Genomic DNA, 69627 nt, shown 5'->3' with positions numbered 1-69627 from the left:
ATCTGTCCATAAAGCCTACGAATCTCTATCTTGTACTGTACTGCAGGTTCTTGGGTTTGATACAGGGGGGAACAGGGTGAAACTTCCTGGCCTATGTTATACAGGAGGTCAGACTAGAGTCAGTGGTCAGAATGGTCCCTTCTGGCCCTAAAATCCATGGATCTAGGCTGTCCTCACTTACAGGCAAGGGAGCTGACAAATTAGCTCTGCAGGCCTGCCGTGATCCAGAAAGCCTGCAAGCAGGCCCAGCCTTGCCAGCGGATTTTTCCGCACGAGTCAATAGAGGGCATCCAGGCTTCTGCAGGGATGAGGATGAGTGGATGGTTGACCTCCTCTTTGTAGCTCGGGTAAATACATTTGGCGTTCCCCGCTGGGTCTTTTACTCCTAGAAGTTGAATCCTGGCTACTTCTGCTTAAATATAGTTAAAGGGAAGGCAGTGCGTTTAAGTCGTGGTTACAGCAAGAGAGGCGTGGGAGTCAGGACGCCTGGGTTTTCTTCCCAGGCCTGGGAGGGAAGGTAATGAGCAATTTTTAGCAGGGGGCAGGGAGTCTGGATTTCTGTTCCCAGATTTGAGGGGGAAGGGGGATGGTTCTGGGACTGGGAATCGGGTCTCTTCATTTTATTCCTGTTTGTGGGTAGGAAGAATATCGAATGGCTGGAGAACTATTCTTGAAGTCTTCCTTTGGCTCTGCCACTGACTTATTGGATGACCTTGAGCAAGTCACTTCCCCTCTCTGTCTGTCTGAGTTTCCCCAGCTGTAAAAGGGTCACGAGTCAGCGTTATTATCTATACCAGGCCAATTGGGAGGCTTACTGGGTGTTTTTTAAGCTCTTTGCAGTCCTTGGAGAAAAGGGTGCCAGAGATGAGCGACGTGCTGGGATTAAAACGATCATTTAAATGATATTGATGATAGTACCAGCAAGGAGAAAATGAGACCCAGTGAGAGGGACCGAACAGGGATATTAGCATCCTCCGCTAATGCTGCTCCATGCTGCGAGGGCCACTCATCTTTGGTTATCTCTGATCATTCGAAGCAACCCATATATTGCTTAGACCCTGGTGTGCAAAGAAATCTGTCGGGTTTGGCTCTGCTATGGAGCTCTCCTGGCTTGGGAACATCGTTCCGCTGGGCTCTGACACAGCCACCAGCCAGTGTATCTGCAACAGACCCGGCCGAATTTGGAGAGCCAGGACGGTGAGATGGGGAAGGAGCAGGAGTCACTTCATGCCACGCCACTGAGTTCAGTCGAGTGACAAAGAGGCAGAGCTGTCAGGGTGATTTGGAGGCTGATCCAAAACCCATTGACATCAATAGGAGCTCTGCCACTTGCAGGTCCCTTAGCAGACCCTGGAAGGGTAGTTTTCTGAGCCACCATTGAGGTAACAGCAGTGACCATCAGTGCCAAGGTCTTGGATAGGATTTTTCTGCCTTCCTTAGTGTTAGGATTCCTCCTGATGCTGTGGGATGAGTAGGGGGGCAAGCAGGGGACTCCCTTTTTTATTTTCACAGTTTTGGGGGTCATCCCATGACCCACAGGGAGGCTGGAGACCCAGATACCAATGTGATATGCTTAGTCATGCCTAATGAATAGAAATGAAAGCATGTTATCGGACTGCCTGCTGTCATGTGGCCCATTTGCACCCGACACCCCTCTTTTTTTGGGCCTTGTCTTTGGTCTGATTTTGGTAGGGTCTGCGTATGAGTCTTACTCATACAATAAAGAGTCATTATTAGCTAGGTTCATTTCCCCTGAGTGGAATACAGAGTTGGTGCTGGACCGGGCCAGGGTGCTCAGCACCTGGCAGGATTGAACTCATCAGTTACAACCCTTGAAGACCTGTGAATACACACAGATGGTTTCATATGGCCCTGCACGTGGGGGGCCAGATTCTGATCTCCATTACACCACAGTAAATTCTGAGCAGCTCCAGTTCCACTGACTTCAATGGGGTTGCTACGGATTGACGTCTGCGTAGCCGAGAGTAGATTTGTAGAAGCACACGCCCCGTGGGCTTGATGCTGCAGCCATTAAACCAGCTAGCAATCCCGTCGACTCCAGTGCGTCTGCATTGTGAGTACTGGAAGACTGGGTCTCTAGCCAGAGCCAGGAATGAGATGGGAATAATTTCTCTGTGAAATTCTCCTTCCTGTGAATCTCCGTCTTTTTATAGCAAGCGGGGGGAGTCACCATGCATGCACAGAAATCTCCAAACCAGCGGATTCCTCCTGTGAACTGGCCATCAGCATATTCACATTCTAGCTGCAATAAAACCTCAGGAGATTTTTCTTTTTCATCAGTCATACGCTAAACCCCTCCAAAATATTTGGCCTGGCTGCCTTCCAAACAATCACATGATGCTTTCATTAATATCTCTAACCAGGCTGGTTTCCATTCTATTCTGATTTATCAGTTGTTACTGATGCTCTCTATTTTATCCCATCAGATCTACATTATATGCGGCCCAGATCTCATGATGATGACCACTTTCGAAATACCTAGCAGAGCTAGATAATTATTTTGATTTTAGTTCAGATGAAGGGACCTGCAGCGTAAACAATTTTGGGCAGTGACACGTGCCTAGCAAAAACGGGCCCTGTTTTGATTAGCAGCTTGAAGCTAATGCGACCTAGATGTTGAATAATAATATGGGTGGTATTCAATTATTCGTAAAGATCCTTGTTCTGCAAAGCTCGACCTGTCTGAGCAGTGCTAACCTGCCGCAAATTACTCAGCTGAGGCCTGATTCAAAACCTATTTAAAGGCAATTGAAAGGCTCTGATTGACTTTGGTGCGTTTTGGATCAGGCCCTTCCCTTAAGGGTTTTCAGAACTGGGGCCTTTGATTGCTTGCTCTTTGAGGCTGGGACTGTGAGCTCATGTGTTTGGGAAACGCTTAGCACATTTTGGGTTTGGTAATTTAAATATAATAATGTCGATATGCATATGATATTAATGACAATCCCCCCCAGCAATTTGACTTTTATAACTACCTAAGATAGGGCCCAATCCTGCAAACATTGCTCTACAGAAGTGTCTGCAGGGCTGCGCTCACAGATGGGTAGTTTTGTTAAATGGCCATATGTATTTGCTGCAGGGATGCTTTGGTCTGCTGCTCTGTACTGACTTTTACTGGAGAGAGCAGTCCCACTGGATTGTGTGGTGGTTGTGAAATTCAGTTACGCTGGGGAACTCCAGAGCTCGGGATGGGCATCTTTTGTGAATAATAATTAATAATACACCCCTGTTTTGCCATCGAAGGCTTGGAGGGTGCTGCAGAGACAAATCAAATGCCAGAATAATTGAAACATAAACTCCTAACATAGAAAACCCAAATAAGGGCAATTCTGGTGCCTCCCCGCTACCACAATATCAATATTTAATTTATTTAGTAATAATATAGCAAGGAAGGTCTCCCCCCCCCCCGTTTTTTTTTTTTTTGAGTGACTGCTAAATCTACAGTCCCCTTTCATTTCTTTTGTGCTAATAGCCCAAAAGAAGCTCACTTCTCTCCCAAACCCTGACATGGTGGCAGTTTTGAAAACCAGCATTTTCCCCAGAGATCTGACCCAGGCAATAAACCCGTGTCAGTACAAACAAGTCTCCATGGAAGAGAATGTTGCTTTGCTTCATTTTTCATAAGGGACGTTGAGTTTGGAGGTGTAAGAAATGAGCTTGCTCTAGGCAGACTGGGGGTTGTGCTGTGCATGAATAAAAGGGGTTCTTCTATCTAATAACCCTGGGAAGGCGATGGAGGGATCTCTTCTGTTGGGAGTGTCTCTGCTTTCTGGGGGATGTCCTTTTGCACTGGTGAGCTCTGTCGATGCTTCAGCATGACAGGAGAAAACGAGGCGAGATTTTCAGAGCAGGCAAACGGAAATAAGCGAGCTGTGGCCCTTCTAAACAAAGGCTTCATGCAGGCCCAGTCTCTGTCACGGCTGCCTTGCTCGTTTCCCATCAATCTGCCTTCCCCGAGAGTTCGCAGCATTGCGGCGGGGCTACGGGTTATCGAGTATGGCACAAAACAAGCGTGAAGCTGAGCTGGCTTGGCAGGAGGGATGGGCTCCTTCTTCCGGTGCCTCATGCAAGAGATGGCATTAGATGGAAGCTGCCCTTCTGCAGGGCTAGAGCAGAAGGTGCTTCAATACCTAATAATGACCCCATCTGCATTGCACCATTTCCGAGAGCTCAACCTCCAGGCAGACGGAGACAGGGCTACCGGCCTGATCCTGCCAGGTGATGAGCATCCTCCAGTCCTGTGGGATTTGTAGGTGCTCAGCCCCTGTGAGGATCCAGGCCCTAATATTTTCTGATGGAAAGGAAAATCCCCCCTCTCTGACTGAGATGTTGATCAATGATGAGTCTGAAATCTAATGAGTGCTGGCACTGAGTTTACACCCTTGCCTTTCGCCACAGGGGACCCAGAGTCCAAATCCCAGCTAATGGAACCGGCCAAATTAGTGCCTGGTGCAACTCCACTGACTTCAAGGGAGGATCCAGTGGTTTCATCCTAAGCTGTAGCAAAGGGTTACCCGTTACGTGACACCACTACACCAGAGGGGCTGGAATCTGTTCTTAGTTGTGCTGGTGTGAAGCTGGAGTAACTCCACTGAAGTTGGAAATGACACTGATGTAACTGAGCTCAGAATCTGGCCCTTTGCCTCTGGTGGGGTGTGGGACTGGAACAAGAGGGGAATGGTATGGTAGGACTGGGCTGCCTTGGCTAAGCTGTGTGGGGAGCCCAGAACTGGAGGAGCACAGGGGTGACTGAGGTGCTGGAGCTGTGTGGGGCACAGGACCGGTCTGTTGGCAGAGCTATGTAGGGGCCCAGAGCAGGACTATGAGTGGATGCTGAAGGTCAGGAGCGAGGGGCATTGGCAGAGCTGGAATAGCCGGGGGGCTGCAGGTCATCAGTGTGGGGTGTTGGCAGAGGAAGAGGGGGCTGCAAGTCAGGGGAGAGGGGCCGTATTGTAATAACTGGCACGCTGGAGGCCAGGTTTGAGGTGCTTTGGCAGAGAATGTCGCCCGCCTTTCGTGAGCACTAAACACATCCACAATATTTCTTTTTAACGCCCTCAAAAGCAGGGTCAGGCTGGCTCTGTTTGTCCACCAGCTGCACTCAACACTCTGAACTGCAATTGTGAAAACCTTAGTGGGCCTTGCCTTAAAAATAATAACCCTGTTAACGGAAGGACTTGATTACAGTTTCAGTGATGTGCATTCACTCGGTGGCCCTCCAGTTCAGTGATTCATCTCAAAAGCTGGGGAAAGGGGCTGGAATTTATATTTTATCCCCATGATTCAGTCTATTTTTTAAATTATTCCTTTTAAAGAAAAGGGAAGGTAAAAGGGGCTGGTTTAGGGATCTGAGCAGCATGGAACCTATTTGCTTTGGGGAATGAAACATGTTTTTTCTTAAGTGGAGAAAATGTCCCTTTTGGCTTAATAAACGCTATCTCCAGTAAAACCACTTAGGAGCCTTCTAAGCACAAGCCGTAGCGATTCTGCTCCTCTGAAGCAGGATGTTCTAAAGGATGTGGGGGTGCTGGCCTGGGGCTCAGGAGGTCTGGATTCTATTCCTGGCTTTGCTACCGGCCTGCCGGCTGACCTTGGGTGAGTCGCTGCCCCGCTCTCTGCCTCAGTTTCCCTTCTCACCATTGGCCTGTGTTGTGTATTTAGTGTGTTAGCTCTTTGGGGCGGGGGAGGCATACAACAGAGGGCCAGCGCATCACAGAACCTGCTTCAGCCCCAGGATTTCTGTCTCTCTTCTTCAGGGACTGAGTTTTATTTCTCCAAAATAAGACAGTTCAAGGTAGGGCCAGGCTGTAGACGGTGCCTTTCCCCTGCCTTTCTCCTGCAGGAGCCTATCCATGCGCTGCTGGTCTCACGCTTCAGGCCCTCTGCCTGGGAACCCAGGGCATCCTCACTGCTCCCTTCTCCTTCCTAGCCCGCTCCTTGTAGGATCACACTCCATCTAGCCATGACTCACATACAAACTGGGTTCTTACTCTGGCACCTCTACTCACCCTCCTCCCTGCAGGTCTCTCCCTGAAGGGAGCTGCTTGTTGGCTTTAATCACCCCAATCTAGGAGGCAGCTGATTAGACCTGGCTCCCTTAAAGGGACCCCCCCCCCCGGGACAGATTCTTCCTCTGGGAAAGTACAGCACCTAGCACTGTGGGGTCCTGATCTCAACTGGGGCCTCTGGATGCTGCAGTGATGCAGATTCTTCATCGTCATCCTCCTCCTACATTGGCTGACTGTACATGGCTGTGACGCCAGGGACGTGGGCAGTGCTATTCCTGATTTACACCAGTGTAAGTGAGAGAAGAGGCAGGCCTGGGAGCTGTAAATTGCCTTTTCTGACTCAACGAGAAAACTGATGATAAAGGGGTGTGGGAAGGAACCGGTGCTGAGCTGGTATAAACAAGCATGCCCAGAGGAGACTGTAGGACAGCTTGAGTGGAGGATTTCAAAGTTATTGTGACTAATCTCATGACGGCTCAATTGTTGTTGTTGTCTGTGGGCCCAATCCTCTCTCTGACATCGATAGGAAGAGGTGCTGGGGCTCAAGCCATTATTTTACTTCCATAACTGACTTGGCCAGGCCTAGCGGGGCCGGGGCTACAAACTGCCAGGCCTAGCGGGGCCGGGGCTCAGCCTCAACATGGATTAAGCCCTGTTGGGCCTTGTGTTCCAAAGAATCATATAAATTAGAGGTGGAAAAAGACTTGATGGGTCACCCGTCCCTTCCCCGGGGTCTAGGTGAAGGATTGTTCCTTAGTCTGCTCTCCAGGGCTTTGCTAATGAGCCAGATACACTAGAGTAAGAGGAGAAAAGCCTTGATCCAAAGCTCACTGAAGTCAATGGGAGTCCATCCATGGCCTTTAGGCTGGGTGGGCCCTGACTCAGGAGTAACTGCAATGAAGCCCAGGGAGTTACTCCGGTGGGAGGGGAGAACCAGGCCCCTTTTATCTGATGGTCCCCCACGTCTTCCCTTGGAGAAAATCTTGTGATCAGCAGGGTGAAGGCTTGGGTAACAGGTCACCGTATCAATGGTCAGGATCATGCAATGGATCGGGATGATTCAAAATGCTAAAACCCAAAACACAAGGCACCATGACCAGGCTGCTGTCACATTCACGTGGATCTAATGTAGATCAAAGGCTGAGGACCCAGTGATTAATGTAAATTCTGTGGGCAGGTAACCAGGGACCCAAGACTTTTCTGCTGAGCCGGCCGCAATTAAATTCTGCTGTCTGTGTGGTAGGTGCAGCTTGCTCTCTGCACCAGGCTGAGAGAGGTGGGCATGGCCCTCTGGTTGCGAGGAAACAGGGAAGAGACAGGGAGGGCCTGCACGGAGCAGCTGGCTAGATCTCATACAGTGTGTGTAGACTAGATCTGGGGCAGGGTGGGGATGCAGGGAACAAATCATCCTCTCTCGGGTGCTCCAGCAAAACCCAGGAGTCAATGGGAGTCTTACTTTGCTCTCAAAGCCCCTTACAAAGGCAGATGAGTCTTGTTCTCCCCAAGGCAGAGCTGGGGGAATTGAGGCACAGAGTATTGGCTTCTCGAGATCACCCAGGGAATCGGTGGCAAAGCCAGAAACAGAAACTAGGTCCCTCAACTCCTGTTCTCTCCACGGAGCCCTGCTCCCTCCCCAGAGTTCAGGATTAAAGCGAACATAACTGAACGGGCCAGCTGAGACATTTATGGTGACATGAATGAATTTGGGGCAGGGAGTGCTGTCCCCTGGGCTGCAGCAGCCAGGCAGCCCCGGTTATTTGTCTGCATGAGGGAGGATGGGTTTTGCAGAGACAGCGATGGGAAAAGGAGACATTCTGCACAGGGCAAATAAATAAATAATATGCCCTTTTATTTTTTTTTAAAGGACGCTGTCTCCTTAAGCCCACCCCTGCTGCTCCCAGATTTAGGTCAGGTTCACAGATCTGATGGTGAGAGCAAATCCTACATAAACCCTGTTCAATTAAAAACCCAGCTGAGCGGGGATAATTGTTTGCTGCCCCATCCCCTTGCATAGACCCCATCCATGTCGCTCTCTTTCCCCTGTCACCCCTCATCTGGGTCCAAGAGATGCTTCCCTGAGTACAAAGGAAGGGGATAAAGTAACTGAAGGGCTCTTGAAAACCCTTCTCAGAAAACCCTTGTCATACATCAGCCTTTGGGATGATGTCTATCTCATCTTCTCTGTCCACCCAGCTCCCATCCAGCTCTGCTGGCAAGCTATTGATTTCAGTGGAGTTTACATTAGGAGATTAACTTGGCCCAGCCCCCACTAAAATTTTTGGGCTAAATATGCTTGGGTGACTTTTATTCTGAAACAGCTTTTGGGACTCTGGGATGGAATGGAGCTTCCTGATTGGCTACTGGTGATGTCATAGCCCTGCCCATGCTCTCTAGGATGGGATGGCTTTTATTTTTTGTGTGTGCCCTTCATTTCCACATCTGTCTAATTCTCTCCTCAGGACAGTTCCTGGCATCGAAGCACTGGGCGATCTCTCCCCCTCTTGCGGGGCTGTCACGGCCACGGTGCCTTCGGCCGCGTTCCTTCTTCCTGCAATGACCCGTCTGCAACGCACCCTAGTCCTTGCCCAGCAGGGGGTGCTGTCAGCTGTCCCCTCCCGCTGCTCTGCCAAGGCGCTCGCTGGTCATGCTTCCTCGCCCGTGTTGCTGTGAAGATCCTCTGCTGGTGGTGGAGCTCTGTTGACTTCGGTGGAGCTATGCCCATTGCACCAGCGGAGAGTCTGGCCCAACGAATTTGCCCCAGGTGGCACAAGCAGTGCCCAGACTGGCCGTCAGGTGCAGAGAGGGGTGATGCTCTCCTTTTCCTTTCTTAGTACAAAACCTGGGGGGATGGCGTGCCAGCCCACACCGGCTGATACCCACACAGTCATATAGGGTGGGGGGCAGTTGGGCTAGTTTTCTATTCAACTCCTAGCTAAGCGCATAGCTCTCCTCTTCCACCTCCATCAGGGGATCTTGCAGGAATTAATAGTCTCACAATCCCCACCCCCAACAAACACCCTGACCTTTATTTTACAGAGGGGGAAACTGAGGCACAGAGTGGAGAAATGGACCCTCCCAAGGTCCTACCATGACAGCTGGGACAATCCTTGCTTATGTACAAGCAAAATCTCCAGCGTGAGCTAAACGTGATCCTGCCTTTCTATGCATGCAGGCTCTGCTGCTCTGAGGGCCGGCCTGCCTGTCTGATCTGTCTGCACTTCTAACGCCTGTCCCTGTGAGCTCTAGGGGACTGATGGTTCCCTCAGCAGAGTGCTTGGGAGGCAGGGCAGTTTGGTGGTTGAGAGATCAGACTAAGGCTTATGCAGTCTGGGTTATTATTTATTTGTATGGACCAGGATCCCACTGTGTCAGGAGCTGTCCAAACCCAGAACAAAAAGGCAGTCCCACAGTCTAAGGGTTCAGATCCTGGTTCTCCCACTGCCCCCCGGCATGATCTCAGCAGGCCACTCGATCTCTGTGGCTCGGTTCCCAGTCCATGAAAGGGGATCATGAGAGCTGCTTTCTGTCCCACTGGGGCTGCCTTGTCTCTTTGTGGGAGGGGCTGTCTCTTGCTCTGTCTGTGCCGTGCCTGGTGCAATGGGGCTTGGGTGGGGTCTCTAGGCTCTACTGGAAAATAACAATAATAAAGGGTCAGGCCCAAAGCAGGGGACACAGGCAAAGAGCAGCTGGTCTCTGCTGGTTTTTCTCAACCAGGGATGGCTAAGCCAATTTGGATCAAGAAAGGAGAATCCCCTGACGCCCAACCTCCTCCATTGCGCCAAACTCAGTCCCACCCTGGACCACACCTTCCCCCAGGGCTGAGAAGGTTTCCTATTAGTGTCCATTTCTGGAGCTGGTCCTGGCTGGGGGCAGGCTGGGCCAGGCAGTTCTAGCAGGGCGCAGGGCTGAGCAGGAGGTTGGGAAAACCTCCCAGGACTCCATCCTGTGCGGTGCCCTCTGTTCCTATGGACTCCACTGCGCGCTGGGCTTTGCATTTGCTTGGCACTCGGTTTTAACCCTCGAGCCAGGCCTGCCATTGAAGGGTTGCCAGGTGACCTGTCACCCCAGCCTAGCCCCTGTGCCCCTCTGAACTGGAGTCAGGCTTTTCCCTCTGCGTCAGTTCAGGCTTTCGTTCCTCCCCTGCTCCAAAGGCGTGAGGGAGGGCTGAAGGAGGAGGGTAGTCCCAGAGGCAGGGTGCATTATGGGGGTGGAGGGCAGTTCTGCTTGCTTGGATCTTGCTGGCTTGGTGAGACCAGACCCGTTGGCTAAGGGCTTGTTTATGTGGGAGATTTTTTCCAGCTGGTCTCCCATATCACTGTCCACGTGGACACTCTCATTCTACTAGAAGAGTGGCTTTTTCTTCAGTTTAGTTGAAACCACTTCCAAAGCAACATACACTAAACCAGAGCATGGCCCTTTTGTTCCAGAAGGCGTGTCCACATGGGGAGTCATGCTGGTATAACAATTGCGATGTAAATTCAGATCCTGCTTTCCTGTGTAGACAAACTCTTAGGGGCATGTGGCTTAGTGTTTGTTCGCATGGGCGTCTCTGCTCTCTGGATCATTCGCTAAACAGCAATAATGGCTCTGCAAAGACTAATCTGGCTCTCTCCAAGCCAGTACCGCCCAGCCTCATCTCTCTCAGCCATGCTGGCTTTAATTACACCTCACAGAAGGAGTAGGCTCACACATCCCCCATGGCACGTCAATGTGCGGCAGTGGAATGGAAGCTGTGTCACAGGGAATGTTAGGGGGATGGATTCACCTACCAAGCAGTGAGGCTGCCCTTCCTCCTCCTGTCCTCTTCCCCTGATCCTCTCCCTCAGACTCACCTACTCCCCTTTTTCTCCCAGCACCGAATTCCCTATCCCCTGCCACACCATCTCCGGTTACCCTGTTTCCTTCTCTCTGGCTTTAGGGTTTTAGACATTGGAATTTCTGCAGCAAACAACTGGCCAAGTTAATTGCATTTCACAGAGAAGTCAAAGCTGGGGCAAGAAATGGTAGAAAATCAGGGTGCAAGATTTTTTTCTGGGAAAAATAATTATTCCCCACATCAGCAAAACTCTAGGAACAAATATATTTTTCTAAATTTGCCAATTCTTTTTTCATCGTTGGCCATCTAATTTGCCAGCCCTGTTTTCAGTGGGTTTTCAGTTAGTTGTGTGGTGGTGTTGGGTTGTTTGTTTGTTTGTTTAACTGTTCCCTGAGGACAGTGAATGTGACATGTGCTGACTGTGTGCAAATCAAACCCTCTTGGGTTGGAGAAGCCTCTAGGTGAATTTCAAGGTCAGAGCTAAGAATAGACTAAAATAAATGAAAATCCTCTTTGCTGTGAACAGAGGAAGGAATAAGGCTGAGGGCTGGCAGAGGCGGCTTTTCATCCATGGATCTCAAAGCTGGGGAGATGGCATTATTGCTGTTGTACAGAGGGGGACACAAAGAGTGGGGAAAAACTTGCTAATGGTCATGCAGAGCCAGGAATAGAACCCAGCTGTTCTCAGTCCCAGTTCGTGACCTGAGCTACTGGACCATGAAAGGAGCTTGGGAAAGGGGAGGTAGAGATGCTGGATCTGGGTTCGCTGTTGCTTGCACCAAATATGATGTGAGTTTGGTGGTCTCAGCCTAGTTCTTAGTGGGAGTTTGTCCACGTCCCTGAAACACCCCTGTAGAACTTGGGACAAGTTGGGGTGCGCAGCAGTCTCTGTTCTAGAGGGACCCAGGGTGGGAGCAGCAGGATTGCTGCAGGTCAGGACCGAGGGACATCAGTGAAGTGGATGTGAGACGCCCAAGGGCTGGAGATCAGGAATGTTGATAGAGAAAGGGGTCTGGGGGCAGGGCTTTCACAAGGCCTCTGTCTACCTTGCCTGCCTCTACCCAGTGCTACAAGCAGGGAGCCTGCGGGGGAGGAGGTGGGGGTGGAGGGAGAGGGGCTGGAGAAAGGGTTGTTCCCAGGGTTCTGACTGCACAACAATAAATTGCTGCTTAAATTTAATCTCGGCGGTACCTGCCAGGCCAGGAGCTCTCCATGGTGCTGGCCTGGCTGGGCCCTTCCTGAAGCAGATGCGGTCACTAAGGAGCCAGCAGTGGTGATGAACGCTGGGCTCAGCAGATCAGGGTCCATAACCTCCATCTTTCTCTGATGGAGAGAGGTGAGGCTATGGGGCAGCCGGGAGACCAGTGGAAAGGGGGAGAAAGGAGAGGGGGTGGGGGGCAGAGCCATAGGGTGCAGGAAAGTGCACAGGGCCGGTTAATAGGCAGGCAGCAAAGGGGGAAGCAGGAGGTTCCTGGCCGATTCTACTGGCATTTTGTTTTGTCCCTTTCAGTCTCATGGGCCCATTTTGCTGCATGGGGATCCAGGCCCTCCTCCGCCTCCTGCTCCCTGCAGCGAGGGAAGCTTCCCTTCTAGGCCCTGCTGCTCCCAGGGCCCGATGAAAGAATTTTGGGGCACTATGGAAATGGAGGCCCCCACCTTCCCTGGTCCCAGGGGGGTTGGGAGGCCCAAGGATGGGGTTGGGTGTGACATACAGCACCTAGCATAGTGGGGCCCCAATCTCAGCTGTGGCCTCTAGGTGCTGCTGGATTATTATTAATAATAATAATCAGACCTAACCTAGGCACTCATTCCTCGGTCGCAGAGTACCCTTCTGTTCTAGATTTGGTGCATTCTTTGCACAGCTTTTCCTCTTCATTCACAGATCTGTTTCTTTATGTTGACCTAGCACTGCCTGAACAAAATATACCTAATGACATGGCAGAGGAGAGGAATTGATTCTCATCTGCAAAGCCAGATCTTCATGACTCGTTCCCTGCCACGGCCCCTTTCATGCATGTCTGAAGCAGGATAAAATCCCACTGACACAAATTCACAACCAGCTTCACCTTAGAGGGAGCTTACAAGGCAGGGGCATTTTCTTAAGGGGGTCTTTGTCTCTCCTTCAAATTGCTGAAGAAGAAACCCTGAGAACTGGAGTATTTCCCCTGAGTTCCCAGCCCCTCCATGCCACTCCCAATGTCACTGAAAGAATAGGATACAGTGGTGCTGGATGTACAAGTGTGGGTACACAGAACAAGAGCATTTCTAGTAATACCAGTGTATAGGCAGAATGGGACGTGTAGGATGCATCCAGAGAATTAGCGGTGTAGTATGAATATGGAAAGAGGGATGGGTATTGTTCAGCTGAACAATAGGATCAGCAAGCCATTGCAGGGGGGATGGTTTCAATAGGTTTCTTCCTTCTCCTACGTGCAAGATCCTGTATAGATAGAAGGCTGGGGGCAGAGCATGCAGGTAGATTAGGCTGCACCGCATGGATAGGTCTCTGGAAGGGCTGTATAGCGGCAAGGCAGAGAAGAACAATGGAGGGGTAGGAGAAGAGGGGCAGAATGTCTAAGGGTGCAAAGAGGTTGTGGAGGCATCAGGGCAGAATGAACAAGGAGACAGAAAGTGAATATATAGAAATAGGCTGTGAATAGCAGGGATATGGACAAGGCACCCATAAATTACAGAGCACAAGGTGGTATAACATCCAACGACAATAAGACGCACATATGGAGAGAACTGGTTCCCTTTGGATACCAAACCCATTCCTGAAGGGTCCGTGAGTACAGGTGGCTATAGGTATGTCTATAGGTATGCAGCTGCCCCTACCCGTATGAAGAGCTCCATAACCACCAGGTACCCATTTGCCACTTGAAGCCAGATCAGAGCCCCTCCTGCATCAGCCCCTTCCCAGAAAAATCCCATTAGATTTCCCCCTCCCTTCCCACCCTGCTTTCCAAATTTTCCATCTAGTCATTGAAACAATAGGGCATTGCAGGACAGTGTATAGCCATTTCCCAACCCCCCCCCCCGCAACCTCCCCACCCACTCCCCCTCCCCAACGCCCACTGCATCATAATTACCTTAATGTTTGAACGGCAGAACTCGCCAAGCTGCTGCTTTCCGGCAGAGAGAGAGGGGGAGAGAGGGAGAGCAGGAGAGAGGGAGGAGGAGGCTGGCATGCAGACAAATGAAGCCCAAGTGAGACAGCGAGCTTAGCGGTGAGCTGATGGGTGACATACGGGGGTGTCAATGTTGCCTTTCTAGTCAGAATGAGGCCACCGCCGTTGCTGGGTCCCACCCCACCACACACCCGCTTGATGTGTGTGTAAATTTAACCGGTTCGTGACAAGCAGCTGCCGGCAGTGTCTTTTCTCTCACACCAAGCAAGACCAAGGCTGCAGTATTTGGGTCCTGAAGGGGAGGGGAAAAAGCAAAGAGGCTGCTGAAAGCTCTCTTGGCTCACATGCTACATGAGTTTCCCAGGTCTCAGTTCAAACACCATGGGATAGTGTATTCTCTCTGTCTGGATAGGCCTTTGGGGTATATCCCCGTTTATCAGGGGACTAAGTTTTTAATGAGCTTGCCCCTGTGAGAAATGGTGATGTTATTATCATCACCTACAGGCCACAGATCTGGGCCCCATTGCGCTAGGTGCTGTACAAACATGGAGTGAGACAGTCCTTGCCTTGAAGAACGTACAGTCTAGATAGCCAAAGGGTGGGAGGGGAAACAGATGCAGAGCAGTGCAGTGACTCACCGAAGGTCACACTGGCGGTCAGGGGCACAGCAAGGACTAGAACATGGGTCTCCTGGTGCTCAGTGGTGTGCTCTGGATCATGTCAACCCTCAAAACGATGGGGGCTGGGGAGAGAGATCTCTGTCCTATCCAGTAGGGAACAATACCACACCGGCAGGGAGGTGGACTGGGCTGGTGTAAATCAGAGACACAGCAGATCCTCTCAACTCCATCCCACCAGGCAGTCCCGTATGCTTGGAAATTACCCAAGAGCCCCTACTCCTTGTGACCATGCTGGATGCAATAAGATCGGTGTCCCAGAATGCATTGCTGTGGCCCCTGAGTTCTGGACGTGCCCAGGTGGCTCCATCCATTGTCTCAAGCTAAACCAACACCAAGGACCTGTCGTGCTGTCCCTGCTTAGGCACTGACCCAGAGCCCACTGAAATCAACCAGAGTCTTTCCATGGACCTTAATGGGATCAGTCCCTTAGCACAGCTCCAGTCTCAAAGGCTCAGCCCTGGGATAGCCCAGGGCGAGCTCCCTGTCTGCTGTTCGGGCCCCAGAGCTCTGAATGGAGGAGGAAGCCAGTTCTGCACCCACTTCCATGGCTTCCCAGTCCAGAGACTTGGAGAGGGGCTCTTATCACAAGGTTCAGTGGTTTGCTTGGGGGTGAATGCCTCGGAGTTGGGAGGCCTGTGTGAATTTTTGAGAATGCTCCTGCAGCTGGAGATGTGACCTCTGCACCTAGCTAGGCCAGGAATACAGGCTCACACCCCTCTCCTGATTGCTTCTTCTTCTGGCCTCAGCGGGAAGCAAACGAGCCAGCAGAAAAATTTTGATTTGATGGATCCCGAGCAGGGTTTGGTTCAGGTTTCCCAGGGAAGTTCCTGATCTGTTCTTAGCTTTAGCGAAAGAGGGAGCTGAATCAAACTCCCCTCCTGTTTAGTTGTATCTGCAACCTGATCCCAGCTTGGGCACTGCACTCTCAAGAAGGCCGAAGGAAAGCCCTAGATCACAAAATCCTGCTTCTGGGGGAAATGTAGAACCAGATTGAAATGCATCCCACCTCAATTGGGATTTGCTCCTTCTCCTCACCCCCGACCCTCTGGAGACACTGGGAGTGGCTGGGTCTCAGGAGAAGGCAGAAGGGGAATGGAAAGGAAGAAAGAAAGGAGAGTGAAAAGGGAAGAAGGGAGAAGGAATGGAAGAGAGTCAGAGGTGCAAGATGGCAGCTTGATAAAGGCCCTAAATTGCTGTACAGTGCCCAGCCCAGGAATATATACGGTCCTCTGAGCCCAACACGCGTTTGCTCCTTCTGTGTTACTTTCTGAGCACATTGTTTGTGACCTAAATTGCTTGCACTGGGATTTTAATTCATTCTCAGCTGCAATAATCACTTGAATTTAAGATTCTTCCCCCCCCCCCCGCCACCTAACACACACTTTTACCCTGCAATTTAATCCACAATGCAATTTCCCATTGATGGCTCCTTTAATGACACAGTTTCTCCCGCTACGCAGCTTTCCCCCAGACCCCCCCCGCCGAGCGGCCTTTATGCTTTTCATGTCATTTCAATATTATTGGAGAATCTAATGAACTTGGAGCTGTCTGGCTTAGTTTCCATTGTGTGGGGCACTCCTCTGTTTCCTTCATCCCCTTCCCCCTCAACCGCTTTGTCTTTCCTTCCTTTTATTTTAAATTGATTTCTCGGTACCTCTCTCCGCACCCCGATTTTATTTATCTGCTTCTTTTCCTCATTTCTTTCTTTGTCCTTGGTTATAACAACGTTGTGGGTGGGGTGGGAGTGAAGGAAGGAGGAAGCATTTGCAAAGGAAGATAGGAATCTCAGATTCCTCTGAGATCAATCCTGCACCCAAAGTTTCTGCTGCAATGGGGGTTGAGCCGGGTTCTGCTCTCAGCCCTGGTCGAAATCCAGAGTAAACTCAATGCAGACGCTCTGGATTTACATCAGGATCAGCCTCCTCCGCTCTGCAACCACGTGTTTCTAATAAGAAAGGACTAGATCACCGTGGACTCCTGCGCTGATTCCCACGATAGTGTATAGCGATGGCTCGTGCTGCTTCTGTTTTGCACCCTGGGTTTTGAGGTCCAGCCATAGTGTGGGCTAAAGCCCAGATGCTGGTATAAATAGCCCAGCCCTTTCAGCTGTCCAGCGAGATTCTCCTCCCTTCTCCTGCTCTTCTCCCCTGGGCATTGCAACCAAACCCTGCAGTCAGCAAATACATTTTTAATGCCCTCTGCATCCTCTTACACCCGGGCTGACGCTCCGCTAATGGCAGGCACGCTCCCTCTGGGGGCTGATCCAAAGCCTACTGGAGTCAGTGAAAACTCAGTGGCTTTGGGTCAGGCCCTAAGTCTAAAGCTGGCCCATTGGGTGTGCAGAGGGGAGGGTGTCCATCTTTGTAGCTGGGTTGGTGTGTGTAGCATTGCATGTGTGTATGTCTTGGGGGGGAGGGAATGGCTGGGGCTGGCTGTGTGGAGCTGTAGGGTGTGTGTGTGTGTGTGTGTGTGTGTTTCTCTGACCGGGTTGGAGGGTTTGTATGTGTCTGCGTGTGACTGGGAGCATGCACAGCACGAGAGTGTCTCTGTCTCCAAGGGTGTGCATCGGTGTGTGTTAATAGCGAGTGTCCCAATTTCATTCCCTCGCCAGCCTCCAGCTCTCCGTGGGGCCGGCTGGGGTGTGGTGAGTGGAGATCCCAGCTCTCGGGGGGCTGGCTGGGGTGTGGGGGTGGGGGCGTGCCCAGAGTCCAGAGAGATGGCTGGAGGGGAGCGCTGATGTCAGTTCTCCCCATTCTATGTTCTGCCACTGAATTGCTGAGCAGGAATGTTGGGCCGTCGCCCTGCAGCACCACCTGGGTAGCTCGTGGCAACCTAAGCGATTGCTCCCACTTACGCCAGGGCTGTGTTTGGCCCACTCTCCCCATGCACCAGCTGGGACTTGTCTTTTCAAGGCTTTGGGCTTCTTCTCCAAGATTTCATTTAATTTCTAAAAAAAGAATTAAATGGAAACAAAGGCGTTACACGTGCAATTAATAGAGCACATGGGGAAGAAAGAGAGAAGCTGCGCCGGGGTCTCTCTCTCCATCAGCAGAGTGTTATTAAGCACTCACAAAGAACCCTTATTAATCGCCTTTCGACATCAAGTAGGAAATTATAGGACACGGTTACAGTCATTCATTCAGGTGACAACCCAGCCTGGGCCACCAAGCGCAATTGTTGCGGGGAAATTCAACAAAGAGGAGAGAAAAAAAGAGGGCAGGTTTATACAACAGCCTGGGTTCAATGGCTGTTGTCTGAGCAACACTGTGCCCTGGAGTTGAAACACGGGAGGGGAAAGTGAGGCAGGGATGGCATGAGCACAGTCATGCTGGGAGGAAGCTCCCCCATCAGGGCACTGCTGGGAGGAAGTTCCCCACCGTAGGGTACTGCTGTGGCAAAGCTTGCATTGCTTAGGTCAGTCACTGGCATGGCACTGCTGGGAGGAAGTGTGCCACACGAGGGCACCGCTGGGAGGAAGCTCACGCTGCTGGAGCGCTAGCTGGCATTGTCAGGATACGGTTGTGGGGGAGCTGGTATTAGATTAAAATTGTTCTTGGTACTAGTGATGGCTAGTAGAAAATAAGTCGTGCGTGGTTGTGGGGGCAGAGGGGGAGCTCTGTAGGGCTTGAATGGTAAGATAAGGAAGCCAACAGCAAAGCCTGACTGGGGAGGCGACAGGACAGGAGGCCAAGAGGGAGGGACAAGGATTAGAGGCTGAGAGGGAGTTTGAACCGGACTGGGAATTAATGGGTTACGAAATCCGGAGAAGGAAACAAAACCGCTGACACTAAAGTCCAAGGGTAACCTCTGTCTGGCTGAGCTGCTGGGTAAGAGCATTGGGGAGCTCAGCCCTACCCCTTCAGATCACGGCCTCGTTGATGATTGAAAAGTGCCCGGGGATGGTTATTGAGTCTCCAGGGCTCTATGTTTTTGCTCGCTGGAGAGTGAAGCGGAACAGCTGCTGGTGCCCTCCTGATAGTGATCACTGGTGGGAGGCCTAGGTGGGAATCAAACCTTCCCCCTGTGGGATAAAGCACTAAATCCTCCCCAGAATACCCCTGCCTCCCCCCAGAATCCTGCTCCTGACTGGTCCCGGGGTCGGTGAGATGCTGCTGCTTCCTCACAATGGGTCCTGGACAGAGCATTTCCAAGCTCAGCCCCCAGGGGGCAGCCAGTCCCTGGCACGAGGTCCTGAAGCAGCCACCAAGGGATGCCAGTTAGGACTTGATCACACAAGGTGCTGAGATCCCGTAGGCATGAAAGCGGCACTTCGGGCCAGGCCTGGTTCTCAGGTCAAAGCAGGCCCCACTGGGGACTAAAGATGCGCAGCATCCTACAGGATCAAGCCCTTAGAACCATTGTCACTTTGTGGTGTGGACATCTGGCTAGCAAAAACTCAACTGAGACCCACCCAACTTGTTTCACATCAGTCACCAACCAGGCATCAGATGGGTGTGATTTTTGCTCACTAGTTTTCTGGGCTAGATTGGTGCATCTGAGCCAGCCAGACCCACTGGGAATGAGTTGCCAGTGTTTGAGAGGGTATTGTTTTTTAGGGAAATTACACATTTAAATCATTTGATGTAGGGGGGGGATTTGAGCTGCAAAATTTACATTAAAAAAACCTCAGTGGCACCAAATGTATTTTTATTTTTATTTTATTTTATTTATCTGTTTCTAAAGAATCAAGGATCTAGGAATAATCCTGGTAGGTTTGCATTAGAGCAAACAGATGCTTTCAGTCTTAATGGCTTTTACTTAGATTAAAAGAACAACAGCACAAGAAAGAACAAATGTAAAGTCTCCATGAATGAGAAAGCACAGTGTGGGCTTCCCTTCTGTAACTGCTCTGAAATGAATGCAACACTGCTGTCGGACTCTGCAGCCAGCAGAGAGAGTTCTTAGTGGTTTAAAGGTAAGGACACAGAAACAGAATCCTAACCATTACTTGGCTAAATACAGCATCATTAGAGTAAATTATTTTGGGATAATCCTGGTGCACTGAAATTCTGCCAGGATCCACCAATTGTTGGTTTTTTGTATCTCCAGAAGTCCCTGGTACCTCGCCTGTTGGGAATGGGTGTTAAAACAGAGCAGTTTCTTTTCCACCAAAACACGAACAAATCTCTGTTTATTTTGACTGGACCTCATCTGGTATTTGATACATGGGCTAGGAATTAAATTAAGGCCACGTTTAGTCTGACATGCCAGAGGCTGATTTTAAAGAGAAGCTGATGCCTAATGAGGGGAAATTATTAATTTTAAGTGCCTTCCATGCAGAGGACCCAAAGTACTTCACAAACATGAATTAAACTCACACTACCCGGGGAGGTAGGTAGCTGATCTAATCCCTTGCAAAGAATCTAGATTAGTTCTAATCTACCCATGGATCACTGGACGTGGGTATGTTGTCCCCATTTTACGTGGGAGGAGCTGAGGCCCAGAGAAAAGTGACTTGCCCAATGCCAAGCAGAAAGACAGAGGAAGAGGAGGGGGACAGAACACAGGAGTCCGGGCTCCTTGCTCTAACCATTAGGTAACACCGCTTCTCTGTTCAGTTGCTAGAGCAGGTTTCATTAGTTAGACCAGCTCGCTAGTAAACTGCTTTCGAAAGTGCTAAGCACTGTGTCTATCTTCGGCACCTTCCCCTCCCTGCACCTTCCCAGCAGGGATATGGGCATGTCAAGTGGGCTCTTTGTTCCTTCAGAGTCTATCTGCAGCTCCTTCTGCTGCTTCTTCCTCCACCTCACATCATAATCCTCTGCTGGTGACATCACTGTTGGTTGCCATAGAGATGATTATGTCACCAACACAGGCTTATGATTACTTCAGTAAGCCGCCGGAGCAGACAGGCTCATTTAAAAGTGGACATTTGAGCCATAAGCCCTTCTCCTGGGTTAGGACCAGCGTGTGGATTTATACCAATCAACCATTCTCCGAGCATGCACACAAATAACAGGAAGCAGGTTTATTTCATGCCTTCCTATACAATTTAACATTACTACATCCCGCCCCCAAGAAAGTGCTAAACTGCATGCAGAATATATGAGTAAATACCCTGATACGGTGCTATAGCATACAGATGTCAGGAAGAGGCACAGATTTTTGGTCAAGAGGCAAAAATGCTGGCTGAGTTCCCATCCTGGCTTGGACACTGACTAGCTGTGGGAGCTCGGGCAGATCACCTTCTTTCTCTGTGCCTCAGTTGCACCATCTGTGAAATGGGAATGGTGATCCTGCCTGTCTGCACTGTGAGGAATAATTACGTAATGCTCATTACCTTCCCACGAACACATGACGCTCTGCGTAGGCACTATTGTAACTCTCTGGTGAGTGTGTGATATGAGACCCCCTCTGGGCCCATCCTCAGAGGATATGAGATTTTTTTCAGTCCCTAGCTACACAGCTTTGGCTCTTTAGTTCATGCTTTTAGCTTTGGAGGTCTCCAGTGAGTTGGCCAACAGGGCAGCCATCATCACACTATCATTCTTAGATGCTACTAATAATCCTCCAGCAATGTGCCTGAAATTGAAAAGCATAGCTCTGTGACGCATGGCTAGAAAGGGTTAAACATCCTGCAAAATAAACAATCCTCAAAAGACATGTGGGGAGAGAATGTTTGTGTTTTTGTGTATTTACATGTGTATGAGTAGGGTCGACAATGTAATCAACAGTCCCTGTCTATGCTGTATTCTGATAATTCAGAGGTCAAAAGAACATCCTATCATTTAAATGAATTGTAAACGCATGATATCTCAGGATTCGTCTCTCTTTGAAATGTATAGCAAATAATCTGTGAATGGTGGAGGAACAAGCAAATTGCCTTATGTTAATTCTATAGCTAAGTACCGGTCATGGACCTCCTTCAAAGTCATGCTAATAACCTTTTGAACTCCAACTTGTCAAAAGACATGAAATTGTATAAAAGATCCTTGGGTCCTGATTCTGTCATCTCAGATCTGCTTAGGCTTCATCAGGGGAAGTTTGAGTCACAAGACCGAGGTCCCAGTTATGCTGGTACGCCCTGAATATGATATTTGGACATTGGACTATAACCTATCAACTATTTCTGAAAGAACTCTTTGCAACTACAAAGCTCACCATCTCTGCTATGAATCTGAACTTCAATGAATTAAACTCATGTCTGTATGTGTATTGATTTTGTAATCATATTCTCTTTTGTTTTTTAATAAATGTTAGTGTAGTTAATAAGAATTGTCTGTAGCATGTATTTGGGTAAGGTCTGGAATATTCAATAACCTGGGAGGTAATGTGTCTGATCCTTTGGGATTTCTTTTCTATGATGAAATAAGATTTTCAGAAATCATCAAATTTGACTCAGGTATCTGGATGGAGGCCTGAGGCTGGATCACTTTAAGGGAACTGTGTCGTTTGGACTTCTGAGTAACCGGTAAGGTAATAAAGAAGCTGTTTGATGCTGTCTGGGTAAATCTAAGTATTGGAATATCCACCAGCTTTTGGGGGATTGTCTACCCCATTCTTTGCAGTTCACCCTAATTGAGTGACCACAGCTGGCTCCCCACCCCAGTCACAAGCTCAATGAAAAACAGAATATATTCGAATCTAAGGCTCTTCAGACTGAGATGCTCATAAGTGACCCATGATGGGGGGAGGGGCAACTTGAGACTCTTGAAAGGGATTGTCAAACAACACTGGACATCCACCTCTGAAAATCAGACCCCCCTAAGGTGTCTCAAGTTAGCCATCCAAACCATGAGGCTGCAAATATTACTAGTCATTTTTGAAAATCTCATCTGAGCCCATAGCCTCATGGGCCTGGAAATTCCTCACCCTTCTGAAGGAGGGAGTGTGACCAGAGCTGATCAGGTTTTTTCATCTGAAAATGCCGATGCATCGAAACCAAAACTGTTTGCAGGAAAGAGTGGGGTTCGGTGAAGGGTTTTTTTCTTGGCATTTTGGGGGGGAAATAAAAAAAGTTTTGACATTGCCGAAAGGTTTTGTTTCTAAATGAAAAAACGCCTACTTGTCCAGCTTGAAGTGACTTTTCAGTTCAAAATTGAAGTGAATTACAGTAAAAAAATTTTAAAAATTGGTCAACATCGAAACATTTCAAAAGGATCAAAACAAAACATTTTGATTGACCCAAACCAATGTATTTCTTCAGATTTTCCGTTGGTGAAGATTTCCCAGGATTTTTACTTTTTGTCTCAATTCAGGAGCATTTTTCTATATCATGAAAGTCTCTGCTTCTGACCCAGTTCTAGGGATGACTCAACAAATCGCCCCAAGTCAGGGTGATACTCTGCACCCCTAGACTCTGATCCTGCCATCAGATCCATGCCCAACCCCAAGGATCCACCCACCTGGATCCAGGGCCAGGATCGGGGCCCTATGCTGCATGGGCCCCCTAGGATCTTTGTATGGACTTCATGAGCTTCCCTTCCTCCCCCACTCCACCCCCCCCTAATTTCTGCAAATCTTAAGCAGCAGAGATCCTCGGTTGCATTGCATCTCCCCCAGTGACACACCTTACGGGGAGAAAACACAGTGCATCAGCTAGATTCATTGTGAAAATCCACGCTCCCTCCTCAGAGTTTTCCATGGGGCCCCCTAACCCCGCCCCCTGTGCTAGCTCCTCCCCCTGGCCACGCCCACCGCGTTAGGAAGTTGCTGGCTAGTTAGTTGCACGCGGAGGCTGGACAAGGGGCAGCCCGGTCACCTGCGCGCAGCTTTGCCTGGCTGCAGCCATGCCGGGTAAAACCGCGCTCCCCAGCCGGGAGGAAGCGCTTCCAGGCAGAGCGCAGAGACTCACCGTGTCAGGTACCTTCCACGTGGGCTGCTGTGCGGGGAGGGGTGTCAGTATTGGGGGCCAGTTGCATATGGGAGCAGGGAGAGGGAAAGGAAATTCTCCTCCTCCTGTCTTGCAAGGCTGGCTCCTCCAGGGAGTAATAAGGAGGTGGAAGCTGTGACCTGGGGGCCCAGGGGCGGATGTGGGCTCAGGGAGGCAGGCTGGGGGGTGCAAGGGGAGTGTAAAGTCCAAGGCATGGCTGGTGGGTGTGGCTATGTGTTAAGGGCCTTGTTGTCTCAAGTTCCAGCTCTGTGGCTGGGAAGTGGATCTTGGGGAGCAGGGGCTTCCTTCCATGCCCCCCTCCCTCCAGACTGATTCACTCAGCCCAGTCCTGTGTGGAAGGAGGGGTGTGTGTGTGTGTGGGGGGGGTGCTTGTGATGTTCTTTTAAAGATACACTGCCCTTCCCCAACAAGTGCCCCCCCAACACACACACACACACACAGTGCCCCTTCCATTGATTGCAGGGTTGTGGTGCTTGAGTGCACACATTTATACTTACAGGAAGCTCCAGACTTCCCTTTGTCTTTGAGGAGTGGGCTCCAGGAGGGGAGGGGGTTAGGTATGACTTTGTGCAACTCGTTTCATCTTTGTAAGCAAATGGGTGCACCAAGTTGCAGGGCCTCAGCTGATAGGCCAGGTAATGTTTGTTGCGGTTGGGGGGAGACATCCTTGCTCTCCTGCTAAGAGGTGGGGTTTCAGAGCCCTCTCCGCTTCCAAAGATATGGGCCAGACAGTGTCTTAGCACTGTGTCTCCTATTCTTTGGTCTGGTTTAAAGGTGACTTGAAAATAGCTAGGGCCCTATTGTATTGGACCCCTGAACTCAGGCAGAGCCCACTGGCTTTGCAGTCTCTGCCCGCACAGACCAGATTCCAGGCCTAGCCTTGCGCTAGATCCCTTCACTGTTTAGGGGTAGCCTTAAACAGTGAAACCCAAGGCAAACCTACGGGAGCCTCAGAGCCCAGCTCAACTGACTCAGGCTCCTGCAGCCGGGCCAAAAATAGTAGGGTTGGCATTTGGGCTCACGCTGGAGCCTGGCCTCACAAACCCAGTGACGGGAGAGGGTCGTGGAGCCCAGGTGCTACGCTGCAGCTTTTAGCTCTGGGTCAGTTGATTCCGGCTTGGAGATTCACTGCCATGGTTTGGGGTTGGTTTGGGTTTTTTGCTGTGTAGACGCACTCTAGGTGTCCCTCCCTTTTTTTATGATGATGGTTTATTATTGATATTCCTGTAATGTAGGGGTGGCCCAACTGTGGCTCCCGCTGTGGGAGGGAGCTTGGGACCTCTGCCTTGCAGCAGGGTGGTGGGGTAGGGGCTTCTGCACAGTAGGGATGTGGGAGTCTCAGGGCTTCAGCCCCACAAGACGTGCCTGTCAGGGCTTCAGCAGGAGCAGGACTGAAACCCCGAGCCCCAGCAGGCATATCCTGAGGGGCTGAAGGCCCGACTCCCGGCCGGTGCGCCCCGGCTCTCAAACTTCTGAAGGTTGTCATATGCGACTCGGTGGGTCAGTAAGTTTGGCCACCCCGCTGTGTACATATGTAGATGTTGGGAAGTTGTTGACTGCATGTCATGTGCTCGTCCCACAATTCTGTTCATCCACGTCAGGTATCCCACTACACTTTGCAAAGCTGAAGTCAGCTTTGGCATTAGAAATAGGAAACGTGTCAAAAGACAAGAGGCATGAATGGTGTGTCCTTGCCCTGGCTGGCAAGTACCTCTGCACCCAGCTGCTTTGGAGTGTGGTAAACAAGAGAGAAGGAATTGGTAGGAACCGGTGGGTTGGATCTTGGGGGCAGTATAAAGTGCTTTTAGCTTGTAAGCAACCCGATTATAAAGGGTGGATCTTCGAAGCAAACCTACTGTGTGAGGTGAACATGCTGCAAGGTTAGAATTGCTTCCGGAACATGCTGCATGTCCCCTTTTCTGTATCGTGCTGGTTTGTCGGTGGGCAGTAAATTGGCTATGCTGGTTATTTGGTCTCCTGAACATTTTAATTATTGAACCGTGAGTGCAGTCAGCCAGTCAGCTACATCAGTAGCGTTGTACGAACAGAAGAAAAAGACGATCCCTGCCCCCAAGGAGCCTGCAATCCAGCATGTAACCCTGCATGGGGGAGTCTCTACTGCAGGAGGGTTGTACAGTAATCATCAATGTTCCTGTTGTGACCTAACTCTGGATCAGCTGTGTGCCAGCTCAGACAGTCCGGCCACGCACACCCCTGCTCCCCACCGCTCTTCTCCTGATGCTGTACAAAGAAGGCCTGCAGAGGAGGTTTTATTTTGTTTTTTGTGGGTGGTTTTTTTTAAACACTAAAAATTCAGGTCTTATCTACTCCTGGAAGACTCTGTGGATGACTGGACATCTGGTGTGTCATGCAAGAGAAGGGATGTGAGGCTTTTCTTTTGATTCTTGTAAAAATATTTTGTTTAACTCCAATGCCTTAGAAAAAGTGTGAGAAATTCATCATCCCTATCTTTTCAGAGAGAGCTCACCAATTCTAGCTCTATGCCATTAAATGAGTCCTCCAGAGAAGACCAGATTTGCCATTCCTGATATTTCTAGGGTAGAAAGCAAGCAGGAAAGAAAAAAAAAAAACCCAGTTGTTTTTTAAAAGAACAATTCGGACTGCTTCCAACATAAAGAAGCAAAACAGGTGCACAAGACGATGTAACTTTCTCTGCAGGGCCCCTTTAAGAAATGCCCCAAGGGACTGGGCTTTGTGAGCTGCTGGCCCATAAGATTGCCATGCAAAGAATTGTCGGGGGGAAGGGGTTCCCAGTTACCTTCCAGTGGCGGATTAGCCACTGGGCCAACAGGGCCCATGTCCAGGGGCCCTGGCCAATTGTGGGGCTCCTGGAAAAATGGGTGGCTCCGCACACCGACCTGCTCGGCGCTCCTGCCGGGGAGTAGGGTCAGGGTTTGGGGGCTTGCCCCACTCTGCCCACCTGGCGCTCCTGCCAGGGACGGGGGCGCACCAGGTGGGGTAGGGCAAGCCCCGGCAGGAACCCGGGGGACGACGACATGACTGCAGGCAGAAGGAGTGGGGCAGGGGCCCCCAATTGCTCTGGCTCAGGGCCTCACAACCCCTAATGCTCCTCTGATTCCTTCATTCACTCCGGCGCCCCATGACCCAGCTGCTAGCCATTTTTCTCCTGATCCACACTGGGAACTCAAACAGATCCTAGGGCTGAAAGGATCAAGCAGTGGGGCTCTGATTTAGCGGCTGGGGCAGGGAGAGACGTCAAGATTTGAAACGTGCCCGGCTTACGTAAAATGAGGCGGTTGCATTTGGCGTGGACTCGATAGAGTCATCTCACTGACGCCTCCCCCACAGAAGCCTTGGGGTGGCCCTGTGATCCTGGCAGGATCAGTTCAGTGTGTGCCAGTAGCAGCTAGAGGTCCCAGCTGAGGAGGGCCCCGTTGCGCTAGGAACTGTACATACAGATTGAGAGAGCGTCTCTGCCCCGCAAAGAGACGACGGTTGAAATAGACAAGGCAGACAAAGGGTGGGAGGAAGAAAGGGGGAATTGACCCAGCACGATTCAGTGACTTGCTCACAGTCACGCAATGAGACTGGCAGAGCTGGGAGTTAAACCCAGATCTCCTGACTGCCAGTCCAGTGCCCACCTTCCATATACATCGCCGGGGAGACTCGTGAGCGCTTACTGTCAGTGGGCTGGCTCGGCATCCTGGCTCCCAAAGTGCCCTCCTGTCGTCGTGTGGCTTGGCTGCGCCATTCTTCACTTCCCGTCCTAAACTGCTGTGTGCAGTCAGACTGCTGCCACCACGGTGATGGGGGCGGGAGGGGATGCCTGGGGCTGTTTCTATTACCAGAGCCGCAGGGGAAAGACGCAGTGTGAGCTCCTCATCCCTGGGCTGGAGTGGGCGAGCCACAGGGCCCTGCTGAGGCTTTTGACAACAACGGGAGAGCGATGAGTCTTGTTCATATCGTGTGCCTGGTAGGATGAACGCTGCCCCCGCTCTCCTTTTATTGCCCTTTCCCGGCTCTCTCGTAGGCTAGGCAAGAAAGCTGGTAGGCAGGCCAGGAGTCCAGGCCTTGCTGAGTCACTCGGCTCTGGCTTCGTCCCAGAGCAAAGAGCTCCCTTTTCTAGCATTAGGATCTGCTTGGAAAACCGATGCTTCTGGCACTCGGGTGCCCCCCAGAACAGCCCTCCTCTCCAGGGCAGGGCCGTAGCTAGGAGTCTGCCCTTGCACCCATTCCGTTGCCTGCAGCCTTCCCTGCATCAGACCTGCCAGGGCCCAGGGCAGCCAGGAATCTAACAATGAAAGGCCTGATTGGAGAGGAAAAGCCCCAGCGCTGGCTACCGCCCCCAGGAAATTACAGATCAGCCTTTGCTAGTGTAATTAGCAAAGGCTGATCTGGGTGACATGGGCCAGGGTCCCATGTGGCCAGTGCCAGTGTTCATTTCTGTGCCGCTGGGCCCCCGGCCGGAGCTGGAGATGAGAGAGCCGCGCTGAATCTGGTTGTTTCCCTGGTGCCTTCCCGGGGGTGCCCCATCAGGGAAGAGGGTTCTGCGTGGTGAGCGGTTGGCTGCTGGGCCCTGGCTGAGACCCACCAAAACTCATTTCACGTATCAGCCCCAATGGCTGGTAACCGCCCTGGGCTGCTAATGAGCTGGGGATTGGGAGCCGGGTGTGGTGTGGGCGAGCCCAGCGGGAGGGGAGGGCAAAGGTGGCTGTGTGCCCAGCTGCTGCCTGTGCAGGGGGGCACTGGTGGGACCCTGGTGGGAGTGAGAGCATCCCGGGGCCTCCTTTGACTTCCAGTAGCTTCCCTGGGGACAGCTCTGAAGCCTGAAGTGCTACAGATATGCCCTGCTCCCCTCTCCCCCCACAAGTGCAGGCCCTCTTACGGCAGCCTTACATTCCACCTGTGCCAGGAACTTCTCTGCCTTGGACTCTGTCCACAGCTGGTGATCTGTCTGGGGCCAGCACCACAATCCATCTGACCAGCTCCCTATCCTGTTAGCAGCCCCACCGGGCCATCCACTGCCCCCCTCCCTCGCTGTGAGGGAAGGATCCTGAATTCCCACCCACAAGTGGCCTGTGGCTTATCCATGGGGGAGACCTGTGGGGGGCAAGCACTGGCTGCGTGGGGGCGGGAGCAGAGCCAGTCAGCCCCATGGGGAGGCACGGCTGGGGCAGAGCGGGGCGGGGGACGGAGAAAGCAAGGCCATGGCCAGAAGTGGTTCTTTGGCCCTATATGCAATCCCCTCCCTAGTAGGTTAGGGAGAGGGGGCTCTCCCCCATGTTTGTACCCTCCCAAAGGCTCTGGGGGTCTGGGAACCCAGTGACCGGCTCCGCAGTGGATTGTCAAGACAGCATGTCTGGGGGGAAGGAACCGGCAGGATGCCCCCGGCTGCGCTGATCCCTGGGGTGTGTGTCCCACTGAAGCCCCCCTGCGCAGCGGGGCCTGTCCGACGTGCCTCGTACTGTTAGCTCACCCTGAGCATCCATGCAAGAGAGGCTGCTTCCTGTGTCCTCCCCCCGCCCCCACCCCTTCGCGCTCAGTCACCCCCTGTTTGTATTCTGGGCTTGTGCCGGGGGCTGTGCTGCGGAATGAGGCCCCGCCGCCAACAGGGCTCCCATCACGCTGATGGGGGGAGAGGAGGGTGGGCTGTGCTCGCCATGGCAACAGATGGTGTTGCTAGGATACAGCAGAGGAATGAAAGAATGAGAGGGATGCCCAGAAGCCTTCCTCCCTGCCCCCTCCGCCATCTCCTCCCCAGTGCTCCCCAAGTGTCTGTGGAACAAGACCATTCAGGAGACTTGGCAAGCCCAGCCGATGGGCTGCCCCCTGCCAGGCTGAGGGATGGTGGGAGCACAAGGGGGGGGAGGGTGTACGAGAGAGCCATCAGGGGGTGCTGCCCACCGGTGCCCGTGGAGCCCTATTGTTGTGGTTTTCTGGGGGAACGGGCCCCTGTGCTGATGTGGCATCTGGCTCCGTGCAGTGCATGAAATGGGTGCTACACGTGGGGGACAATAGGACACTGGAGCTTGGCCGTGCCCCCGAGGGGCAGGGTGGGGGGTTGCAGGTTAACGATTCCCAGAGGCCATTCCTAAAGCGTCAGGGGGCGGTTCTAAAACTGTGCCCCTCCCCCAAGTGTCCGGGCACGTCTCCCAGGCCCCGGGTGATCTCTGTCCCCTTGCAAGCGAGGCGGCTTTGATTTCTTCACTTGAGATGTTGGCAGCGTGCCTTGGGACCGTGTCTCCGTCCCAGGTGTGAGTGTGCTTGGCCTCCTACCCCAATAGACTATTCAGATTATTACTATCCGTTTGTATTGCAGTAGCGCTAGAAAGGCCAGTCGTGGACCCGGGCCTCAGTGTGCTGGGCGCTGCATGCTGTTTATTAGATGTCTCACCCATGTGCCTCGCAGCTCCAATCCTGGACCAGGAACCTGTTGTACTAGGGCCGCACAAATGCAGAACCAAAAGAACTTACGATATACGCGTGAGATGAGATGGCAGGTGCAGACAGGCAGGGGGCACAAGGAAAGAAACCCGTAGAAACTGGTGTCAGGGTCTGGCACGACTAGGGCACAAAGGGGCATTGGCCCGTGCTGGCAAACAGGGAACCAGCATCAACGCTGATTTGTGCAGAGCTGGTCAAGGTGAAGCTTCACATCGGGGCTGCTACGCTAGTCATTAAGATGCAGGGTACTCGCTAACATGTCCCGTTGACACCCTCCCTCCAATCCTGGTCAAGACAGACTGTTTTGCTGGGAGGCTTTGGCTATGTTGCCCTGTTGCTTTCTGTGCCCGAGGAGTTTGCCCATCTGCAAATGCTGACTGTGAACTTCCTCCCCCCCATCCCCCCACATCCCAGGAAGTAGGCAAGGCTTAACCTGGCTTGTGTATAATGTGATCTTAGGTCGCTGATGAGCTTATTAATAATACATACGTTATAATTAGAGGGGCAGTGTGGCCTGGTGAAAGGAGCACTGGATTGGGTCTCAGGAGACGTGGGTTCTGATCCCGGCTCTGCCACTGGCCTGCTGGATGACCTTGGGCAAGTCACATCCCCGCCTTGGTGCCTCAGTTTCCCCACCAGTAAAATGCAGATAATGACTTAACTATGCTGAAGATCCCCAGCCAGGAGCCCCAGCCTGGCATGCGTCAAAGCCCGTCCCACCCAGCTGTGTGTAGACGCAAAAGGCCCCACCTGGGCATGCCCGGACTGGGCAGGGTCAGGCAGGTATGTCATGAAGCTAAGCAGCAGGTTTTGAGTGGACCTCTTCCTGTGTGGTCTCTAGTGGGGTATTAAGAGGGTTTACTTCTCCAAGCTGGCAGCAGGGGCTAACATGGGGCAGACAGACGTGCGGGTGGTATAGTACCAGAGATGGCAGCTGGTAGATCCTCACCCAAGCTTTGCCCTCGGTCTCTGGCAGTGGCTGGGGGAACATTGTGGCATCTGCAGCCCTGCTCCCTGGAGTGGGAGGAACTCTACCCAGCTGGAGCCACTGGTTCTGGGGTGGGGTCCTTACCCAGTCCCCTCCCCTCTCCCTAGCAAATGAGGAGAGGGCAGCAGGGTAGGGGCTGGGCTAGCACCAGCCTGGCTCCCTCTTCGAGGGAGCCATCAGCAGTTTCTCCAATCCCCGTATAAACTGGTCCCCGCAGCGAGTCCCCCACCATCACCCTCTTCCCCGTGATGCTCTTTCTACTCTCCCCCTCTTTTGTTAAATCAGAAGAAAGGGGAGCAGACTGATCCCCCTGTGCCTGCCATCAGAGTAGGGCGCCCCACGGGGAGTCAGATTAACTCTAGTGTGTATGGCCAGCACCTAACATAAGGGAACCTTGGTTTCTCTTGCTGGGGCTACTGTAATAGGATAATAGATACCGTTGGGATTTGGGAAGGGCTCAACTTAGGTAGGAGAGTAAATGATCTGTACCTCCCAGCGCAGAGGGCCTGCTAGGCTCTGGAGCCTCCTAGTTGATGCTTCTGGCTGGGAACTGATGATGCGAGTGGGGAATGGGGGTGAGGAAGGGATGGCCTCTCAGCAGAGAGCTGTGGGCCAGGTGTCTGGGCGGAGGGAGGGGATTTGAGCCGACCCAACCCTCCAGTCAGATGAGTTATGGCTGCTGCCGTGGGCTGGAAGTGAATGGAGGGTGAGGGCAGGATAAGGTGAACCCTAAGGAAGTGTCTCCACCCCGCTGCTCCCTTCCATGAGTGATGAGACCCGAGAGCGGCCCGGAGTCCTTTGCAGCGGGTTCCCTGTTCAGTGTGGGATGGTCCTTGTGGCCTGCTGCCCCAGTGGCTAATCACGTCCCAGTGGTGGGCTGGCAGGCCCATTCAGTGCCTCGCGGCTGGGGACTGACCCAGAGCAGCTGGCTCGCCCCTCGATCACACTCGCGTGAATGGAGCTGGGGGTGTGGAGGGAGGGGCGGGCTGGGCGCTGGCCTTCCATCCCTGGAGACCTCTGTTCGCATTTCCCCTTGTGATCCCAAGGGGAAATGCGGTTGGTGGCCCCCCACCCGCCCCCGGGGGCTGGCTCCTGCTCTGACGCTGATGCAAGACTGGAGGGGCTTCGCATGGGACTCACGTTGGAACAGAGCCCCTCTGCCTCGCCCATGTTGGAGAACCACCAGGCCAAGGCCACTCCCCTATTCCTGCTGCCTGGTGTGCCAGGGAATCTCCTCAGCCAGGGAGAAGGTAGATGAGGGTGGGCATGGCGGTGCCTGGCTGAGGGGCCTCCAGGGCTGCGGGCGCCCTTCAGGCTGGTGCCCTAACCCCGCCATTGCTGGCCAGAAGGGGCAGTGACGGTGTTACGCTTCTGGCTGTGTCTCTCCGAGGCTGAATCTGCCGTGGTCTGTATCTGCCTCTTGTCTTGTGTGGGCTCTGGACTGGTTGCCAGGAATGTTCCAGTGATGCTCTGTGCCCTGATTACTGTATCCCTGGCAATGGGGGGTTGCTTTTCCCCCTTCCCCCAACTCAGGCTGTTTGTTGCTGTTGCTCTGTCCTGCAACTCCGTGCGTTTCCAGGAACATAGGAATGGCCAGGCTGGGTCAAAACTGAGGTCTGCCTAGGCCAGGGTCCTGTCTGCAATGGTGGCCAGCACCAGATGCCTCGGAAGAAGGTATAAGCACCCCACAACAGGCAGGTATGGGACAATCTACCCCCTACATTAGGTCTCATCCTAATCCCTAGTAATTGGAGAGCAGCTTGAGCCCTGAGATTTAATATCCCTTCCCCAAATTTTATCCTCATAAAAATATCCAGAGCGATCATTATTCGTAATCCACGTAAATGTCCATTTCTGCCCCTTTTTCGTCAGTTGGCTTTTCAAGTCTTCACTCCCGCCCTCTGCCAACTCCATCTTGCACACAGTTGCAGCATTACCAGCTCAAAGCATTGAAGAACGATGCACCAGACCCCTCCAGAATCATGAGCTAGGCTTTAAAAATCGTCGATATTAAAAACCTAATAAATGGAGGAGGTCTCTTTATTTGCATTCCGGCACTGGAGTGTGGGAGTGGGGGCGGTTTGTGTCATAGTTTTAATCTTTTCTCCACACCTATGAGGGCTAGAAACCGCTTTTTTAGCGAGAGCAGAGAGTCTCACATCATCCGAGGACTGCAGGAGCTGTGGGTTTAAGAAGAAACACCAAATGTGTTGCAAAGACTCGTGATAAAATCATGAGAGTTGTCAACACTGCAACCAAAAGCTGGTGAGAGATGGGAAGGTAAAAGGGGCTGGATAATGTGGCCAACAGGTGAGAATACAGGAAGGCTGGGGATGAAAGGACTCTGCCAAGTTCTGCAAGTCCAAAGTATTAGCCCTGAACTCGCAGCCCCGCAATGAATGCAAAAGCTTTCATGGCTTTTCACTTTTGGGGGAAAATGGGCTTCTAGAACTGCCTTGTGCTGGGGCAAGTGAAACTAAGTAGCCACCAGGGTAAAACTGACCAGGCTAGTTCTAAACTCCCTGAAATACAAGCAGATGGCAGAGCTGGAAAAGCAGGCCCTGTTTGTTTGGGTTTTTGGCTACAATCCTTTTTTATTTAATAACAGACAATGCTGTTAATAAGGCCAGCAGGATAGTAACTAGATAGCAGTACAGATGCTTTCACAAACAGTGTCCCTCCTAAGATGAATCGCAGGTGAGTTAGACTGGCTGCTGTTTTCCTCTTCCAAAAAGTTTGTACCTTCCCCTCAAGGTGTGTGTGTGTCAAATGGGGCCTTTTGTTCCTGCCTGTGGAGCGGGCTACAGTCGTTCAGAGGTGCGTGGCTTGATGCTCTGCAGGGAGAGCGAAGGGCTCGGTGTCTGGGACCTATGGCTTCCATCTCTGCAGTCGTCTTCATGGGAGACCGCGGAATCTGTCAGCACCAGTTCCAAATTGGGAGGCGAGTGGGGCTGCGGCAGGACGAGGCTGCTGGGAAGTGAGCTCTGGTGTCCTGTGGCGAGCACGGGCTCCTGCCTTGGTCTCCTTTCACCCAGGAAGGGCTGGCAACACCTTGGCTTCTCCTCTCTTTAAATCCCATGGGTGAGTCTGAGCCCTGTTCTCAAAGTCACCAAGTGGCCTTCCTCAGAGGTGAAACTTGCATGTCATTTTTCATTCCTTCTCTGTCTCTCTCTCTCGCTTTCCCTCTCCCCCCACCCCCTCTTTTTTTCCCCCTCTCCCTGTCCCATGATGCTCTGCACCTCAGCAGGCTGGTGCCATATAAAAGAGTGGCTGCTTTTGCTGCCCGCGGATGTTCTCACGATGGCAGGAGGGGGGAAGAGCCTGGCACCGTTCAGATGCGAGATCTCCAGCTCCTGTCAGCCTCCTCCTTGCCTGGTCTTCTGTCGCCTTCTTTCTTCCTGCCCCACCCCCTCTCTTTGCCCCCTTCCCGACATTCGGAAGCTCCCGGAGGCGGTGGGCACAAGGCGGGCATCTCGGAGGGGTCAGACTGGCACCGGCCCGCGCGGTAGGGGGGAGGCCCGCGCTGAGAGGTTGGTAAACTGCTGCTTTTCTTTCTCTCTCTCTCTTTTTTTTTTTTTTTTTTTTTAAAGTAAACTAGTTGCTGTGAATTTTTGATTCTTCCTACTTTGTTGGCTCACTCCCTGGATCTGCAAAGCAGGGGAAACAGACGGGGGAGGGGGGAAGGGGGGGTTGTGGGACAGAGAGACACTAGGAGTTGGGATGGAGGTTGGCAAGGAAGGCGTGAGACAGAGGGAGAGAGAATAAAGCTGGCACAGGCTGGAGGGCTGCCAAGGCTGCTTGGCAGCAATGCCAGGGAAGGCTGGGGTGGCTCGGGGCTGATGGTGCGGTGTGCGGGGAGTGGGGGAATACAACGGGAAGAGAGGTCGAGGGTAGGACGTGGGGGGATGTGGGGTGGGGGGGGCTCAAAGCCTTTGCTTTTTTTTTCTTTCTTTTTTTTTTTTTTTTGGAAGATGATACAAACAAATCTCGCCTTCCCACATATTGTTGGTAGCCGTCAATGGCTGTGTGTGATTTTTTTTTTTTTTCCGCGGAGCCGGGAGTGGTGTTTGGGGAGTGCAGCCCGCTCCTGCGCTGATTGAATTGAATCCGGGCCAAGGAAATTATGTAGCCTGCCTGTCCTCCTCGGAAGAGGGGAGAGAGCCAGGGAAGGAATCGTCTGCGAGCTGCCAAGCTGCCCGGCTGCGCTGCCAGCGAAACGTCTTGCAGACCCGAGCCCAACTCTGGGCTTTTGTGTCTATTCCCCTCCCCGGCCCCCAACTCTCTCCAGTCTATTCACATTTGGCTACTAAACCTTTGGAGTCCTTAGCAGGTAGCCAAGGGCAGCTAGGAAAATCAGGACAAGACATCCCCACCTCCGTTGCAGCTATGTGTTTTGGAAGCAGAATAAAATGGCTCCAGTCCGGGTATGTGATTGGGGGAGCTGGGGCTCGGGGTGGGGAACGGGGCTTGGGCCTCCTTGTAAGGGGCTGGGTTGCGTGAAGTCAGGATCTTCCTTACATTTGGAGGGTGCTCCCTCGTGCAATGGGTGGTGATCACTCGGCCTGATCTTAAGGCCCCTGGAGTTGCCGGCGTGGCCCTTGCCCTGGGATCAACTGGGCTCCGAGGTCTAGGAGCCGCCCTGGCTGTGTCCTGGCAGTGTTGCTGTGGTGGGGGGGCATGGCGTGGGAGGCCGGGGCTAGAGCTGGGAAGCATTATGTCTGCTAAGGTTGGGGTGAGGACCATGGAGAGTCATTGTTCCACCTGACTGGACAGCTGGGGGAATATGCAGACACTGGGCTCATCAGATTAGCCTTGCGGGGTGCAGGAGGGCAGGAGGAGGCTCCATGATTAGCAGGGACAGGATGGAAGAATCTGATAAACCCATCTTGGAGCGGTCGGCATAGGGGATCTTTCAGGTCAATTGAGAGCTCAGCCTCTGAGCCTGCCGGCCTTCTGTAAGGCCCCCTCCATGTAGAGATGGCCCTGTATGGCCCACCGAGCCGTTCCTCTCTCGCTGCTGCACCCGGCTGGCCGTTTGGGGTCGCTCTTGAGGACTGCAGAGCGAGCTGGTGAGCATGGCCCCGGGAGGGCAGTGGCGGTGGAGGGATGGGGCTGTGATTGGGTTATTCCCTTGGGGTGGGACTGTATGCCGGTGCTGGCTCTTATGACCCTGCAGCGCCACCGCACAGAAGCGGGGAGCTGATGGGAGGCGGGTGGGCAGCAGGCCTCCCTTAGTGATGATTCCCTAGTGGGGAGGGTCCCTAGACCGCCCCACTCGGCTCCCAGGTTCTGGCAGAAGGTCTGTTAGGAGAGCGTGTGAGGCTGAGGCGGATACAGTATAAGCCGGGATCTGGTGCTAAGTGAATGCTGGCAGCAGTCTCCCTGCCGTGCAGAATTGCTTGCGTAGCTGCTAGGTTGCTTGGAGCTCTGCGTGTGGGTGTGTAAATGCGAGAACGATGAGCTCTGGCGAGGAGGAGACATTTAAGGCAAAGGTCTTTTCTTCCAGCCCTTTACTGGATGGAAGGAAGGAAGGCCGGTCCTGAGGGGAACGCGCTGCATCGGGAGGCAGGGATCTCCGGGTTGTGCTCCCAGCTCTGACACTGACTCGCTGTCTGACCGGGGGCAAGTCGCTTAAGCCACTTTCTATCCAAAAGGGTCTCATAATTTTGGGTGCCCAACATGAGAACCCTTGGGCCTGATTTCTGTGCACATGCTGCTTCCATCAGCTGTAACAGCTGTTCAGCACATGATGAAAAATCCGGCCCATTTATCTTATGGCAGGCACCCAAAACTAGTGGGACACCTTTGAAAGTGTTGGTCTGAAACACTCTGTACCTCAGTTTGCCCATCTAATTTGTCCCTACCATGGGCCCATGTAGCATTCACACAGCATGTAGTTTGTCCTACATGAGCAACCTGCGTCTTACATATTATCCCTCTGTGAAATCAAACGTGGACTCGCATAGTAAAAGGGGCCCCTTTCATATAGAGAGGTCCGGACACATCATCTCCAGAAATATGGCCCTCCTGTGCCATGCTAACATGCATGCCCTTTTCACTGGTGTGGCAGGATCCATTCGTCCATCTTCACCTGCCTGCAGTTGACGGATCGCTGATTGCTTGGCTGTGTATTGAACATCTCTTCACCTGTTAGTTTTCACGGTCTGCCCTCTTGTGCACACCAGCTCTCTGTAGGACTTGGGGGGCAGATCCTCAGCTGGCATAAAGCTAGCAGCCCCCAGGCTCCAATCTTTCCCTACGTATTGTGGCAGGCACTTTGCAGATCAATAAGACTGTCTGTCTGCTTCCTAGAGCTTATCCACCGCCGAGACAAAGCAGGGACGGTGGGGCGGGATGAGGAAAGCCCGTGTCATTGAGTGGGGAGGTCAAAATGCCTCTTGTGTTGCCCTGACCTAGGCATGGTGTTAAGCCCTGATGGGGTGGGAGAAGTCTGTTGCCTTGGAGCAGAAGGTGGAGGCGTATTGGAGTGGGGTCAGGGAGGGGGTTGTAAGCAGAGTGGGATCGGGGAGACAAGGACTGGGCAAGTTGCTCTGGACTGAGTGGGATTGGGGCGGGGCTGGTATTGACTGCAGTGACCAAACCAAGGCAGGCACCAGGCCAGGCTCCCTGTTCCCGGTGGAGATCCCTTTCTTCCATTCCTTGAAAGAGTCCCACCTCAGCTGGTCCCCACGCAGCTCTAACCTCAGGTGGGCTGGCAGGGACCGTGCCTGTACCATGCATGCTGCTGCCTGGAGATCTGGCTCCAAGAGGCACACGTCTCTGGCGGGAGACGGGCCGTCCCTTAATGAAGGCGCGATGCCTTCCGTGGGTTTGGATGTGGAGCAGGCAATTGCTTGTGGCCCCCTGTGAGCGACACTGCCAGAGAAAAAGAAAACCTAGGTCTAGGAGAAGGGTGCTCTGCCTTGTGACCGCAGCAGCTCAGTGGCTGATCCTTTGCCTGGGGTGGGGGGAAGGAGACTCCACCCAGCAAGCCCTGTTGGGCTTCATGCTCGCCAGTCGTTAGCCTCTGCAGACCTGGCTTCTGATCACTAGGACACAAGTGAAACCGCTTTGACGGTGCTCAGTGTTTTGCCGCGTCACCCACTCAGGGGCATCCATGCTGCGAGAATGGCAGTGTGCTATTCATAGCTTCCAGGGCCAGAAGAGACCACTGTGATCATCTCATCTGACCTCCCCGTGTAACACAGGCCAGAGAACTGCCCCCAGATCGTTCCTATGGAATTAGAGCAGCTCTGAAAACCCTCTGTGGAGAAAGAAAAGGAGGACTTGTGGCACCTTAGAGACTAACCAATTTATTTGAGCATAAGCTTTTGTGAGCTACAGATGAAGTGAGCTGTAGCTCACGAAAGCTTATGCTCAAATAAATTGGTTAGTCTCTAAGGTGCCACAAGTCCTCCTTTTCGTTTTGCGAATACAGACTAACATGGCTGCTACTCTGAAACCTCTGTGGAGACGCGCTGCTGGGAAAGTGGGAAGGCCTGGGGGAAAGAGATGGCTGCAGAGCTGCCTGTGTGAGGAGCCTGGGCCTGGACTAGAATGGTGATGGGGGGCTGTGGGTTGGGCTTGAGGGGCGGGGGGACAGGACTGGAATAACCAGGTGCTGCAGGCTGGGAACAGGGGCACTGGCAGAACTCTGTATGTGGGGAGGGTGGGTCAGGGGGCCAGGACTGGTATAGCAGAGTGGGCTGCGGGTCGGGATCGAGGCGCATCACAGATTTGTGTGTGGGAAGGCAGTATGGTGTCTGCCCACACGGGCACCATCTAGTGCCAGGCAGCTGTATCCTCTGCCTTGTACAGGCACCTCCATAAATCATCTGAGCATCCTTCAGTCGGCTCCCGAGAAGCGACCTGCCCCAGCAGCCGGGGGAGAGAAGCCGGTTCTGCCTCCCCGGGCAGCCCCATAGACAGACGCCCTTCTCCCCGCTACCCCGTGGAACACCTGCCGCTCTCCTGCCTCTGGGAGCAGCCCCTCTGTTAAAACCGAAGCAGCAGGCTTGAGGCCATTAAGCATGGTGGTCTCCTGCGTGCTAGGAGGAGCTTTTGGCTTATGTGCCATCCTCATCCCATTTACAGTGCATGAGCTGAGCTGCGTTCATCTGCCAGGGCTGTCCGGGCTCCTCCCTCACCCCGGGCTGTGATGCTCAGCTGATCTCTCCCAGGCTGTCGGGGAACATAGATTCTCCCATCTGTTGGGGGCGGGGGAGTGCTCTCTGCACAAGCTGTCCCAGCTTCTCGCTTCTCGAGTGAACACGAGGCCCTGGGAAGATACAAAGGCTTAAAATAGAGACCTGGGGAAGAGACAAAGGAGCAGATCGGGGCCATGCAGGCCTAATTCCCAGCTTGCATTGGATAACCCCATTACACGTCAGCTCCTGGACTGGGGATTAGCAAGCAGTTGGGGCTGATGCGCTGTGCGGCAGCATCCGGGCAAGCAACCTAACTAGTTTTAAGATAGATGGAGCTTGATTTGTGGATGGGGTGACCTGCCACACCAGGGCACTGGAGTCTATGACCCAGGAGGTCCCTTTTGGTCCTGTGGTTCCAACGATCTTCTCCGACCGCCGGTGCCCGTGAACTCGGACCCTTTTGCGGCAGATCATGTTTCTGATGGGGATGCCTCTGTAGCCAGGGCTCTGCTGTAATGAATGGAAAGAGGATTCCTTTTGGAAGCTGCTGGACCCAGACAGACCCTGTGATTCTCTCTGGCTCTTGGCTAACACAGCCTGTGCTATCCCCACGCAGGCTCTCCGGAAGTTTTGGCCAGGGATCCAGCAGTTGTGGAATGGATGGCGGGCTGCACTATACCCTCTCCAAACACTCTGTTCAATGGGGCATCTAGATAGAAGGGACTAAAGGCTCGGACCCCTGAGTCCTTGATGGAATTAACTAGCGTTAGGAGCCTCCAACCTCTGATTCCCCTTCCCATGGTTCTGCCTGCTTTTTAGGCCCTGGGATTCGGGGCTTTAGATGACTCTGAAGGGCTCCATTTTTTCTGTGCTCTCTTGGGATCGTTCCAGGGCACTGACCTTCTAGGAATGGCTGAGTTATGAAGGTGAAATTGGCTGAGTTATGAAGGTGAAATTCACCCCTGTGCAGCAAAGGGCCAGCATGGGGGGTGCCCAGATCTTGAGTCCCACTTACGCCTTCCCCATGGGGCTTGAGGGGTGAGTTTCACGCCGCCTGAGGGCTGATCATGTGTGCAATGGAGCCTGGGTGACAGGCAAAGAGAGGCTGCTGCAGGGCCCCGTGCTGCATTTCCTGGGTTTCCATTGTGTACCTACGGCCCGGGGTGTGTGGTCCAGTCGCTGTCACAAAGGCGGCTCCTGGGCTCTCAGGCCAGCTGAGCTGCTGCTGCTCTGCCTGTGACCCCTGGAGGAGGGAGAGTTCCTTGACCTTGTGGAGACTGGGGAAAGTGGGGAGGAGGCAGGGAAGGGGGGGCCCTCCCTGAACACCAGGTGCAAGAAATGAGCTGAGATTTCCTGGTGGAGCAAATCTGAGTGCGGACAGTGTACTGCTCAGATCCACCCCACCAGCAAGCGGGGCAGGGGCAGACGATAGAGCCGTGGCCTCTGCCCCGAAGAGCTGGCAGCCACCCCAGACATGCCCAGCACAAGGGCACCAGAAGCTGTATGGAAACAGCTAAGGAATGGGGCTGTTTAGTCGGTGGGCTCATCACGATGGGCCAGGCCCCAAACATCTCTTTGACCTGGCTGAGCATGTGCTTTGTGCCTAATAACTAAGAGCTCTGTGGGGGGCGGATCAAGGTGCAGGGAGTCCACAAGGCCGTCTCTGGGAGAAGCTGGAGAACCCCTGATGCAGGACAATGGCGCTGACGTGTCTGGGATCAGCCACTGCTGGTCTCGGCGTCCCAGATTGACATGACTCTTGGGTCTATCTGGGGATGGGGATTCCAGGTGCCCCTCTCTGGCAGGCAGCTAAAGCTTGGTGGCAAGCTTTCAGTAATTTGATGTGGCTAGGGCACTGGACTAGGACTTGGGGAAACCTGGGTTCTATTCCTGGCTCTGACCCTGGCCTGCAGATTGACTTTGGGCAAGTCACTCCACCTCCCTGTGCCTCAGTTTCCCCATCCTTAAAATGTGGACAAAGGTACTGACCTCCTTTGGTAAAGCGCTTTGAGATCTTCTGATGGAGCGCACTGTATAAGGACTAGGGATTATGGCTATTAAAGACTTGGCAAAGGGGCTTATCCATGTCTGTCTCTCCTCCTGCAGCCAAACATGCCGTCAGCGGGAACGCGATGCTCCCGCCGTTCCCAGAGGGAATGCAGATGGCCATTTTCGGTATGTGGATTGTTCCCTCTTCCTTCTCGAACTTGGCGGTGGGGCATTGGTTGGGTGAGAGTGCGGGCTGCCCCTCCTCCTTCCCTTTAGAACTTGGACCAGAATGGGCCGTGGGGAGGGGGAGAGGGAGAGCTATCGGGCCCCCATAATCAATACCCTGCTCAGAATCTGGCTGTCCCCTGGCTGCCCCCTCTGTCCTGGGGATGCTGTTCCACAGCCTAGATCTCACTGCTGATAAGCTGTTGCTGGCAACTGTCCTTTGCTCAGTTTCATTCATCACCTCTGGTCAGCCCCTCCACCCACTGTCAACAGCCCCTTACCCGTGGGCTCCACCGTTCACAGTCCTGAAGGCTATTAAGGGCCAAGTGGGTCCCCCATCTTCAGATCAGTGGGAGAATTTGATCTGATCAGAGACTCTATAGCACCCTGCTGGTCGCACGCAGCATCCACTCACTTCCTCTCCAGACCCCGTAGGTGTCTGCGGTGTTAAAAGCCACATGCTGACCTAGGGACCAATCCCGGCCCTGAGCCTTGGGCATGGAGTGCTCATTGAAGTCAATGGCAGTTGTGCATGAGTGAGCTGGAGAGCAGGAAAGGGACCTGCCACAAAGCAGGTTGTGTCCTGGCAGGGTTGGGCTGAGGGCGAACTGATGCTCCCTGGGTTCAGATTAAGCTCTTTGCATTAAATTCACCTTCTCAATCTCCTGTTCTTTCCAGGCATGGGGTGCTTTTGGGGAGCCGAGAGGATGTTCTGGAAGTTGCCGGGCGTCTTCTCCACCCAGGTGGGCTATGCAGGAGGCTTCACCCCAAACCCCACCTACAAAGAAATCTGTACAGGTAACACCTCGCTTCTCTTCTACTTGGGGAACTGTAGCTTCACTTTGCCATGAGAGTTCCTATTGCCCGGACTCTAATTGCCTGGAGATTCGTAGCTTAGAAGGGACCTCTGTGACCATCTAGTCTGGCTTCCTCCATAACATGGGCCGAAGGACTTCCCTGTTCAACGAGAGCAGATCTTTTACAAAAACATCCCATCTTGATTTTAAAATGGCTAGTAATGGAGAATCCCCCATGACCCTTGGGAAATTGTTCCAGCAGTTAATTACTCTCACCATTAAAAATTTACACCTTATTTCCAGTCTGAATTTGTCTAGCTTCAACCTCCAGCCACTGGATCGTGTTAGACCTTTCTCTGCTAGATTGAGAAGCCCATTAGCAAATATTTGTTCCCCATGTAGGTTCTTATAGACTGTGATCAAATCACCCCTTTAACTTCTCTTTGTTACCTAAATAGATTGAGCTCCGTGAGTCTATCGCTATATGGCATATTTTCTAATCCTCTAATCCTTCTCGTGGCTCTTCTCTGACCCCTCTCCAATTTATCAACATTCTTCTTGAATTGTGGGCACCAGAACAGGACACAGGATTTCTGCAGCAGTCACACCAGTGCCAAATACAAGTGTAAAATAACCCCTCTACTCTTTATGCATCCACAGATTGCATTAGCCCTTTGGACCACAGCATCGCACTGGTAGCTCATGTTCAGCTGATTATCTACCCCCTTCCCCAAATCTTTTTCAGCGTCACTGCTTTCCAGGATAGAGTCCTCCATCATGTTAGACGGTCTACAATCTGTGTTCCTCGATGTATGTCTACATTTAGACTTATTCAAATACATATTGTTCGCTTGCGCCCAACTTACCAAGCGATCCGTATCGCTCTGTATTAGTGACCTGTCCTCTTTGTTATTTATCACTCCCCAATTTTTGTGTCATCTGCAAACTTTATCAGTGAGGATTTTATGTTTTCTTCCAGGTCATTGGTAAAAATGTTAAGTAGCATAGGGCCAAGAACCGATCCCTGCGGGACCCCAGTAGAAATACACCCACTTGATGGTGATTAACCATTTACAGGTACATTTTGAGATCTATCAGTTAGCCAGCTTTTAATCCATTTAATGTGTGCCAGGTTAATTTTATACCATTCTAATTTTTTAATCAAATCGTTGTGTGGTACCAAGTCACACGCCTTACAGAGGTCTGAAGTATATTACATCAACGCTATTACTTGCATCAACCAAATTTGTAATCCCAATAAAAAGATATCAAGTTAGTTTGACAGGACCTATTTTCCATAATTAATGCCAATCAACGTCAGTTTATTTTAATTTAATTTTAGTTCTGTGTTAATCGAGTCCCATATCAGCTGCTCCATCATGTGGCCCGGGATCAACGTCTGACTGACCGGCCTGTAATTCCTGGGTCATCCCATTTAACTTTTTAAAATATTGGCACCACATTAACTTTCTTGCAGTCTTCTGGAACTTCCCTCGTGTTCCAAGACTTACTGATGATCCTACGCGTGTCTATGCAATGCCATCTGTCTCAGTGCTTTACCAATTGTTCAGTAACTGCTTCAGCTATGGCTGAACTGCAGCTGTTTCTGGGGTAGAACATGGCTGCTGTTAACGGTGTGCAGCAACGGGATGGCTCAGGATAGGCAGTGTAAAGTGCTGTATTCAGTTGAAATTGCCATGAGAACTTAAGAGAGTTAGAATGGAATTCACCCATTCGGTTTGGTTGGAACATAGGGGTTTATACCCTGTTGTAGGATTTTGAATGATCATTGCGTGAGTAGTGGAAGGTGCATGTCGGGATTTCTGCCTTAAAGATGGCAGCGCAGTGCCACCTAGAGTGAGGGCATAGACTCGGAAGGGGAAGTGCCATCTAATGAATTGCCAGCCCTGCTTCCTGCAGCATCTGGCTTTCCCTTGGAGATCTGTTGTCCATGTTCAGATCGGCTCCAAGCTGGCTGAGCATATGAGAACTGATGGGGGAAGGAGGCTCCGGAGTGGTAGAAATACAAGGGTAGCGTTTTAAGTGGTGACGCCAGGCTGTCAGAGCCCATGCTGCAGGGATGGCGTGTAGGTGGCAGGAGAAGCAGCCATCCCTTCTGGGCTCCCAGTGCGTGAGTCTCCTCTGAGCCGGTGGGATACCGTCTCGCTGACTGTCCAAACGCCCATTTCCCCAAGTGTGACTTCGGTTCAGTGAAGTCCAACGGGGCCAGTTTGTGGCTTTTTGCTCCCTTCCTCAGCAGCTTATCCAACTCTAATGCGAAATGCAGCCTCTCAGGGCCCAGCTATCTCATCACTTTGGGACAATGCTGGCCTTCATGTGCTGTGCAGAGGGATAATAGCCTTGCTCGCCCTTAGTGTCCCGTCTTTTTAAGAGGCGGAAGGATACCTCTTGCGAGAGATGTATCATTTTAGGAAGCCATGAAATGTTTATCAGGGGCAGCCGGGAGAGCAGGCCGTTGTCCTGTCCTCTGGAAACAGGAGCTGGGATGTGGTAAAGCAATACACAAACACGAAGCCAGGCTGGGCCCGATGCCCAGCTAAGCCAGCCATGCAGACCAGCCAGGTGAGGGGGGGAGTGTGTGTGTTTGTGTCCAAGATGATCTGATGGAGTGACCCAAAATAGAAAGGCCTGGGACACAGGAGGTACTTGGGTCTGGAGCTGCTGGGGCTTGCTCCGAAGTTTGGGGGTTGGGTCAGAGGATGCTTCCCACTGGGACAGAGGCACAGCCTGAGCTGGCTTCTCCTGGGGAGAGGCAGCCACTCAAGCACCCCCAGCTTGTGTTAATAAGGGCTTGATTATCCAGTTGATGAGACCATCAGCTGAGGGCTAATGTTAACCCACTCTAACCACGGAGCCAGGCTCTCCCTGGGCCCAGTCCAGATGGGGCTGAGCCATAGGGGTGGGTCCAGATATGACGTTTCCTAAATTCCCCAGGGTGATCGGATCCAGGGCGTGGCTCGAAGGAGCTGCACAATAGACATCCCTACCCCCACGCCGAATCCCGTGTTGCCTGCCAGATTCTGAGCCACGGGCCCCGTTCCCAGACAGCACCCTCTGAAGCTCATCAAGCAGTCAGCGTCCATGGGCCGGACCGTGCGATTGGGAAGCCGAGTGTAGGACCTATGCCCCAGACTCTGGGCTGCTCCCTTTGGGATTAGCATGTCCCCTTGGTGACTGTGTGCCCCAGTGTTTAAGTGAGTTGGAGGCTCGGGAAATGCCGTAGCGCTCTTGTTCTGAAGTCCAGAGATCGCTGTGTATAATACCCTGGAAGTAGGTACCCAACACTGGGCTTTGGAATCAGGCTGACTGGATGGAATCTAAACTCCTTGCACAGGGGGAGAGAGGGTGGAGGTGTCTTTCTGGTGGTCTCCTTTGCAAAATGACTGGAATCTGACCATTCAACTCACTGACTTCTCTCCTCTTCCCTCCCCTGAGCATCACCCACTCAGCAGCAGGGCTAAGAAGTTAACGAAACCCGGGTGCTACTCCTGGCTCTGCCATGACTCTCCGTGTGACCTTTCTCCATGCCTCAGTTTCCGCATATGTAAAGTGGGAATGATATTGACCCAGTCTCTGATTTGCTTATGGCTTTCCCCACCCATAGGTTGCCTAGCCCCGCGTTACCCAGAACCTCCACTAGATTCTAGAGCCACTGTCCAGAGCAGCTGTTAGCATGACATTGAGGGGGATTTTGTTAATGAACAGCAAGAAGTACTGCAGTGTGGCCTGGCACGGCTTCCATCAGTGTGCTAATGTATTTATTAGGAAGGCTAATCCGCCCCCTCCCCCCCCCCCTCCCCCCCCCCCCCCCCCCCCACACACACACACACACACTTCCCCTTCTCTCTCCAGCTCCGCCCCCCCCAACTCATCAGAAATCTGAACAGACTGTTTCATGTCTTATCTGCAAAACCATTCCGCACACTGGTGCGGAGGATTACTTGTCTGCAAGAAATATTATCCGCGTCTGTTGTCTCGGTTCTGGGTATTAACATAATGCAGTGGGGGGGAGAGCGTCTTATCCCCCCCGCACGTAAGGAGCGACCGAAACGACTGCACAGAGTGGAGGCAGCCTCCCCAGGTGCATGTGACTGCACAGGGGCGCTGGCGGGAGTTTGGTGGGGCTGGTGTGAGTGAATGTGCAGGCTACTGCTGCCAATCCAGGCCAGGTTGGTGATGGTCAGCAAATCTTTGTTGCCCGGTGCACTTTGGTAGCATGTGTGAAATGAGTTTGCTGGATCTCAGTCCAGTTCCTAGCTGGGTGAATGCTGAGATTGCAAAACCCACCACTGCAATGGGTGCCATTGGCTCCCTGAACACCTTGTTGGCAGGTTGAAGGTTCGATAGGTCGAATGATCCAGGCCAGCATTAAAGCGTGGTGGCAGGGCAGGCTGGTTTGGTGGCAGTGCTGGAGCTTGGGGGACAGCGGGGTGGGGTGGGGTGCTGCAAGGGAAGCTGGAACAACCCCCTGTCCCTGCTCTGTCTGCTTTGTGGGGGAAGAGAACCTCTGTCTGCAAGGCTGTCAATCCAGCACCTTTTCCCAGCCCTGCAACTCACCCGCTTGTTAATTTCAGCTGAGGGAATATTCCCTTCGGGAAAAGTCCCCCATCGAAGTGAATAGAACGTTAGAATTCTACAGGATGGATTAAAAAAAGAAACAGCCTGTGGGAAAGATCTCATCTTCCATTAAACTCTGTAGGTTTAGAGTAATTTCTGCAGCATCCTAATGACTTCACCCCTGTTAAATCCATTAGGACTTTCCCCATAAGGGTTTATGTAAGCCAGTGTCTCCGATCTTGTAAAATCTGGTGGGGGCATTCATGCTCTGCCATCTCTACCCTAGCCCCTGTCTACGATGAGCTGGCCACAAGGAAATGGACTGTAGTTTCCAGGCAGCTTCCAAGCTCAGGCTTTGTCTGTACTGGTAGCTGTGGAAGGGGAAGACAAATCCCCTAATTTGTTCCCCTTCTCTAACACTTTCTAGCCAAAGATCTCCAGGCCTCCCAGCTGCTAAAGGCAGTGAACTTGTGCAACTGGTCCTGGCCAGATGCATTGTTTACCTGCTAACTGCGCTGCTGGATGTTGGGACTCCCATCCAGAAAACCCCAGCCCTGCTGGGCCCACTTAGCCTGAGGGCCAGTTGTGCTGTCACAGTCGGCAGAGAGAGCTGACGCTCCTGCGAGCGCATTGTGACCCTCTGGTAGGCGGTGGAGTGATGTGCAGCGCTCCTGCCCATGGGGCATTTGCCTTGTGCTGTGTCCCCCCACTTCTGCCGCTCTCCGGCAGCACGTCTCTGTGACCCTGTAAGAGCAGCAGGAGGCTCATAGGGACTTGCCTGTGGGACAACCACTAGAGTCATTCGGGGTCATCTTGATGCTCTCCTTAGCTGCAGCTGTGTGATTCGATTGCCCTCTTCCCCCCCCCCCCCCACACCATCCTTGGAGCAGGGAGCGGAATCCGAATGTTGCCAAAGAACGGGAACGTGGCTGGCTCTGCTGCTGGCTTGGAGGAGCAGAGCAGTGCAACAGACCGTCTCTCCTGCCCAGTGGGTGGGGATGCTGGGCCCTGGCCCAGGGAGGGAGGAAGTAGGGGAGAGATGAGGGAAGATTATTTTGGTGGGGGGAGTGGGATAGAGTGGGCAGGAGTCCAGCCCACAGGGTCATCAGATAGCTAGGTGGGGTGGGTTAGAATGGTCTTCTTGGGTGGAGAGGCATCCGCCCTGCCCCTGTAGGGAGAGCCAGTGGCTGATCCCGAAGCAGTGGTTTGGAGATTTCCTGAGGAAGGTACGGTCAGATGCAAGGCTTAGAATGACCTTTGCGGAGCAGAACAGCCCTTGCTGGCCCGGCAGGAGGAGGGGAGGGAAATACTGATGTTCCTCCCCCCCGGCCCAAACACTTCCCTGGCTTTGCAACACTTGGAAACCTCTGCTGCTCAGTGGCCTTCGGCGGGTCCCTAGCTCACCGGCATGGCTCTGCTGTGCATCTCTCCCTGGAGATGCTTTTCCTCTCTCCAGCTGGTTGGCTGAGGCTACCAGACGGCGCTGGCCTCCCTCTGTACATCTCTTTGCTGGGCAAAAATGGCATTTCAGCATAGCCCGACTCCCGGGCTTCCCCCTTTCTTCCAGTGCTGCTTGAGCTGGGTCGGGGGCTCAGCCTTGTGAAGTGAGGCTGGGTGGAATGTATCTGCCAGGCAGCCTAGGGGCTGCATTGGTTTTAAAAGCCATTTGCAGGGGTGGGGGTCATTGCCTGGCTTCTGCAGCTGGCACTAAGGACACGGCTGTGGCTCACCAGGCTTCAAGAGCTCCATGGAGTGCTAGCATCACTGTCCACTGCACCACGGACCGGGCAAGTCATGCAGCTGGGAGCTATGGAACAAAAAAGCCGTAGTGAAATGCAGGGCACCTTGGAGTCAGGAGGCCTGGCTTCTGCTTCTGACTCTGCCACTGCGGTATTGGCCGAGTCGCTTTAGCGAAGTCACGCCACCTTTCTGTGCCTCAGTTTCCCCATTTGCAGTGCGGGAGTACAAGTTAGTCAGCTTCATGATGCCTACTCAGATCCTGGGATTCAAAGAGCTGTAAACACTGCCTGTTGTTTATTACTGAAGGTGGACTCTTCTGGCTGGCGGGGGAAAGCGAGCGCTAGTGGGAATGGGGAGATCCTGTTAATAGACAACTTGAGAGACAGATGAGCGCTCCTTGCGGCTTTAACTGCCAAAGCTAGCGCCAGCCCGGCTGTGTCAGAAACACCGGAAAAGGCCATCGCGTGCTGGCCGCAACATCTCGACTGCTGCCTTAGCCTGGGTTTTCCCCCTCTGGTGTAGCAAAACGGGAGAGTTATTGCCTGGAGAGCAAAGCTATCCACTTCAGCCACTTCGGTAATTGTCGGTAGATCACAGAACGGGTTGACTGCAGCCATTAACACCATCCGGCATAATCATGTCCGTACCTGGGGCTGTGCAGGGGCCGGAAGTTCCATTTCACAGAGATTTTGAGACGTTGGCTTAGTTCTGAATTAGAGCAAAAACTAGAAAAGTTGAAGAAAAAAGTGTTTGGACAAAATCAAAGCATTTTGTTTCCATTTTAAGGGGTTTAGTTTTGTATTGTGTATATTATACAACAAAATATGAGACCCTCTGGCTTGTATTGTACTAGCCTCATTGTGCAAGGTGCTGTACAATCTAAATAGGCAAGACAGACAAAGGGCAGAAGGGGAATCAGTGGTACACACAGAGGTGATTTGCCAGTGATCACACAGTGGGTCAGTGGTGGAGAACCCAGGGCTTCTGAGACCCAATTCAGTGCCCCACCCTGTAGACCAGCAGTTCTCAACTGGGGGCCTGGGGGCCATGAGTAGTTTCAGGGGGACCACCAAAATAAATCAGAGAGCAGGGGTAGCATTAGACTCACTGGGCCCCAGGGCAGAAAGCTGAAGCCCGAGCCCTGCCACCGGGGGCTGAAGCCAAAGCCCAAGAATTGTGGGGCCCCCTGTGGCATGGGGTTTGGGGCAACTGCCCTGCTTGCTACCCCCTAATGCCAGCCCTGGCTTTTATATGCAGAAAAACAGCTGCTGTGGCCCAGGCAGACTGTGGAGTTTTTCTAGCATGTTGGGGAGGCCTCAGAAAGACAAAGGTTGAGAACCCCTGCTGTAGCCCCACACTGCCTGCCCTTTGGATCTGGACCCTATGAGTTGATCTAAAGCAGACTCTCCGTCTTGTGGAGCCTATGACACACACCTGGACAGCGCTGCCTCCATGCCACCTGGGGCAGACTCGCTAGCCGCAAGAGAAGAGAAAAAGGGAAGCCCTTTTTCTGCGCGCAGCAGACGGTCGGTCTCTCTGCTGCAGGAGGGTGGGGTTTGCACAGCCCGGGCTGTGGCCCTTGGTGGCGGCTTGCACCGGATAACAGGTTATGGCAGCCAGCGGGAGCTCTGCCTCTGGCCGCTGCCTCTTTGCCCGGCCCTGCAGCAGCTGCCAAAGCAGGGACGTCCAGGAGAGCTGCAATCTGCTGATGCTGCCACTGCGCATGCAGACCCCATCCCGGGCAAGCACTTGTGCCCTTCCCATGGAGCTGCTGCAAAACCAGCCCTTGGCCGTGGCTGCTGCCCGTCCCCGCACGGCTCACTGGGCTGTCTGTGTAGCAGTCATTGCCTCACTGGGCTCCCCGTGCACCCATTCCTTCCCCAATTGCTATGCTGCCCCCCCACCCCCACCCCCCAGGTGGCTGATACTAAAGAGACCAATGTCCTCTCCCAGCCCCTCAGGGATCGGGAAGCATATGCAGCATTAGCAATCTTTAACTATTACCACCCTTAACTGCTGAGTGTCCCGAGCACAGTTCACACAAAGGAGAGGGTGCGGTCTAGTGGTTGAAGGAGGAGAGACCAAGATTCAGGCCTCTTGGTAGTTCTGCGAAGGGAGCATGGCCCAGTGATTGGAGGAGAGGAAGCTTCTATTCTTATCTGGGGGGGGGGAGGGGGGCGTTCTTTCTGGTAGAGCAGGGGGATTGGGAGTCAGGACTCCTGGGTTCCGTCATTGCTCAGGAGGACAGTGTGGTTTAGTGGTTAGAGGAGGAGACTGGGTGTTGGGATGCTGTGATCTGCAACGATTCTGGCTCCGCCACTGACTTGGGGTGCGACCTTGGGTGAGTCACTCCCCTGCTCGGGGCCTCAGTTTCTCCGTCTGTGAAATGGGACAAATGCCTCCCTGCCTCAGGTGCTGGGAGGCAGGTCCTGTGCCTGGGAGGAAAGGTGCTATAGCAGGGTGACATGGAATCACTGGATGGCGGCAGCATGGGTGCTAGCGTAGGAGGGCTGCTGTGATCTAGTCGGTGATGGTGCTGTTAACGGGGGGGAGGGCGGGGGTTCCTCTCATGTGCTGTTGTCTGCAGACTTGAGGGTGTGTCCCCTCCCTCACACCGTACCGCCATCCTAACATCTCCTCTGGCCCTGTGCTCTCCTCCCTTTAGCCCTGTCTTGCGATTGCTGGGCGCCAGGGCCTGACAGGCCTGCGAGGTGCAGTCTCCCACCCACACAGCTCCCTCTGCCCCCCCACCATTCTAGGCCACCTTCTGCTCCAGCATTAGCCCCCTCCTGAGTGGTGAGCATGGATGACGCCATGTTGTGTGATGGGCTGTAGGCCTAAAATGGCCGGACTCCTTGTCACCTGAGCCAGAGTTGGCGTGGGGTGTGAAAGGCACACCTTACCGCCGCCGAGCAGCGTCCCCTTTTGAGCGGGGGGCGGGGGGAGGCTTCAGCGCTGGGTTGGAGCTGAAGCCAGATGGACACAGACCTGAAAGAAGGTGCCCGTGTCCAGCCGTGACAGCAATCAACCACTGGTTTCGCAAGGGTTGTGGTGGATTTGGATTCCCCGTCACCGGCAATTTTAGACTCAAGATGGGATGTTTGTCTAAAAGATCTGTTCTGGGGGTTATTTTAGGGGCGTTCTCTGGCGTGCGTTGTACAGCAGCTCCGACTAGCTGATCCCAGTGGTCCCCCGTTGGCCATGGAGCCTATGAATCGCAGTTCAAATTGAACCTAGGTTACTCTGAAACCCAAAGCTTGGGGACCACAGAACAGGCTGTTGCTCAGCATCTCGGGCTAATTGATCAGGGGCGAGCATCCTCCTGCAGACGGATTCCTGTGGAAGGGGGCAGAGCTGCTGCTGAGCAGAGAGGGCTGTTTAACCTCCCTCGTCTCCCCCCAGGTCTGACCGGACACGCGGAAGTGGTCAGGGTTGTGTACGACCCACAGAAGACCAGCTATGAGGCCCTTCTCAAAGCCTTCTGGGAGAACGATGACCCCACCCAAGGTAAGGTTGGGGACGTTGTGTCCATAGGGTCAGCGAGTGGTGCCAGATGCAGCCGCTGTAACCACCTGTGTAGACTCAGGTTTTTGGCTGCAGCTCCCTGGCCTCCCCCGTTGTCAGCAGAGACGGAAAGTGAGCCATCTTCATCCCCCAAACCACCGGCCTGGATCTCTGCCGTGGTCTTGGGGCTTCGATCCTGCCCCAGAGGGCGACGGGAGCTCAAAGCTGTGAATGAAGGGCTGTGGTGCCCGTCCGCACCAAATGATGTAGCTCACTGCCCCTGTGACTCTTGTCCACACTGGGGACAAGAGCGACTCTCTCTGCTCATGGTGGGTGTCACCTGCTTCCATGGGCAGGGAAGACAGAGGCATGTGTAATCACAATCAGGGCAGCCCTACACCAGGCCTGGCCGGTGATGTGCTGCCTGGAGAAATAGCCCCGTTGTGCCCAGTGCTGCGCACGTGCCTAGTGAGATAGTATCTTTATCTCCGTTTTTCAGATAGGGGAAACTGAGGCACAGAAGGATTCAATGCCTTGCCCAAGCTCTCATATGGGGAGTCTGGGACAGTGCTGGGAACTGAACCCAGATCTCCTGAGTCCTAGTCCAGTATTTTACCCACAAGCCCTGACTGGTGCGAGCTGGCTCTCCGTCCATGGGCTTTGTCGGAAGTGAAGGATCCTCTGAGACCCACAGCCATTGCTTGGGGCTGGGTGGGTCTGTCTGTGGGTCCCCAGGCAATGCTGGGTGGTCCCCTCCCCCTTTGAGATCCAGAGCTACTCATTAATATTAAGGCCAGAAGGGATCATCACAACTGTCTAATCTGACCGCTAGACATCACCGTGTCTTGTGGGGCCGGGGGCAGACAGAGGAGGGATGCTGCATGGACCAGGTGCCGCTATCCAGCTCCCCACTGCCCCCCCCCCACCCCCCCAAAGGGTTCTCTGTCTCTTTAAATGCCTCCAGCCCCAGGATAGCTCTGCGGCACTGATGGGGATGCTACAGCTGACGGGGGGCCTCAGGAAGCTGGCGGGGGAGGGGCTCAGCTGCGCAGAGGTGGGGGTATTAAATAAAGAGGGGGCAGGGAGGAACGCCTGTTTGAAACCTGCATCACGTCGGCGGCGGGGAGGGAGAGAGGCCGGGCTGGGGCCCTGTTGTACCGAAGCATAATTTTAATGAGGAGATTAGCAGTCTCTGCGCGTCGCTGGCCGGCTTCTAATTGCGTGTTTGTGTTTTAACAGGCAATGTGTGCCCGCACCGCGGATGGGCAGTAGTGGGGAGGGGACACGGCCGGTGCCACCTACAGGCCCTGCAGCACTGGAGGGACCCTCCCTGCTCCCCCCCGCCCCTCCCGGCGCCAAAAAAACAGGGTTTACACTGGGCGAGGTGGCTGCAGTCTCCTGGAGGGAGGCTGGTTGGGTGTGTTCTGAGAGGGCCTGGTCCAGAGCATGCAGTCGACAGGGTGGGAGGCGAAATGGAGGCCTGGGGGTACGGGACTTGCCCGCAGGGTCGCAGCAGGTCAGTGGCAGAGCTGGAAATAGATCCCAGGGCTCCGGAGTCCCAGTCCGCTGCCCTACGCTCTGGACCAAGCTGTCTCCCTGGAGGTCCCTGATCTGTGTCCATGGGCGGGGGGGGGGGGGGTTGTGCCTTTTACCCCTTGCCTCCCCCCACAAGACCCTCTAACGCCTCATGTAAATGGCCCAGTCTTGGCTGGCTCCTGACCATAGGGCCCTCGGCCCACCGAGCTCTTATCAGGCCTGTCCCAGAGGGCAGTCCCATGCCCTCTCGTGCCTTTCCCCCACAGTCTGGGTGCCTCCAGGAGCTGAGGCCGTGGGGGGGAGGTCGCTTTCCCCTTGTTGAGCCAGCTGTGGGCTGAGCCATCCCCCCTGGGCGCCCAAGTTACCCAAACAGGGCCCCGTGTTCCCCCAGAGTTGGGAGGCGCCGAACAGTTGTTCCCATGGGGTCCCCAGGGCCTCTGGCCCCGAACAGCTGCCTTGGCCTCTGCACTGCCTTGGCCTGGCTCCTTGGTTAGCTCAGGGTGTTTCCCATATGGTTTTGTATGAGCACCCCTCCCTGCTGGCTGCAGGCCCAGTGCCCTCTGGCTGGACTGCTGCCCCTGGGACAGCACCTCGCAGCTCAGCGCTTGGCCCCTGGACCAGCTCCCGTATTCAGCCACTGACTCTGTGGGGTCGGGCCCTGAAACCGTTGGGGTGGAGGGGGAGAGGAGACTGGTTAACCCTCTGAAGGAACACTTGGGCCCCGGGCTGGATTTACAAGCCCTTGGACAAGGTGCAGTTGGCCTCAAAGGGCTGCAGGGGAAGGGGTGTGTGGGGTGACACGTCTAGCCTGACACAGCCCGTCCTAGCCGGTGTCCCCACTTGCTATAGCACCGCTCATCCGTGGCGCTAAGTGCACATGCCTCAGTTTCATAGATGGGGAAACTGAGGCATAGAGGGGTGCAGTTCCGTGCCCAAGGACATGCATGGTAGAGCTGGGAATTGTACCATCCCAAGGATTGGACCTGTGGTGCTTCTAGACTTGCCCAGCAACACCTGGGTCTGAGGTGCTCCCTGTGCCATGACCCCCAGCTCTTGCCTCCGCTGCCCCCTGCCTGCAGCCTCTGCGGGGAGCACCCACCGTGGGACCAAAGGAAGCTGAGACCTCCCAGAAGGAGAGAGGTGAAGATGGATGGGCAGCCCTGGGCAGGCGCCTCCTAAACACCCCCCTTTCCGTGTCCTTTGGGGACCAATTGGATACACACAGACACAGACACACACACCTCTGCAGAGCAGGGAAGGTTCCCCCTTCCCCTAGATGAACTGGCCTTTCCTTGTTTAACCAGATCATCCCCAGCCACGCCATGGAGACGGGATATTGACACGCCAGCACTGGGAGAGTTTAATGCCCACACGTGGCTCAGAACATCCCTCTCTTAGCGTGTGATGCCAGGAGCCTTCCAGCTACCACCAGCCTGACTGTCGGCCCCTCCTGCTCACCCCCCGCTCTGATTCCCTTCCCCATGCAACTCGGGGGCTCTGGTCTCTCTCTGGGGCAGCTGGACTAGCAGGGGCAGTGAACAGCTCCACTATCGCATCTCCCTCCACCCCATGCTGCCTGGTGCTGCCTTCCCTAGGCCCCTCCTGGCAGCTTGAGGGCCCCTACAGCCAGTCCGACCCCTCCTCTCTGGCGCATCTGGCTGAGAGGATGCCCATGGGGCCTCCAATCCCTCCTCTGCCCCAATAACTCCCAGCCCCCCTCCAGGGCGTCCCATTACTGCACTGAGCACCATCCCCAGTGAGTGGCAAACCTGAGCACCGTAATTTATGCAGATTAATAACCGGCAGCAGCCACTGGGCTGACAAGGAGCTCAGAGGGTGCCTTAGATTTGTGTACAGCTGTGATTAACAGCCCATCCCGTGACAGGAATAGTAATCGGAATGGCTGTGCTGGGGGCGTGGGCAGCCAGGCCACTGAATTGACTTCCTGGCCTGGCCTGAGCTCTCCCTTTGGGAGTTCCTGGTCACTGGAAGGATTGGGTGGGGGCCGCCTTGAGCCCAGGGGAGCTCTGCCGGTTCCCGCTGGCTGGGTGTCTGTCTGGACCGACTCTGGTGGGGCTCTGCCGGTTCCCGCCGGCTGGGCGTCTGGCCCCACCGACTCCGGTGGAGCTCTGCCCCAGGATAACGCTATTTCCCCTCCCCTGAAGTGGGTTATGGCAGGATCCTTCAAGCACCTGGGGCCCCTCCCAGTACTGGAGGTTGGGGGCAGCGGAGCTGATGGCTGATACTCTGCTGGGACCTGGGAGGAAGAAGAGGGTGAGGACGGCTGAGATGGAGAATCCATCTAGGGGAGAGAGGGGCTGGGTTGGGAGGAAAAGCTCCTGGTGGCCCTGGGTCCTGTTTAGCCTGACTCCATTCCCCTTTCGCTAGCATTGTGAGGGGTGCAGCCCATTTGGGGTGGGGGGTGAGGGAAAGGGAGGTTCAGAGCATGGCAAGACTGGCTTGGGTGTCCCCTCCCCCTGCAGAGAGAAAGGCCGTAGTGGGACTGTGCACTGGGAACTCCCTGCTTCCAATCCTGCCTCATCTATTGACACCTTCAGGGAAGCCGCTTCCCCTCCCTGTGCCTCAGTCTCCCCCATCTCACGAGGACCATGCTGACCTACCCAGTGGTCAGTTAAGCACTCGAGCGGTGCCCTGCCCACCTCTCCATTCTGTCTCCTGACTGGCTCTTCAGTTGATGAGATGGGACAGGCTATGAGGGTAGACCAATGGCTGGTCTATTTGGCCAGGCCCTCCAAGTTAAGGATGCGGGGGTAGGGAGGCTCATGGGGGCTCTGCCCATGTCCCTTTTCTGTGGATAGGAGGCAGCTGGCAGGGGTGCCAGCCTAGCACCACTCAACAGTGCTCTAGTCACGCTAACCTCTGCTGCTGTATCTCTGGAGCAGCGTTCATGCAAGGCGCAGTGGTTAAGGTTCTAGACTGGGACTCAGGGGATCTGGGTTTAATTCCCAGTTTTGCCACAGACTTCCCGTGGGCAAGTCAAATCTCTCTGGACCTCAGTTGCCCATCTGTAAAACGGGGATAATGATCCTTCTTTTGTCTTGTCTAGTTGCAAGCTCTTTGGGGCAGGGACTGTCTCGTTATGTATCTGTACAGCGCCTAGCGCAGCTGGGTCCCTGATCTCGGTGCTGCCATAATAATGGAAGCTCCCACCGGCTGCTGAGACAGGGTCATGCGTTGTTTGAATGGTGGAGCAGAAGGCGGCCATTGAAAATCAGCAGCCTGCCCTGAGCCAAATGAATCCGACAGGCTGTGCCAGCAGGGATGAGGTTAGCCCTTGAGTTCAGTGTGAATGCTCTTTTGGGGGGTGAAGGTTATGCTCGGGCGCCTCTCTTTGGCGATCCCGGTGTGCCTGGACACGGGGCACCCTCTGTCCCCTAACGTGCGGCTTGTTGTCTTTCAGGCATGCGGCAAGAGGAGGATGTCGGCACACAGTATCGCTCAGTCATCCACACGTTCGGAGCCCAGCAGAGGGATGCTGCCCTGAAGTCGAAGGCAATATATCAACAGGCAGGTTTGGAGCAGAGCCTGTTCCTGTGGGGTGAACCAGGCTGCGTAGCATCTCTTATGCGTTATCTTGTCCCTCAGTGAGCAATGGCTGGTAGCTGTTCCCTGCATTCCACTCACCTGCAGGTGTAAGGGGATGCTCTTCTCACAGACTTACTGTCCCCAAAGATCTACAGCTCACAGTAAGGCAGGGGGCCGGCGTGGGAAATCAGTGTGGGGGGGTGTTTCATCCAAACTCTGACCTTGATCCCAAACTCTGCTCAACATCCCAGAGTATCCAGATGTTTCTGCTAAAATGGGCGGTGAAATAGTGAACCATGTTGCCATGTGTATCGTTATCAGTAGGCTCCAGAGTTAACACCCCGTGTCTAGGGAGCTGTTTGTACTTCTCAGAGCGGCTGCTTCAGGCTGCCTGCCAAAGGGCTGGAAAAGCTTTGTTTGCAGCTGTCGGGCCTAGAAATGTCATTGGTTAAAGCCCTGGGAGCTCCCATTCTGCAGAACCCAGCTGGAGCGGCATTGCCGGCTGTATTGACCACCTGCCCTGGGTCTGCCCTGGGTCTGGGGCCGTTGCTGTAGTGCCGAAGGAGGCTTCTTTCGCCAGGGCTGCCTTGGACCTGGCTCTGTGAGTGCACCAAATGCTGGGGAGTCTCCCCTGGTGGAGGGGGTGGGGAGCTGTTACCCTGGCTTCTGCTGTGTCGGCACATTCCCAGCTGCTCCCCCTCCCTGCTGCGGCTAGGCTCTGCCCTCTGAGCTGTGTCCTGTGGTGGGGAGGGAGGGGAGACAAAAGGGAGGCAAGGCCTAGTTAGTTAATTACCCCGGTAAGGCCCTTCATGCCTTTCTGATGAGGAAGGGGACTGGGGGATATACCAGTTTCCTTGGCAACCTGCCGCCACGGCAACTGGCAGCTGGGGCTGGGGGTGGGATGTGGGGGGTGAAGGCCATTGACTGAGACAGGTGCAGCATCCCCCGAAAATGATTCACGGCCTTAAGCGGTTTGCCCCCAGCCGCCGTTGCTGGGACAATGAAAGGCGACCTGTTTAAATCCTGCACGTGCCGGGCAGATGCGGCGCGTGTGTGTGTCTGGGTGGGGTGCGGGGGATCATGATGGGTTGCAGGCAAGGCCGGTGGAGCGAGTCTCTGGTGGGCTGCACAGCCTTGGGCTAGTCCGTTGCAAGATCAAGGGGCTGTGTTTGCAACAGCGGCCCCTGCGATCGCTGCTGAGCGCAGAGCTGTGCCGCAGACTCTTGTGGGTTGAGAAAATCCTGCGGCGGCAGGGCACCGGGCTGGGAGCCAGGGGAGCCAAGTTCTAGACCTGGAGGTGCCATGGACCTCCTGGGGGACCATGGGTCAGGCCTTGTCTGAACCAGTATTTTAGCCACTGGCACAAAGTTACAGGCACGATTGCCATGGCTGCAGCTCACCTTGGACTGATGCTGGGGAAAGCCACACTGGTATAGATAGTGCTGTACCTATGTGAATCCTGTCCACACTAGGGGCCTGCACTGGTGCAGCTACACGAGGGCCTAAAACCTAAGCATAGACAAGGCCGAAGTCACTGCTTCTCTGTGCCTCAGTTTCCCCATCTCTAAAATGGGTCAGGATCCACTGATGGAAAGAGCAAGGCGAGGGATTTTACCCCCTCCCCAGACAGAGTGAGCCTTAGCACTGCTCTAACACATGACATCTCCCTGGGGCGGGGAGGTGAGGGGGGGCTCATCCTTCCAAGCAAAGGGTGTTTCCCATTCGCACGCAGCAGTACAGGTGCTTCCAAACGTGGGTGCCAATCTCCCTACACCTCGGGGAGCGAGTGTACTCCGCATGTGCTGCCCCCGTCAGCTGTCTGACTGCGTCATCCAGCCCAGGACTTGGGCTGACTCCAGCTGGTGTTAGTCAGGGAATCGCAGGTTGTACCAGCCCCCCCCGCCACGAAAGAATCCCCTGTTCTATTGTACAGCCTAGTCCTGGCTCTTCTCTATAGCAGGGACACACCGGGGAATCTCCTTGGAGAATTGTCCATCGGTCCCTTAATGGCTAAGCCACATAGACACTTGCCATAAAATAGATCCATGTAGGACCTGATTCTCAGAGGTGCGGAGCGCCAGGAACTCAGGGTGGCTGCTCGGCGTAGCATCAGTGCTCATGAAAATCCAACCCATACGGTTACGAGTGGGTTGGATTTTCATTTCCTGAGTGGTGATGGGCTGAATCCTGCCGTTTCCACGGTGACAGTGGGCCCAGCTCTGAGCTGCCGCGCTGGCACGGATCCAGAGTCACTCCATCTCCAGGGGGTTACGGTGGATTTCCAGAAGCGTGACGGAGATCAGAATCCATCCATGTCTCGGGAATCCCCGGTGACATGTAACGAGGCTCAGTGCCAACAGCTCGGCTTCCCGCAGCCTATTAGCCATGCAAAGATATTCCCGGGCAGGGGGGAAAATATTCCATCGCCCCATTCCCGAGGCTCAGCCTGGGCCTGGACTCAGTGACAGCAACAACTTTGCATTTATTAATGGGACTGAGGGAGCCGAGCAGCGTGGTTGGCAAGTGCCTCCTGGGATCCTGTCTCCATAGCTCTCTCTCCTCTCCCCACCCAGATTCCACCTCCACTGGAATGAGAATAGCACCCAGCGCAGTGCTGTCCGTCTCTCCCGGGACAGCCGTGTGGCATCTTCCTCAGCTGCCGTGGGGACAGGTGTGCTGCCGACGGCCTTCCCCAGTCCTGGGTTCTGTTCCTGGCTCTCTGACCTGGGGCAAGTCACGGCCCTGCTCTGTGCCTCAGTTTCCTCATCTGTAAAATGGGGATAATGCCCCTGACCACCTCTGTCATTCTCCTCTGAGCTTTGTGGATGAAAAGTGCTAGATAAGAGCTTACCTGGCCCCTTAGCCAGCCACTAAACTCAGCCCTCTTCCCTGACCTGCATTTCCTCTGCAAGAATCCCCAAAGCCCCCACCTAGGCAGAGAGGCGCTGGCCTCTGCCCTTGGGCAGGGGGAAGCTTAACCAGTCAGGGAGGAGCAGGGGTCTGACATGATCTGGGCAGGAAAGGGACACTGATCCCATGGCCATGTGCTGCTCTAGACGGCAGGGCTGAGGCATGGGGGTGAGGTACCCTGCTCTTGGGGTAAAGTCTGTGGCTCTCCAGGGCCCCCATCTCATCTCTGCGTGGGCTGTCACCAGCAGGGGGTTCGAATCCCCCTCCCTTCATTTGCAGTGGCCTGTAGCTTGGGGCTGCTGCTCGCTCGGTTGCCACCACGGCTCCTCCCCCAACTTCAGGCCCTGCTGGGTTCCAGTTAATTAACTGGGCCTCCTTATCGGCTCCCGCACCCGGCGTCTTCCCCCCCCCCAACATGTGAATTAACTCTGCCCGCCGATAAGCTGCATTGTTCTGGGCCCCGGAGAAACGCAAGTCTCCCCCCTCCATCTCCTCCATCCGCTGGAAAGTCTCCAGAGCCACCGACTCCTTTAATGCAATTAACGATGCGCCCCACATCAAAGAGCTGGCTGACAGCTGATGGGAGCCACAAGGGGTTTTTCCCCAACTGGAGACAAACCCCACTTGCCTCTAAATCAGCCCCTCCCCTTCCCCAGTATCCTCCTCCTAGTAGATACCTGCGCCCTGACATAAAACCCCCTTCTCAGCACCTCCGCCCATCACGGCTTGGCTCAGTGAGTGACTGAGAGCGGCCCTGACAAGTGGCATTTCTCCTTTTCTTGGAACAGCCAGTTCAGCCCTTTCAGAGGTAGCTGTGTCCAGGGGCTAGAACACAGGGCTCCAGGGCGGCTGGAGATCTGGGTTCTATTCTGTCTCTGCCATAAACTGACTCTGGGGCATCTCTGCCTCAGTTTCCCCTCATCTGCCAAATGGGGATAATGGTACCAGGGAGCCTTCGCAAATAGCCAATAGGACTGGGTGCCCTGTTGTACCAGGTCCGGTATGGACATAGTTCGGTACGGACCTTGCCCCAAAGGGCTTGCAATCTGAGGCTGTGTCTACATGCGCAGTAAGCCCGGGCTTGTAAACTCGGTGTTTCCAGGCCCACACTAGAGTGTCCACACTGCATTGGAAACCTGGGTTTACAATGGGCGACCTCAGTGCTCTGTCATGCTAACACGTCCGCACTGCGCTGTGCAGACCTTGTGACTTGGGTCTGTGGCTTGCCGTGTGTCCACACTGCAAAATGACAGGGCTGAGGCCTGAGTCAAGAGTGGGATTTGGGCTCTTCTCCGCCCCCTAGCAGGGTCCTACGACCTGGGTCCCGAGTGCTTGCTGAGCCAAGTCAGACACATGTGTGTGTGGATGGAAGTGGGGCTTGGGCTCAAAGTGGGTGAGAACCCAGGCTTCGTGTGCAGTGTAGACATATCCTATGGAGACAAGCAACAGGAAAGTTCAGAGGGAGCAGAGCTGCCCCTGGATGTATCCACGCTCTATAAGAGGATTTGGTAAAAATTAACAGAGGTCGCCAGGTTAGACTCCTGGCCCCTCTTGCCTCCTTAATGATGCTGCTTTGATTTGTCTAATTCTCTTCTGTTTTTGTACGTTGTATGTTTTTGCTGCAGTAGAACAGACTCCCCAGCACTCTGGCAGGAAGGCACTGTGATCTAGTGGTTACAGCAGCAGACTACAAAGCTAAGACCTCTGAGCGCTAGCGAGGGAGTTTGACCAGAGCGTAGGTGCTGAGGATTGGGACTCCTGGGTCCTATTCCTGACTCTGTCGCTGCCTGACCTTGGGCAAGTCAGTTTCCCTCTCTGTAAAATGAAACTAACAATCCTTAGCTCCCACCCAGGGATGGCTCAGATGCTGCCCTGATGTGGCCTAGAGAGAGAGACAGAATGCTTGGAAGACCTTTTAGTAAAGGCCTTTGAAGTCCTTGGATGAAAGGGGTGCTCAAAGAGCAAATCGTTCATGATGAAGAGCTGCACAGCCAGGACAGTGGCCCTTGCAGGGTTACTGGTTCCATGGAAGCCAGCTGGAATACTGGGGATCTAATGTGGAAACACTCCCCTATGGATCTAGGACACGCTTCTCGCTTAAGGGAAGAATAGTGGTTCTCGTGATCTTTTTTTTTCCCCTCCATCCCTTTCCCCACATAAGCCTTTGTTGGAGAACTGAGCTCTTCCCAGTGAGTGTGGGGAGCACTCAGGTTCTTAGAGCAGGGCTTGAACCAAAGGCCTCTGGATTTAAAAACATGAGTCGTTCTTGCCTTCGCTAAAGGCTAGGCCCCTTGTGTCAGAAGGGCAGCTGCAATCGTAGACTCATAAACATCTGATGTGGGCCAGCCACTAGAGGGAGACAGAGCCCAACATTAGTGTACGGTGGATTACTAGAGGCTGGTGGTATTGCATGTAAACTGTGAAATCCCCAGTCACCCACCATCACGCATGGAAAGCGGAGGAGCAGAAATTGTTAAGCATAGCAAGGGTCCAGTCACAGCCTTGGGAGCCCCTGCCCATGGTCACTGAAGGGCAGGCTCTGGAGGAGAAGCCGGGTCCCCAGGCAGTGACGTGGAGGGACAGTTCTGACGTGCTCATTCACCCCTGCAATCGCGGTAAGGGACCTGCCTCCATGAGTGTATCTAACTCTGAGGCTATACCCCTCTCCTGGCTCTCACACAGAGCCGAATGTACAGAGTCGCACCTACGGCTTACCCAGCGGACCGTGCTGAGTGCTAGGATTTCCGGGGGCGTATCCCAGGGGCCTTAGCGCCTCGGCACCGGGAGCCACGGTAAGAATTAGTTTGTGGTGTGCGAGAACTAGTCCTTCCCCGAGCAGGTGCAGATTCATTTTTAACCTCCCCCTTTTCAGCAGCGGCATTTCCGCCCTGGCGCGCTCCTCGCTTCTGTCCATTCCAAGCCACGCGTCTGCTGGCTGAGCCACTCCTGCTGGCAGGGGCCTGGCTCGTGTAGCGGAGCAGGCGTTCGGCGAGGCGCTGTCTGAGACGCAGAGGGGTTAGTTCCCGGCAGGCTGGAAGGGGTGCCCCACTGATCCCCTCTCTCGCCGTGTCTAGGTGGCTTTCTCTGCTCAGCACACCTTGTGTTTTGCAGAGCGTGCATGGAGGGGCCTGGCTTGGTCTGAGCTCAGACCCTGCAGAGGGGGTTGGTGGTGGGGGTGAACTGCTCCCTTCTCACCCCACAGCCTGCCCTACCTTTCCCCCTCTCTTTCCTTCCCTGCTGGGATCCCATGAGCCCAGTCCTCTCACACACACACTGGAGCCACGGATCTGCACCAGGGGCTTTGCTCACATAATGCCTCTGTTTGGGGGTGTTAGCCGGGTAGCCGCCAAGCCAGGCTTGGAACCCGTTAGGGAAATGGGTATCTTACAGCCCCCTTGTGGCCAGTCTGGTGTACTGCAACCCCTGCACAGTTCCTATTGGTATCCAGGGTGGTCCTAGCAGGGGCTGGAGGATCCCCTCGAAAACCCGGTTCTTGTCTGTTAGCTCGGCGATGACAGTGGCTGTCTAAGGAAAGAGGGTGCGGGGTGCAGCCCTAGTCCCAAGTTTGTTCTCTGGCAGCCTGGATCGTGCTCATCCGCTCTGGTTCTATTGTTCTGACACATGTTCAGGGTGGGCCCATCGTTGCGGTGTCCGGGCTGGGCCGGCGCTGGGAAGGGTCTGTGTGAGCTCTAGATAGGTATGTTGTGTTGGCTAAAGAGCTAGTTTGACACAAACACCTCTGGTCTCCCAGTGAGACTAGCAGTTGCTGGCAGGTCTCTTCCTCACCAACTCCTTCAAGTTCCTGCTCCTATTTTTAAGGTGGTTTCCTTTAGGGGAACTTGCCTAGCAGTCAGAGCAGGGGACTGGGAGTCAGGACTCCTGGATTCTATTCCCAGCCCTTCAACTGACTTGTCCAAGGCCATATACCAATGTAAACCAGGGTTCACACCTGCTGCCTGCCTCCCAGGGGTGCTGCAGGGTTTAACTGCTGCCCGGGGCTGGAGCTCTTGGGACTTGTTGGCCAAGAGTGTCCCTGAATGGAAGTGAATAGAAAATGCTTACCGCCCCTCCCCCCAAATCAGATTCCCGGCCTACTGCTGTGTATGCCCAGCACCAGTCCCCACGCCCCCTGCCCCTGGTCTGGGAAGCGGTCCTGGTGAGCTGCTTTAATTTCTCTCTCCCGCTAGCTGCCGCTGGGTTTTTGGCGGTGGTGTCCCTGCTGTGGTTCCTCTCCCCAGATCACATCACAGCCTCTGCCCCGAGGTCCCATACTAGACCAGTGGGGAAGCGTGTAAGCTTCCCCCCCAACGCCTGTCAACCTGGAGGCTTGGCTCCAGCTGGTGATGCCGCTTGCTCCCTTTCCAGGTGTACTAAGCTTGACATCCTTTCCTTCTGTCTCCTCTCCTTAGGAGCTGGCTAAACGGCAGCTGGGGCCCATCACCACTGAAATCCAGGCGGCCGGGGAGTTCTATCACGCAGAGGATTACCACCAGCAGTACCTGCACAAGACCCCCAAGGGATACTGCGGCCAAAAGGGGACCGGCGTGGCCTGTCCCATCTGCCCCGCAGCTGAACAAGAGTCATGAAGGGAGTATGTCTGGCAGCCATGGCGATCAACACCCGCTAGCAGTTGCCATGGGAACGGAAGCAGCCTCACACCTCATTTTACGTGACCATTGGGAGTGCAGGTGGCTTTTCTTTTCCCGGCCACCTCTGGACCCAGCTGGACAGCCTGATTCACAGACGTGACGGGTTCTGCACTGGGCCAACTGCCCCTTGATTCCCTTCCTGCCCTGCGTTAATGGGCGGTTGCCATAGCGCTGGGGATGTCCAAGGGTTTGCTCTGGGTCTGATCCCCGGCAAGGCACCAGGGTTCAGAGATCACCCCTCGGTCCTGGTCACTTTGCCGTTGCCTCCAGGCTGGGGGGGGGCTTAGCCCTGGTCTCGTTGGCCCTGATTGAAGAGGAAGCCTCCCGGAGCTGATCCCGCACAATCACCAGCTACTGCTGGCTCCTCGTCCTGATCTGCTCGCACCTATGCCCCCCTTCCCTCCAGAGCATCCTCTGGGGTCGCCTCGATTCACTGGGAGGCTGGAGCATAGGAGAGGGGGTAACTTGCTTGCTAACCGCCTGGAGAATTTCCTCACTCCGTTGCCACGGCCACCGCAGCATCTGTCAGACATGGGCCAGCGGGACTGGCCAGGGGATGGGGCAACCTCTGTTCCACAACGCAAGGCAAGGCCAAGCGTTTTCAGCCTCCTTTGCTGCTGGATTTGGGAGGGTCTGGACAGAGGTGCCCAGCAAACGCGCTGCTCTCTCCACCTGGCTTTGGTAGACAACCCTGGGAAGGCTGCAGCCCTCCCCTGCTGCCAGCTGGAGCCTTACCCCTCACGTCTGGGGAGGAGACACCTCTCATAGGCTGCTGTTTGCTTGGCTGCAGAGGGCACCCTGTCCTTTACTCTCTGCTCTCCCACTGCCTGGTGAGGGCAGGGGCCCTGAGGAGTCACTTGCTCCAAGCCCCCGCTGGCCAAAGGGGAGTGATGCTAGCCCAGGGCTGTTCCCGCACTCCCTGCCGGGGCTGCACTAACTCATATGGTCCTGGGGGGTCCCACCCCTGCTTTGGGATTCCCAGCCAATGGCAGCACCCCACAGGCACTTATTTCACCGACGGTTCCCCAGGAGCCTGCCGTTCCCCCACCCGTGTACATGTCTATTGCTTCCTCAGGGCCTGCTGGTGCCCTCTGAAGAGTTTACTCCTGCCCCTCACTGCAGTGATCTCCAGCACGGCCTTGCCCTCTCGCTGAGCAGGAGATCATCTTCTTCCCTATTTCTACCTGGCCCTGTGTCCTCCCTGGTCTTTCTAACCCAGCCAGTCCCTCTGACAGGCTCCCCTGAGCTCCCATCACATGCTGCCCTGCCCACTGCATGTGCCCAAACCCACCACCCGAAAGGCAGATAACTAGGCACAGGTGGGGCTGAGCCCAGCTCCCCTTAAAGGGCCAGCCCCCCAACCCACCCCCCGTGACAGCAGCAGCCGCCATCCAGTCTGGTCAGTTCTTGGGCACAGAGTCTGGCACTGCACCAGCAGGGAGACCCTGTGCTCAGTGCCAGCGTCGCCTACTGGTGGTGGGTGAGCGGGCGTTTAACTCCACGGGGCAGAGAGGTGGCATTTAAAATGATGCTCACACGGGTGGGGCTGGCCTTGTTCTTAATTGGCCCGTGCCATTTTGATCCTCTGAAATGATTCAGCGTCTCCTGGGCTGCGCTGAATAAATGAAAGGATTGATTTATTGACGGCAGGGGCTCGTGTTGTGTCTGGGCTGATGAATGTGGTCGTGTCTCTGTGCTGATGCAGCTCCTAGCCTGTGTCGGGGCATGATGTGGGGAGGGGGGACGTGATGTAAGAGGGGCTCAAGGTAAAAGGGGTAGTGCATAGCAACCTCCAGAAGCCAAAGGCACTGGCTTGCTCACAGCTCCTGTACCTGGTGTTGCAGTTACAAGCCGTTGCCCGTTCAGCACATGAGTGTAAAGTGCCCATGGCTTTCGTGCTTGGGTAGAGAAATGGGGAGTTAACTGGGCTTCAGATGTAACAAATCCTTGATAGCTCTTGATATCTGCACCCCTTAGCCCCTAGCAATTTCCCAGTAGGGTTCCTCCTGCCCTGAGAGCACAGACTCCTGCCACTAGAGTCAGAGGTAATCCCCATTAGCAGTATAGTGGTGAGCTGGAGCTGGTTCGCACGAACCGGTGATTAAATTTTGAAGCAGTTTTAGAACCGGTTGTTAACCCGCTTCCCTGCAGGGGGCGCTGAGGCTTTGCTGGGCTCTGGCCGGGAAGTGATGTAATTCCTCCTCCGGCCACCGGGGGCGCTGAGCTGCGGGAGCCACGTGGGCTACTGCCTGGCCCTGGGCACGAGCCCTGGTGCTGCTGCTGCTCCCCGGCCCTGGGGCTCCCGCTGCTGCCGGGTGGGTGCCCGGCTGCTCTGCTGGGCCTGGGCTGCGTCCTGCTGCTCGGGCTGTTCCCCGTGAGCACCCACCCCCCTGCCTGCAGCCACCCCCTGCACCCCCTGCCTGCAGCCAGCCTCTGCCTCCAGCCACCCCCTGCACCCGCAGCCAGCCCCTGCCGCACCCCCTGCCCTGCCTCCAGCCACCCCCGCACCCCCTGCCTGCAGCCACCTCCTGCACCCCCTGCCTCTAGCCACCTCCTGCACCCCCTGCCTGCAGCCACCTCCTGCACCCCCTGCCTCCAGCCACCCCTGCACCCCCTGCCCGCAGCCAGCCCCTGCCCGCAGCCACCCCTGAACCCGCAGCCAGCCCCTGCTGCACCCCCTGCCTGCAGCCAGCCCCTGCCTCCAGCCACCCCTGAACCCGCAGCCAGCCCCTGCCGCACCCCCTGCCTGCAGCCAGCCCCTGCCTCCAGCCACCCCTGCACCCGCAGCCAGCCCCTGCCGCACCCCCTGCCTGCAGCCAGCCTCTGTCTCCAGCCACCCCCGCACCCTCTGCCCGCAGCCAGCCCCTGCCTCCAGCCACCCCTGAACCCCCTGCCTCCAGCCACCCCTGCACCCTCTGCCTGCAGCCAGCCCCTGCCTCCAGCCACCCCCTGCACCTGCAGCCAGCCCCTGCCGCACCCCCTGCCTGCAGCCAGCCCCTGCCTCCAGCCACCCCTGAACCCGCAGCCAGCCCCGCCGCACCCCCTGCCTGCAGCCAGCCCCTGCCTCCAGCCAGCCCCTGCCGCACCCCCTGCCTGCAGCCAGCCCCTGCCTCCAGCCACCCCTGCACCCGCAGCCAGCCCCTGCCGCACCCCCTGCCTGCAGCCAGCCCCTGTCTCCAGCCACCCCCGCACCCTCTGCCCGCAGCCAGCCCCTGCCTCCAGCCACCCCTGAACCCCCTGCCTGCAGCCAGCCCCTGCCTCCAGCCACCCCTGCACCCGCAGCCAGCCCCTGCCGCACCCTCTGCATGCAGCCAGCCCCTGTCTCCAGCCACCCCTGCACCCTCTGCCTGCAGCCAGTCCCTGCCTCCAGCCACTCCCGCACCCCCTGCCCGCAGCCAGCCCCTGCCGCACCCCCTGCCTCCAGCCAGCCCCTGCCTCCAGCCACCCCCTGCACCCCCTGCCCGCAGCCACTCCCGCACCCTCTGCCCTGTCTCCAGCCACCCCCGCACCCCCTGCCTGCAGCCAGCCACCCCCTGCCCTGCCCGCAGCCAGCCCCTGCCTCCAGCCACCCCCTACACCCCCTGCCCGCAGCCAGCCACCCCCGCAGCCACCCCCTGCCCTGCCTCCAGCCACCCCCGCAGCCACCCCCTGCCCTGCCCGCAGCCAGCCCCTGCCGCACCCTCTGCCTGCAGCCAGCCCCTATCTCCAGCCACCCCCTACCTCCAACCACCCCCGCACCTCCTGCCCTGCCTCCAGCCACCTCTGCACACCCTGCCTGCAGCCAGCCCCCGTCTCCAGCCATCCCGTGCCCTGGCCTGCCTCCAGCCACCCCTGCACCCCCTGCCTGCAGCCAGCCCCTGCCTGCAGCCAGCCCCTGCCGCACCCTGTGCCTGCAGCCAGCCCCTGTCTCCAGCCCCTGCCGCACCTCCTGTTCTGCCCGCAGCCAGCCCCTGCCGCACGCACCCCCTGCCCTGTCCACAGCCAACCCCTGTCTCCAGCCAGTCCTGCACCCTCCTACCCTGCCTGCAGCCAGCCCCTACCTCCAGTCAGCCCCTGTCCTGTCTCCAGCCAGCCCCACACCCCCTTGCCTCCAGCCAACCCTGCACCCTCCTGTCTCCAGCCAGCTCCACACCCCCTGCCCTGCCCACAGCCAGCCCTGCATCCCCTGCCTCCAGCTAGCCCTGCCCCATGCCCCTGTCTGCAGCTGGCCCCACGTCCACTGGTGCCCTGCAGTTCCCAGGGCAGTAACCCTGCACACCTGCTTCAATGAGGGGGGCAGGGAGCAGCTGGGACCCACACATGTGCACACCCTAGGGTGACCAGACAGCAAGTGTGAAAAATTGGGACGGGGGTGGGGGGTAAGAAAAAGACCCCAAAACCGGGACTGTCCCTATAAAATCGGGACATCTGGTCCCCCTAGCACACCCCCGGGGAGTGGCGGGGCCCTACACATGTGAAACGGAGCTCGTTTCTAGCTCAGGCCCATCTTTTTAAAAAAGAACTTTAGGCAGGGTTAACACACACCTGTATTTTCCCGGACAGGTCAGGCTTTTTGATTCTTAAATTGCCGTCCGGGAGAAATTTTTAAATTTTAAAAATTCCTCCTGGGAAAATACGGACGTATGGTAACCCTGTTGGTACAAAAATTCATACTGGGGCACATCTCTTACATCAGAGCTTTTTATAGGGAACCGGTTGTTAAGATTTTGGCAGCTCATCACTGGCAGTATAGAATCTATGATGCCCCGTGGGAAGTTCTGATTCTGTCCAGCAGAGGGCACTACTCCCCAGTACAGTCCCTGCACAGTAACCGTGCCTGTGTGGCTCTTCCTTTCAGCAGCCAGGAGCTGTGATTCTTGGCCGGCCGAACTGGTGTGTGGGAGGAGGAAAAGAGCCATAAACCTGACCACCCACCAAAGCTCCCTCGAAAGTCTGGCAGAGCCTGTCTGCCCTGAGTCTCCGTGGAAGTTACCTTGGCTGGGGCCCAGCAAAGGGGACTCACCCTGGCTTATGTTTCATCCCCGGAGGACACTTAGTAAATTACAGCCGTCCAGCCCCACTGCAGTGCAGCTGTCACTAGACTTCGAGCCCCCGTCTCCAGGAGAATGG

At 54.6% G+C, this 69627-nt stretch overlaps 1 protein-coding gene across 7 annotated transcripts; it reads left to right on the top strand.

Moving 5' to 3' along the window:
• Nucleotides 1-23262: 23262 nt before the first annotated feature.
• On the top strand, nucleotides 23263-66576 carry LOC102937284 (peptide methionine sulfoxide reductase MsrA). Of its 7 annotated transcripts, XR_006286593.1 has the most exons (7): nucleotides 34151-34427; nucleotides 41151-41219; nucleotides 41937-42056; nucleotides 51776-51880; nucleotides 56835-56941; nucleotides 64279-65837; nucleotides 66285-66576. XR_006286593.1 is itself a non-coding variant. In XM_007064874.3 (6 exons), exons 1-6 carry the CDS (start codon nucleotides 23380-23382, stop codon nucleotides 64453-64455), a joined length of 651 nt encoding a protein of 216 aa, XP_007064936.2. In that variant the 5' UTR covers nucleotides 23263-23379; the 3' UTR covers nucleotides 64456-66162. The 7 variants fall into 7 exon arrangements, 5 of the variants coding, with proteins under 5 accessions (XP_007064936.2, XP_043388284.1, XP_043388286.1 ...); XM_007064874.3 differs by lacking the exons at nucleotides 34151-34427; nucleotides 66285-66576 and adding an exon at nucleotides 23263-23452 and having other exon boundaries at nucleotides 64279-66162; XR_006286594.1 differs by lacking the exons at nucleotides 64279-65837; nucleotides 66285-66576 and adding an exon at nucleotides 56481-56700 and having other exon boundaries at nucleotides 56835-56942.
• The last annotated feature ends 3051 nt before the right edge of the window (nucleotides 66577-69627 follow it).

The sequence above is a fragment of the Chelonia mydas genome, chromosome 19, assembly GCF_015237465.2.
Source record: "Chelonia mydas isolate rCheMyd1 chromosome 19, rCheMyd1.pri.v2, whole genome shotgun sequence".
NCBI lineage: Eukaryota > Metazoa > Chordata > Testudines > Cheloniidae > Chelonia > Chelonia mydas.
This window is presented reverse-complemented; position numbering and strand designations above follow the sequence as displayed.

Coding starts and splice junctions, on each gene's coding strand:
- LOC102937284 (XM_043532348.1), top strand. CDS start 34,187: ATGTTCTCACGATGGCAGGAGGGGGGAAGAGCCTGGCACCGTTCAGAT. Junction 41,220..41,936: donor AATGCAGATGGCCATTTTCG/GTATGTGGATTG, acceptor TGTTCTTTCCAG/GCATGGGGTGCTTTTGGGGA. Junction 51,881..53,116: donor GAACGATGACCCCACCCAAG/GTAAGGTTGGGG, acceptor GTGTTTTAACAG/GCAATGTGTGCCCGCACCGC.